At 40.3% G+C, this 60,948-nt stretch overlaps 2 protein-coding genes across 2 annotated transcripts; one reads left to right on the top strand and one right to left on the bottom strand.

Moving 5' to 3' along the window:
• The first annotated feature begins 11,093 nt into the window (after positions 1 to 11,093).
• On the top strand, positions 11,094 to 15,836 carry adoa (2-aminoethanethiol (cysteamine) dioxygenase a). Its single transcript, XM_073490088.1, has 2 exons — positions 11,094 to 11,625; positions 13,787 to 15,836. The coding sequence occupies exons 1-2, from the start codon at positions 11,290 to 11,292 to the stop codon at positions 14,243 to 14,245; spliced, it is 795 nt and encodes a 264-aa protein (XP_073346189.1). The 5' UTR covers positions 11,094 to 11,289; the 3' UTR covers positions 14,246 to 15,836.
• Positions 15,837 to 22,236: 6,400 nt separating this feature from the next.
• On the bottom strand, positions 22,237 to 24,771 carry egr2b (early growth response 2b). The gene is made up of 2 exons (XM_073489850.1): positions 24,414 to 24,771; positions 22,237 to 24,111 (listed from the first exon to the last, which is right to left on the bottom strand). Exons 1-2 carry the CDS (start codon positions 24,583 to 24,585, stop codon positions 22,943 to 22,945), a joined length of 1,341 nt encoding a protein of 446 aa, XP_073345951.1. The 5' UTR covers positions 24,586 to 24,771; the 3' UTR covers positions 22,237 to 22,942.
• Positions 24,772 to 60,948: the final 36,177 nt, after the last annotated feature.

Genomic DNA, 60,948 nt, shown 5'->3' with positions numbered 1-60,948 from the left:
GTGCGTGCGTGTGTGTGAGCGTGCAACTAATGATGAAAATAACTCATATAACTAAAATGAGAGCATGTAAACCAGACTCGTGAAGCGCTGGAAGTGTTACTGAAGTGTTGCTTCTCCCAGCCTGAACGGGCTCATTCAGACTTGAGGCTGCCGTGAAACTGTCAGAACATTTAAGGAGTGAAGGACGTGTCAGAAAACTATATCACCCCAAAGTGTTTTAAGATGTAGCAGTACAACACAAGACTGCTGGCAAACCCCATACATTACCCCGAGACACACTGTCAGACAGTTTACACAGAGGTAATAGTTTCTATCAAAGCAACAACAGCAGTGACAAATGGGCCGGTTCCGCCCCATTATTTTACACTTTACTCATGCTCCTCTGAGCCCTGATTGATAGAGATGCAGTTGATTTTATCATCAGCTTTGGATGTGAGGATGGTTTCTCACAAACCAGTGTTTCCCTCTAGAGTGTGTGTCAGAGGAGCCAATAGAAACGATTCAGAATCATTTTACAGGTCAGATAATAAACAACTGTTCATGATTCATTCACTTAAAGTTTGATATTTGTTGTACTTAGTATATTTTATTTGTAATTAAGTTGTAAAAAAGTACAATCTGGAGTTTATGTTGTGTATTTTTTATGTGCTGAGAGAAACAACTTCAAGTATACTTTGTACACTTTAAGTATATTGCTGTGTACTCATTCTAATATACACACTTGATTAGTTTATTTAAAGTCTACTTATTTGTGTTATAAGTACATTAAAAAATCATTGTGAGTCACTTCCAATTACACAAGTAAAATACCATTAATATATTCTTATTGTAGTAATGCACAGTTATACTTCTGAATTATTTCACTTACTATACTATACATACTTTGCATCTTATACACAACAATGTTGCAAATGTATGTATGTATACTTACATCTGAATTACTTATTGGACTATTTCCCTATTTCCGTTTGACTTCTTCATCAGAGGTCTCAGCAGCACTAAACCATGTGTTCCCCCCAGTGTCTTTATGAAGCTTCACTACCCAGCAGACAGGGTGAAGACACTGGCACTCAGTGGGAAACAGAGACTTGAATACGAAGGAGCTAAGATCTTCAGGAGCTTCAGCAGTGTGCAAGAAGCTGATTGTATAAAAAGATCCAGTTCAGGATGCAGTATGGAGCTGAGCCTCCCTGTCACTTACAGCTGACAGCAGCATGAATGCACATGTTGAAAAAGACAACACTGTATACAGGGCTTATTCTGCTGTCAAGTTCAGAGGCAGACTGGTCTTCCAACACCAATAACCCTGACAGGATCATACATGCAATAGATCGTCTACAGAGAGGAAAAGCTCCTGGACCAAATGGAAATGGTTGTAAAAATTATAACTGTAAAAATTAAAGCCAGGATTCATTTTATATTGTTCATTCTTACAAAAGACCAACCCCCTGACATATGTAGCTCCTACTGCCCCGTTAGCTTACTTACTCTCCAAACTATTAGAGACAGAGCTGCCTTCCACTTTTAATTAGGCCAGATCAGACAGCACAAAAAACCTTAATCAGTCACAAGGTCTTATGATCTTACTCGATGCTGAGAAAGTGGCCTTATTCATTTGCCACCATGGAAAGGTTATTCCTAGGGGAAGGTTTTTAAGGTGCTCTTATTGTTGCACTGGCCGTTGAGCCAGTGGTGGAGGTCACTTCAAGTGTATATACAGACATACAGTATTGATTGATTTGCTCTTCGTTTCAACTTCCCCTTGTGTTTTTGTTTATTTTCCTCAGTTAAGGCCAGCGATCTGTATTGAAATGATATATAAATTATTTTGAACCAAAATTATGATAATAAAAAATGTAAATACCTCATTAACTTCAATAACACCACAAGGTAGATGACACACACACACACACACACACACACACACACACATCTACTGTGTGTGACTGTAGCGTGATCAGAGTGGCTGAACATTTGGGTTGTTGACATGACATGTATTTTTCACTGTCACAGAAGAACTTTATTTAATTGAAGGACCCCATTCAAATCCCTGTTACTGAAGCCTCCTATGAAGCCAATGACATGAGTACATGGTAAGTTCTTGTCTCAGCATTATTCAAATATTTAACTTTTTCCGAACCACTATGAAAGTGTTCAGTTTTGTTGTCCTTTGGTGTGACGTCACTAAATTATATTTTTCAATTTAAAACTGTTGGTTAAACTACATAATTATGGAAAATTATACAAATGCTAACTGCTAACTGCTAAAGACAGGTTAGCTAGGAATAGCATGGTCATTAACTGACACAAAAGGCTGAAATGTCCTTTAGTGTGACAGAAATGTCCTTCGGTGTGACACCTTTAGCTGTCACACCGAAGGGCAAATATGTCACACCGGAGGACAAGGTCTCTTTAAGAAGCATTTTAAACAATTAAATAAGATTTTTTTAAAAACAATTTTTATTCCCTTGACCATTTTCAGTGTTTTTAAATGCAATAGCTACATTAATTAAAATATGTTCTGTTTTGTCCTTTAGTGTGACATAATGTCCTATGTTGTAACACACATAAAAGAACCAAAAATGTATTTGTATGTCAAAAAATATCTTAAAAAAAGGTTGAGTATTGCATTAGGGGATATATAATCATCATTCACCTTGAATTATTATAATTTTTTCAACAGTTTTGAAAGGTTGACATCAAAGTTTGACTCGCATTTATTGAAAACGTTCAACAAGTCATGGGGAAAAAATAGTGTTATTCATAATTTCTCATCAAATAAATAACACTATATGAAAATAAATGTCTCACAATTAAGATGAATCTGTCTCATGCTATTTGTGTAGTATTTAAGGTTTTTTCCCTATTTTTTTTTTACGTCACACCATAGGACATATTTATGGTGCAGGTCAGAGAAGATGTTCAAAAAACAGTGAAATAATTGAAAAAGTTAGTGATCACTTATATATTCTCAAATATCAGATTTCAAACTACATGAATATATATATATTTTCTTCAAAAAATGATTTTTTTGTCATTTTATTTGTCAACAACCCATTTACTGCTTGAGGAAAGAAAAGGTGTCAATCATGTTCATGTTTCAAACTGAACCTGCATGTTTATCAAGTCAGACTTTTCTAAAATTAGGCCTGACTAAAAAAAAAAAACCTGTCAAATTTTTTTATATTTGATCATTTATTGTATTATTCATCAGTTTATGATTCGCTTATACTTCACGATTTATTTACATGATTTCTTTTAGAACATTTGATGTCCATGTACACACTCAAAGTACTATTTAAATCAAAATGAAAAGACGAAATTAAATAAATGTTAAAAAGAAATGAAAAGAGAGAAAGAAATTAACTTATTAACCGAATTGATTAAATCAGTTAGAAGCAGAAACAGATAAGCGTTAATAACGTTAGCTACCGCTGGTGGCTGGCTACTGTCAAAAAAACAACCACAAGAATCCCAGCAGGATCTAGAAATGCTGACCTCGGTGCTGTGAAAAGGCGTAAGAGTATAATTAGTCAAAGCAAAAGAGTTTAGAGTATTTCCAGATGAATGAAAAATAAAAAATAAGGTAGAGACTTAAATCCAGGATAAGAAGTATTTAAAAAAGTCAAGACGATATTAAACCACAGATATAAGAGAGTTTTTCCCTCGTTAGTCTGCATGTTTTCTGCTAGTGTGTGTCTCTTTATGTGCTCGTGTGTGTTTGTGTGTAGCATTGTTTGTCATCATTCCTCATCCAGAGATCTAAGCTGGGTGGTCAGGGTCTGCAGCCCAACCATGAAAGACACAGGGCACACAGATGTGTGTGTGTGTGTGTGTGTGTGTGTGTGTGTGTGTGTGTGTGTGTGTGTGAGAGAGAGAGAGAGAGAGAGAGAGAGAGAGAGAGAGAGAGAGAGAGAGAGTGATAAATGAGATGGTAAAGTTGGTGCAGTTAAAGACACAGGCTGGCTGGATCAATTCATCTGGATGTGATGACACCAGTTCAAACAGCATCAGGTCCTAACAAAGCTACTCTCCTGCCTAAAGTCCATCACAGGACAAACATATTTTCCCTTGAGTTAAACAGTATATCATCATTCTGCATCGTGTTTAAGTTAAATCACATATATATTTAGTCACAGATAAATGACTTTAAATGCAGTGGAGAGAAACATACAGTATATTACACTGGTGGGAGAGCAGAAGCTTTTCCAAACTTATATACGTATATATCTAGCCTCCAACAGAATGAAATGGTACGTGACAGGCTGACACTGATACTGACATGGGAGTATACAGTTAATTACGTATTCCTGTGAACCCAAAATGCATGAGTACTGACACCTTTCTATCGAATGCACACTGAATAAACATTTTGGTTAATCCATCCCAACTCACACAGAATTCAGATCTTTTAATTCATGTCATGGATTTTCTAAAATACCATATAGAAACTTTTTTTCAACTCACGGGACCTTGTAAATCCTAAAGCTGTGCTCCATGTACTTCTTTAAAAAGAAGTTTTAGTTTAATTTCATCATCTAGTCAGTCTCTAAACCTCACAATTTGCTTATTTTTGATTGGAATGGGTTGAAATTTGACCTGAACATCATGTTGACTGTTTTAATTTCCCCCCTGAAGCTTTTTTGTGTTTCAACATGAGCTTTTTTTCAAGAAAATCCATGACATGAACTGGGAGACTCAAGATGAGTTGGTATGAAATGACCCATTTGCATTTTGCATCCCATGAATCTGATGAGTTTGGTTGTGTGGGCTCAAAGTCCATTGACGGACCTACCAGATCCCCAGAACCCCTCCGTCTGAAGAAAGCAGCTTTTTGACACAAAGAACAAACATTAGCATTGCATCGTCTCCGGCTGCTTCCACTCGAGTTATGCAGATATTTTTTTCCGGCAGGCTAATGAATTTTTCAACTTTGGCCCGCGTTGTTAGCGTTCTTTGACGGACAACAGAGTTGGCTTCATTCACAGTGATGGCCTGATTCAATGAGGCCACAGGGGGCAACAAATAAAAGACTCCTCATGTTCTCAACTGTGGAACACGTCGCTAAATAATGACAACTCTGATGACAGAGAACAGGCGGCGTATTGACTGAACACAAAGGACACGTTGACCGGTTGCACTAAATGATCCATAAGCAGCTGTTATCATTGTCTCATTGTCTCAATATGCTGATTCCAGAGACAGAGGAATGTGTGTGTGTGTGTGTGTGTGTGTGTGTGTATGTGTGTGAGTGTGAGTGTGTGTAACCCTTTTCTTCCTTCTTTGCATACTTGAGGAACCTGTATTTCCACCTGTGTGCATGTGTGTTTTTACATATAAACATTATATCTGTGTGCATGTGACTGTGTTTGTATATTGCTATGCAAATTGTGGACAGCCAGAGAATCACTTGCTCCATTCAGAGTTCCTTGGCTGCGGCTCTGAGGACGGCATGATGAAGCTTGCTTGACTTCTCTGCAATGTCAGTCATGCACATTTTAAACAGCCAGGGAATAATGTTCGCTTTATGTCCGAGAAGCAGCAGCAAATGCAAATAAGATCCCAGACAAACAGGGGTCTTTACAACGTTGTCCTCAGTGAACGCATAATTCAAACAATATTGTTTTATGCAACTTAAACTCAGGATGGTGAGATGCCCTTTCAGTAGAGCTCCAGCAAAGTTAGGACGAGGGCACAGCTCTGGAAACACGTGAGTTTAGTCGGACAAATATCACGTGCATGTTACCTATCAGTCAGCAGAAAAGGCAGCTAACAGGTTAGTCGTAGGGTTTATTAATAATGTCTTTGTCCATTGGCCTTATTCAGCAACACTGGGCTGGTGACCAGTGGGTCACTGATCTACTGACCCCAAGTCAATAGTGTTTTTTAAAGGTGAAGTATGGAAGAATTTTAGTGGAAAGAATCCGTATTTGAAGAAATACTAGTTTTGACATTATGACATCTATGTATTGTGTTGCAGAGATATCTAAGTTAGCATATATCCAGCTAGCCACGGCCTGTCCTGGTTTAAACAGTTTAAACACCAACGGTCCCTCTGTGCTCTGAGCTCCCGGTCCGAACTACTAGCTGAACTTATATCTGAGCTACTAGCTAACGGCAGCTACAGTTAGCAGCAGTGTTAGCAGTTACTCTGGTGATATGTTGCTCCCTATTTGTTCTGAGTATGAATTGGACATGTGGCCGATTCAAACATCTTTGAAACAGTTTTCTTTTTTTCAGTCTTTCATTCAGTTCTGATCAGTGTCTATCTGTTGACATGTTGCGTTGGTGTTTGTATGTCTGTAATGTTTTGTTATCAGTTGGTATTGCTAACGAGAGACAACATCCATTCTGTCAGTGTACAAACAATATTCCTCAATATTTATTGCAAATAGGCCTAAATACACGATACTATGTTAGTTGGGCTGTTCTTTAAACTGCATTTGAATTGTATTTGACAACAGAATCAAATGTTCTGTTGAATGTACTGAACCAATTTACAATCCAGGCAGACAAATGTATAATAGACCATATACACATACCTAACGTCCAGGCTATCAGTGCAAATTTAGTAGATGTCTTTTTGAAGATCTTGACTGAATACTCACATTTAGACCATATTTCATCATCCTGGGTTTCAAGTATGAAATTTGAAAAATCGTTGAACATCGTTGAGATTTAAAGGTGTTTTTATTGCGAAAGAAAATTTAAAAAATAACTGCCACAATAAATTTCAGGAACCACCAAACTTCTTGCATCAGCCATTTGCTCTACCAGTTACACCGCCACAACTTGATATACAATCTTTGTGTAAAGCATCATATTCATTTCTTCAGCTTGTGCATTTTGCTCCACAAGTCTTGGTTTTGGTGTTTGCACTTTACAGCAGTAAACTCAACGTCTGATTAACATGAATGTTTAAAACTGCTCCCATTACAATGTCCTGGAAGCTTCTTGATGGCAGCTCATGGTCCATATAGCTTCATATTAATGACATTTTATATGAAACATTAAATGCATTGAAATGACCAAATTTCACCTACCAGTGACTTTAGAGAAACACTTAAAACTAATCAATAACGTCTGTCTTTCAACTTACAACTGAACAAATTATAAAAATAATATCAAAAACGTGCTTTATAATGTTGATGTTGTAACCACATTTTAGCTGGTTGCTGCCAATCCAGATCGGGTTCTAGCCAAGACGTTGTAATTACGCTCATTATCTGCCTTGATTTCACCTTGTAATCACTGTTTCAACTTTTCTTTCATGATGAAATATCATACATCCTGCAAGCTGCAGTAGCAAAAACAAAATCTAAATAATTCCAACATCCTTTTGGCCAGAAGTGGGTTACCCATAGTCAACTTAATTGGGGCTTTATCTAGCCGGGACGTCCCAATGTCGTCTTTTGCTTGCTGGGGTACCTTTGTATGAAGCTGCATGGCTAAATGCTAACAGAAACACAGTAATCTAGCTTGTGAAGCTATTGCTAAATAACATGCAGGTTAACCGAAGCTATCATATACTAGTAAACTTTTAAAAATTGATGCATCAAAAATAAATCCATTAGTCCAAATACACTGGCAGTTCTCTGGAGTCTACCTTCACCACTGAGCTCATAGAACATGCACGGTGCTTTTGTAAGAATATCCATGAGCTTCCTTTTATTGTTGCTCCTTCAACATGCAGACTTGGTCTTTTCCACAACCACAACTTCATCGGTGAAAATATCCCGCCAGGCACTGGTTCTCCCCGGTTGCCCCAACCAGTGGGCCATGAAGGGCTAACACCACTTGACATAGAAATTGTTGTAAGTCCCTCAAATAGACGCTTGCATCACAACAAGGTCAGTAACACCTGTAATTTGTTTTCTGTGCTGAGTTAACCACTGACAGTCTCGGCTGATGTCGTTTGTTTTCTATCACGTAAACAGTCACATGATCAGGGTGCAACAAATCAGGGAGGGACATGTTAGCCCTTTTCTGTTTCTAATCATATGGGCGGGAGGAAGAATGAGTACAATTTTGTTAAGTGGTGTGGGGACAACCACCTGCAGCTGAACGTGGCGAAGACGAAAGAGATGGTGGTGGACTTCTGGAGGAATAAGCCCCCGCCCTCTCCAGTCTGCATTGGTGGGACAGATGTTGACATTGTGCAATCATACAAATACCTGGGTTTTGTGCTGGACAATAAACTGGAGTGGTCTACAAACACGGAGGCAGTCTACAAGAAGGGCCTGAGCCGGCTTTACTTCCTGAGGAGGCTCAAGTCCTTTAATGTCTGCAACCGGATGCTCCAGATGTTCTATCAGTCTGTTGTTGCGAGCACCATCTTCTTCGCTGTGGTGTCCTGGGGTGCGGGCATCAAAGCGAAGTACACCAACAGACTGAACAAACTCATCAAGAAGGCAGAGTCTGTTGTTGGCTCAGCTTGTCAACCTGGAGGAGGTGGTGAAGGACAGGGTGCTGGCAAAACTGCTGGCAATCATGGACAATGCCTCTCACCCCCTCCACAAAACTCTGGACAAGCTTAAGAGCAGCTTCAGCAACAGACTCATTCAACCCCACTGCCTAAATCAATCAATCAATCAGTCAATCAACCAATCTATCTATCTATCTATCTATCTATCTATCTATCTATCTATCTATCTATCTATCTATCTATCTATCTATCTATCTATCTATCAGTCATATGGATGCTGTTATAACGTGCTGTGATTGACATCCTTGACCCACCATGATCCCACCATAGCGGACCATGTCTGGCTTTCACTCCTGGAGAGGCATGCTGTTTTTCCAGGGGCAGCAGACTGTGGACTCGGCTGGGGTGATGTGTTTCTATATGAGTTGCTAAACACAGTAACTACAACAACACAACAGTGGAAGGAGACAAAGACATTGTGAGTTAAAGTTTTTTGCTTGAAATCACATCACATTATCACCCTATTATATTTAATATATATATATATATTATATCATCATTTCCCACAGTTTGTTGGCTTCCTTTGTAACTGTTACAGTTTTGGTGTAGGTGTGTTTCTGGTACCCAGATACAATGTTTTTGAGAAGGGAACGTATCAGTATTGATGAACCAAAATCTGCCTTAAACTTTAAGAACGTTTCTTTGGTTTAAACTCCATCAGATTGACAATTTGAGCAAATGGATTAGTTCATAAACTGTGTGTGTCCGACACTCTGGGATTTAAAATGAGTTTACCACATGTCTTATCTAACGAAGACAGGTCTCTAAGCAACACCGTGTCATCTTCTAAAGCAATGATGCTGGGCCTCTGTCAGCCACACATAGGTGTGTGTGTTGAGTGTGTGTGCGTGCGTGTGTGTGTGTGTGTGTGTTTGTGTGTGTGTGTGAACCCATAATGAACCTGGCCTCATTATTTCTCAAGAGGATATTGCTTGCTTTGTGTCTCCCTCCCTCCTCATGCAGAATGCATCATACATAATGCAACACGCACACAAATGCACTCAGTTACTCACACAAAGAATAAAAAATAGCCACATGTAAAGAGCTCCTCAAACCTGAACCCGCCCACAAATGTGCCGACTGTTACACTGAGCTGCATGTGAACACACAAACGCAGACACAAGCACACATGTGATCAGCGGTATAAGTATATTTCCTCAGAAAGTGTTAGTGATGCCGGTGACTCAGTCCTGTGTTTTAGTGTGTTTGTGATGCAGGTGACGCAGGTGACGCAGTCCTGTTCTGTTGTTGTTGGTTAACCATGTTCACTTCCTTCAGCTCCAGGTGGCAGTAAGAGGCAGAGAGCTCCACTATGATCTGATAGATCAACACCTCATGTTTGGTCTGAACCATTCAGAAACATTCAGATAATCATGTCCACATCGAACAAGAACCAGACTTTGTCCCAGACTTACTTTGACTCATGACTGTATCCATAAACGACAACTGGACTCTGTTATCAGAAGTGACCCTGTCTGTAATGACAGTTATGTAGGCGTACAACAACATGTTCTGGGTCCTAGCAATGCAAGTCAATTAACCATACTAGTTATAATACACTATGATCCTTGTAAAAATGAATGTCAGTGAGTCATTCTATGTCTGAACATTTCATACAGTCTGCTGCTCTTACAAACTCTTCCTCCATATGTTGACTCCAAGGTGTTGAGTATAATAATAGCAGCTAAGTCCTGATGAAGAACAAGTGGTGGAAACATGTTGGCTTTAACTGCCCTGTAAAGATTTAGTCACTATAATAAAGGCTTTTAAACATTTCCTTCCTTGTTTGAAACATATTCTTGTACTTGTGCCTGGATCGCCTCTGGTTTCCTCTTTTTCTCTTGATGCAGTGTTCATCTACACTGTACAAACCAGTCATGTTCTCACACTGTTAGCAATAAAACACACATTGTAACAATGTGACAGCCCTTTGTTAAGCAGAGGATTTACTGTTCGATGACAACTCTCACTAACAGATCCATATATTTGCATTCTGTCACTGCCATGGTTCTAAAAATGATTATTATAGAGCACATATTTCAAACAGCTACCTTTATTTCTTTAATGTCATTTTACAGTTTTATTTATTTAATGAAATGATTCAGATATATTGTGCAGGGTGTGTGGACGCCTCTACAGGTGCATTGATCTGTTAGCACTCAAAGCCAAAAATGAATGACAAAGACACAAAAATGCTGGCTGTGCTGAAAAATCGCTGGTTATAATGAGAAAATGAGAATAATGAAGAGGACAGGAGGAAAAGGCAGCGGTGGAGGATGTGATGTTGGACGGGGTGGACTGCGGAGAGTTCAATGGCCTGTCTGGCCTTCCCCTCTTCAACCCCAGGCCATCCCCAGGACCCCTGGGAAATGTAGTCTTCTGGAAATGCAGGCTATCTTATTATATACTGTTAGTTTGTTTGTATATTCCCCAATCTTACAAAATGACGCGCATCATTTCTGTTAAAAACAATCGGATTGTGTAGCTCTTCACTGCTCATGTCACCGTGAATAAGAGTACTTTTATATTTTCTGATAAAACTCCATTTCCCAGCGTGCTTTTCGTCTGCTGCGCAGGCTCAGTGAGCGGAGACGAGGAGGCGAGTTGGTGGAAAATGAGTGGAGGGAGGCTGAAAAGACGAGTTCCCACCATGAAGTGCGTTTTCTTTGTATTAAAGTCGCTTTTTTGTGTTTTTTGATCGAGGAGCAGCTCCGGGGAGAAACTGGAGGATTTACAAAGCGTTTTAAAACTGTTGTATTTTTGTCGGAGCGGAGCCAGAGACACACCGACAACCGTTAGCCAGAATGCCGCGGGACAACAAAACTCCTCTCATCCAGAAGATCGCAAAACAAGCCCACATCACCTTTAAAGGCTTCAAGTCTTCTGCCAACGGGGACAATAACCTCGTCGCCGACAAACACAATGAACTCATCTCCTTAGTGACTGCGGCCAGAGCTGCCGACCTGAAGATTTCTCCCCGGAAAACCAAACCGAGCTCCGCCGCCGCGGGGCTCCAGAACCCCCCGGTCGCCTACATGCACATCTGCGAGACGGAGGTGTTCAGCATGGGGGTGTTCCTGCTGAGGGCCGGCGCCTCCATACCGCTGCACGACCACCCGGGCATGAACGGGATGCTGAAGGTCCTAACCCCCTAACCCTACCCCTCCTGTCTTTGATAATCAGCCTGGTGTTGGCTCACTGTGAGCCTCTGTCTGTATTATGATGTTACTTTGTTCAAGCTAGGAGAGTTTATAAAGCCTGAAGTCACAATTTAATGAATTATATAAAATGTGTCGTTGTTATAATTCACACAATGATATCATGTAATACTCTGATAGCATGTAATACTCATCAATGTAGTTCTCATCACTCACCAACACATTACAGACATGTTTATATGTATTGTTTGCACAACAAGTAAATGATAACCATGGAGGTCAGGTGTGATCAGGTGATTTGATTCATTTAAAGCCGACTTGATTTAAAAAGTTGTGATATGATGCCATATTTTATCATTTAGTGCGTCTAACATTCATCATTTATCATTCACAACACATGTCATTTATCAATGAAGGAGGGTGACCTCAAGGCTGAAAGCAACAACAATAGGCTGATGAATTAATAATGAAAGGGATCAAATGTATGTGAATGGAGAAATAGAGAGCACAGTTAACATTCATCGTTCACATCACCCAACTGACATTTATCTTTCACAGCAAGCATGTTTTGTTACTTGTGGTTGAAAAAGAAAGATCCCGTCCTCTTAGTGAACGGCTCTACACTCATTGGATCCCACTGCTTTTCTCACAAGACCTGTATCTGACAGTACATCCAGCACATTTTTTCGACAGGAAAGGGGAAGAATTTGGGCATAAGCAGTTTATTCCTACGAAAAAAAGCTGCCATATTTCCGTGGCCCTGGTAGCCCGCTTGATAAGAAGGAGGGAGGGAGATCGGCGTGGCCCAGTCCATTCTCATCCCTAAACTTTACCAGCAAAGGCAACCACTCAGAGGCAGAGTCCGCTGGGTCTTGCAAGAAATGCAGTGTGAGCCGATACAACGAACAGATTGCTGAGCGGGCCTGATCTTTTTTTCTTTTATTTTTCAACTGCATGTAACAGAAGTTGCTTGCTGTAAACGATAAATGTCAGTTGGGTGTTGTTAGTGATGAATGGTCGCCAAGTTGATTATCAGAGAAATACTGTCTGGAATAAAATGTCAGTCAGGTTTATCACATCACATGACAGTGTAACACTCACATACATTCACATACATTTTATCACTTTCATTATTAATTCTTAAGTGTTTTAAGTTATTTTTTGTTACTTTCAGCCTTGAGGACACCCTACAGATATGATAAATGGCATGCTTTGTGTTGTGAATGATACTAGATGAATGTAAGATGCAGTAAATGATAAAATATGACTCTTTTTTCATCATATCACGACTTTCTAAATTTAAATGAATCAAATCACTTGATAATTTATCAATCCATTTTTCATTTCACATGCATTTTCATCACCTCCATGTTTATCATTTGATTGTTGTCACTTGGGCTTGTTGTGTGTGCACACTGACGACACCATGAACAGAGACTGTTGATGCACCGACATCAGGGCTGAATTATCACCTGGGTATAGCAGACAACTGTCCTGGGGCCCCAGATAGCCCTCAATAGCCACAGCTTTACTGCACCCATTAATTCAAATTTGTTTGGGATCTGCATTATCAACTAAACTGGGTCCGGCATCATTAGCTAATTCTGTTGCCTCTCTTGTAAGCACTGGGACCCCCACAGACTAATAAAACAAGTCTTATTCTATTTTAGGAACACATGTTGCACCAGGCTTGAAGGGAACCTGGTTGACAGCATCCATTACAACAGGTGTCAGTAGGGACCAACATTACAATTGTGGCCTCTGGGCCCCCTCAAAGCTTAAAGGAACAGTTCACCAAGTAATGAAAATTCAGTGATTATATCTACTCACCACCATGCTGATGGAAAGTTGGGTGAAGTTTTTATTCGTCCACAAAACATCTGGAGCTTCACAGCAAAATAGTGTTGCAGCATTCTCCTTTCTCCTCACTCCTGTTATACATACTCAAGACATCTACTGTCCTCAACAGGAGATGGATGTATAGTCATAGGAGCAGATTTTTTTTCTGATTGAGACTGCAAGTCCTTACTTTACATAACGACCACACATACAAGTCAGTGGCTTCTGAGTCAGGTCCATGGTCACCTGTGTGTTAGTGTTAGCAGCAGGATTTTCCTCTAACTGTCGTCTTTCTCTTGTTCAGGTTCTCTACGGGAAGGTGAACGTCCGCTGTTTTGACAAGCTGGAGGATAACCTGACTGTCAGCACTGTCCCGTCTCGTTTTGAGCCTCCATTGGCTCCATTCCAGATGGCCTCCCTGCGGCGCGCCGTGCTCCGATCAGTCATTGAGTATTCAGAGACCAGCGGGCCGTGCCTCCTCACTCCTGTACAGGATAACCTCCACCAGATCGATGCAGTGGAGGGACCGGCTGCATTCCTGGATATCCTGGCACCTCCGTACAATCCAGATGACGAGCGGGACTGTCACTATTACAAAGTCCTGCAAACTGTTGCAGAGGGAGAAACCGATGGAAAGAGCAATGAGGAGCAGAAAGGAGAGGAGACGGATAAAGAAAAGGAGGCATGGCTGCTAGAAGTTCCTCAGCCAGAGGACTTCTGGTGTGGTGGGGAGCCCTACCCAGGCCCGACAGTCTCAGTCTGAATGAACCCTCGCCCTAACTACACTGCATCATGTGACAATGATTATATAGAGATATCCATCCATCCACAAGGGGAAGCTTTGTTTTTCCCCATTCCATAGGGGGGTCTATCATGAGGTCAAAGGGGACTGAGTGCCTTGCTCAAGGATGCTAAAGCAGGGCCGAAGCTTGTTGAAAGAGGAGCTTGAACTCAGACACTCTACACAGAATCAGGACCACTGAACTGCCTTCCAAAAACAGTCAACAACCTCGTCAGTACTGAGGAACGAGTGAACCCAAGGAATTCACATTCCTAATATGGTATTTTTCTGTGATGATTAATATGCCTTGTACACAAATGAATGTTGTCAGCCAAATGTTGTGTGAATGCCGGGGTGTCATTAGGGTCTGTGATGTGTGGTCTCTGAGAAGCCTTCCACACAGAGGACTGCACATCGTTACATGTCTTAATGCCGAAGCCTGTAACTCCAGTCGTACCTGCCTTATTTGTGAATATTGAATGTATACTTATTAAGAGTGCCATTTCTATTGTACACACTCCTTTCCTCTTCCAAAGTGCACACACTATATTATATGTACTTTATTTTATTTTGATGTTGTTTCCAGGTCTGGTCAGTTTAGGGGACAAAGCTGATGTTCAGCTGTTTCTACATATTCTGTGATGTCTCACTCCACAGTGATGTGGTGATTATCAGACTCACTCCACAGTGATGTGGTGATTATCAGACTCACTCCACAGTGATGTGGTGATTATCAGACTCACTCCACAGTGATGTGGTGATTATCAGGGATACTGAACTTGGTTTGCTCTGGGGCCACTTTTGCAAAATGACTGAAGGCCAGCAAATAAATAAACAATAATATTATTCAGATAACATGAATTAAAATTAACAGGCCAATAACTCATATTAGTTTAGAATTCTTTAGGGCTGCACCTAAATTTATATTCACTGTCAATGAATTGATTGATGATTAGTTGATTAGTTGTTTGGGCTATAAAATGTCAGTAAATGGTGAAAAATGTTCATCCGTGTTTCCCAAAGTCCAAGATGACGTCCTCAGATCTCGTTATTTGTCTTAGTTTACTGACATAGAGACTTTTGACCTTATTAACTTTATTTACTATTTGCTAATTGGCTGCTAATTTACTTATTGGTATATACAAACAAAAAAATCCCAGTGTGAAGCAGTTTATCGCCTGTGTGAATTAGAAAATGCTGGGCATGCCACTTGGCTTCCATAAGTATCCCTGGTGTATATGATGCATTATATTGAAGGCTGAACAAAGTCTTCTAACCCGGTCCAGAAAGTATCGTCTATAAAAAGTATTGTATTTTAAAATGTGTTAGAGAACTTAAATATTTTTGTGGTATGAAACCAACACACTTACACTTTCTTCACTACTTCTTACATGTAGCTTGATAAACACTATATCATTCCAACCTGTATGTTACATTACTTTACCTTATATCTTTATCCTCCTTTGGCTCAAATTAGACTTCACACAGGTCTATGTGCCAGTTTGACAATGACTCTGTTACTGTGATGTTGAATGTATGTGGAACAATAAAAAAGATGGGAGTAATCATGAAACATGTCATTTGTATTCTGTCTCATACTGTGATTCCTGGAGGGATCTTGATTTCTTTGAATTTGGTCAGTATAACAATATCTCAGACACCACCGCTGGTGCACACTTTGGTTAATAATTCACCATTTCATATATCAACAAAGTTTCCCATACAAACCACCACTCAAAGTCACACGTTTTGAATGAAGTTTATCCTTTCCTTATGAAGTTAAGTATGGTGGAGACGTCAATAGAGAGTAGGGTCTTTTTTCTTGGCTTTATCAGAATACACAATATATATCTCAATCTTTTGAAATCTCCTCAAAAGCTTTTCATAAATGTTAGGAAAAGTTGACATCAAATATCAGGATAATTTCTTTACCAAATACCTCAATGTCAATATTGCAACAGTATTTTCGGGTCCATCAGTAATGTGTATATAATGACTCAGTGTGTAAAGACCAGTTCTAGAACAAGTACTGCTGTACTTGTTCTAATAACAAGTATAACAAGTACTCCAGTACTCCAGTACTTGTTCTAATAACAAGTACTGCTGTACTTGTTCTAACATGGTTGGAGGCTAACAGTGTTGTAACTTCTGTCTAAAAAATGAACCATAACTGAAGGTGAGTCTCACCTGCAAGAAATATACAGACAGTGTAAACAGAACTTCAACGTTTTAACATTAGCCACTGGTGGAAACATTAGTCAGATAATATTCAAGATTTAAGATGAATTGAATTGTCATTTTACAACGAAAGATTATATAATGAAAATCCAGATGTAGTTCCCTATGCTACACACATACACACACACAAAAACTACTCAAATTGATAACAAAATAATCAAGTCACAGATATTAACTTCTCCTGGTCGCATGTTGAGGATGAGTTCAGGAGTCTCACAGCCTCAGGAGTGAAGCTGCTCCGTAGTCTGGTGGTACAGCAGCAGATACTTCTGTATCTGTTGTCAGATGGCAGCAGATACTTCTGTATCAAAGATGTCTGTTAGTAACTTTGGGCTCTGTGCAGACATCTCACCTCACTGATATCAGATGGGCACCAATGATATACTGGGAGCTTTCAAACACTCGCTGTAAAACCTTCCTGTCCTGTGCTGAGTTTTCTCCAGAAATAAGAGAAAAAAGAGTGAAAAAGAGTTTAAAAAATGGAGAATAAGATTTAAAGATATGAGTTTTTGGGCTCAAACAAAGTAAATTCACTAAAATCAAACCCTGACACTGACGGTGTGTTGTATTCTGTGAAACATGTCTGTATAGTCCTGGATGAACAATAATGGTCACTTGTCAACAGGCTAACATGAGTTACAACTAACCCAACATGAGTGAGTGGGTGTTAATAATGTGTAGAATTGTTCCCCCTCTATGTTTTTTTCTTTTACACCAAACACTATAATAAACACTATTTTGCTTTAGTTTTAGGGATCAGCCCTTTTCTGTTACCTAACGCCATTAACATTTTTAAAACTTAAAGTCCTGAGCAGACAAACACCATACATGAAATGCTTGGGACTCCACTAGTCAACAGACCTGAGATCTGTAGTTGGACTTTCTCATGTTACAAATGTTACACTGGAGTTTAATGTTAAACAGATAGAAGCTTGATAGATGCTTGAGAGAAAGTAAAATGAGTGCAAAAAAGGAGAGGCAAATCCTTAAAACTGTGCAAGAAAACAGAGTGAGAGAGGATTCACATCCCAGCAGGACAATGACCCTCAGACAGAGTCAATCCAGACAGATTCGACCAAAGAAGAGGAGAAAGGTCAGTCACTGTCCGGGCGCCAAGTCTTCTCCCACACTTCAACACAATAAAGGATTTGTGGTACGACTTGAACATTATTGTTCATTTGTGGTCCTCACTTAATCTTAAAAAAAGAAATCTGTATAAACTTGAACACTTAGAAAATATTTATATGTGCTGGAGCTGAATTTGAAATCACTTTCTTTATACATGTGTAGAAAACCAACCTGCAGCCCAGAAGAGCAGGTTTCATCCCAGCTAGAGTGTGTCCATCAGCTCAGCTTGTGTCCATAAGTAAAACTTTTTTTATTGGTTAAGATTGAAGTTTTATTTCATGTACATGATCTTTCACTACAGTGCTAAAGCTCATGCTTTAGAGGCTGACGTTGACTGTCACTTGGCTTCACTAAGGCTCTGCAGACACAGTGACCCTGTCAGTCGGGTCAGGGGCTGTGGCTGATATTAAAAGCAATTATCCTCAATTTCCAGTGTAAAGTGTATCAGGCCAGTATATCAGTATGGGTAGTACATGTGGTGCAGCTTGAACAAGAAAAGCCGTTTGTTGGCAACTGCCAGTAGAGACGTCAGATATGTGTGTCTTTGTATCCTTACTGTCTGAATGTAACAGTCACTAACAGCTGGTTATATTATGAGGAAATGTTCCCTCGTGTCGTGAGTCAGGTACAACATCAAAATGAACATTCCTCCAGATAATTAGACAAGTGCAGGTGCAGCAGTGCACATGGACCATCACGAAAATAAAGAATGAACTATGAACAACTTTAGCCTATAGACTTGACGTGAATCAGTCTATGAATGGTTTATAACAGACTATCATATAGTTGTTGGGGTTGGAGGGTAGGTTTAAGTGGAGTGTTACCAGACCGACAGTGAGGAGAGGACATGAAGAACCGGCTGAAGAACAGTGACCTTCTTTGTCCAGCTCACGATGAACGTCTACAGTGTAGCTCATTTGTTCTTGTGGTCAAGTTGGCGTCAGAAGAATAGAGATGTTGCAGATTACTGCAGGCTCTACCGAGCTTCTTAAAAGCAGAAGTCTGACACTTATTTGCCTGATGTGCTTGTTTGCCGTCCTTGCCAGAATCAAATGTCCCTGTTTCTGTGTATGTGCAAGGACAGGTCATTATTAGCTTCTAACTAAATAGAATATAGAATAGATAGAATAGAATAGATATACTTTATTGATCCCAAGCTGGGAAATTAAGGTGTAGCAGCAGCATTACACACAGAGACGAATGACAACACAGTGAAATAAAGAGAATATCCTAGACATATTAACATATTAACATAGCAGTATAAAAAATGTAAAATAAAAAGAACAACCTAGACATATTAACATAACAATATAAAATGTAATATAAAAATGTATATATACAGAAAATATGTATAAAAATGTATAAATGAGCAGTGTTGGTGTATACACAAGCAGTATTAATGGTAGTGCAACATAAAGTATAAGGTGCCGTGAACAGATGAGGTGCAGAACAGTGTAAAAAAAAACATATAAAGTGCGTGGAGACTGTATGTTATGACCAGAGTTTCAGCTGTTATTATACAGTGTGATGGCATGTGGCAGGAAGGATTTCCTGTATCTGTCAGCTACTTTATTAACACTTGTGTTAAAGTGTTTTGAAATTTGAAATTTGAAAGGAACTACCAAAGATAGTAATGAGTTCCCAAGAAATATATATGCTATTCTATGTTTATCAAAATGCTCCATTTTGGTCATAGACCTTCAGCGGGCCTCAAACAGAACCGTTCTACTGTAGCCTCACATTGTGACAACCAATCCAGAGGAGCTAATCACAAACAGCAACACAGTTGAACCACAGGTAACAGATAAACATCAAGCATAACATTTAACAAACAATATGTCTGAAACAGAGCTGCCAAAGTGGGCCCCGCAGGCCAAACTGGGCCTGGCATAAGGTTCAGTTTGGCCCACCAGATGTTTCTAGCAGAAATAAAAGAGATTATGATAAGTGTAAAAGTAAACATAATCTTTATCTGTGTAGGATTCCTAATTATTGCGCAGGAGGTAAGCAACCCAGCTGCCGGAATAAATGTTTGGCTCATCAGAACATGGATGTTAAAACTTTACATTTCTACATTTCTTTTGGTTGGAAACAGTTTGGGTACCACTGATCTTAAAAATCAATTAAATACAATGGAAACATGACAAAACAAAAAATCAAGACAGGCAATGAATTAGAGGGATTTTATCAGTCTGCCATCAGTACTGGAAATGTTCCCCATTTGTCTATTGTATGCTTTGGAACATCCATCATATCATTGATGATGTTCATATGGTTTTATGGACTTGTTGTTGCTTCATGTTGTGAGTTTAATGCCTGACAGTGGTCTTATAATAAACTGAGTGCTGAACGTGAGCAGCATTTATTCTCTGTTTTATTACTGTATTTCTTTTCTACACATCTGTGTGTATTAGATAACTCTCACTTTACAGAAATAGACACAGATAAATCAACACCTGAATAAATCTATACAAAGATAAAATGTAGCTGTTCTGATTCAGATAACTGTGTTGATACAGTAAATGTCCTTTTTGCAATTTGCCAACATTCACAGAACCATAAAATAGTTCAGACAGGCCGTCTTCTTCTTGTTTCTTCTGAAGTGTTAAAGGACTAAAGACTCACTGAATGACCCAATACGGTCACATATCTCAGTCACAACAGCCCTGTAATGTGACAGAGACCTGGTGTTAACCGGTCTCACCACAGTGTAGCTTCTTTGACCGACTGCAGATAGTTAGAGACATTAAACACCTGATATTGTTCAGAGCAGAAAGGACCTTCACTGGCTTAAAAATGCAGTTAAACCTGTAGGACAGTTCTGTACCGGCAGGGAACTGGGTCTTCTGTACATGGTAATATTATTTATCCATACTAAACCTTAACATGATTTTTTCATCTGTTTCACTGTCATTATAAATCTATAATTTAATCTATTTGTTAGATGTCATCACAATATAACATATATGTAAATACTTTGTGAGATGTGTCAGAACAGAATCAGATTATAAATCAGATCAGAGGTTTCTCTCTCTGTCCTCTGTGACGCTGTCAGTGGCCCATTTGATAAAGAAGCTTTTCTTATTTGTTCACATTGAAAGAATTTAATTCTTACATTTGTAAAAATCTCTTTAACTCACATCTCTAGTGTATAATGAAGCCTTTATAGGTAAAACACCATGAATGACTGCTACACCACATCCTGCTGTTTATTAACATACAGACATCTAGTAAATGGAACGGAACCAGGTCACCACAGCTGCCTACTGCTCAGGGGTTCAGGTGTGAGTCACAACACATGACACAGATAGAGGCAGCATCAAAACATACAGTAGACACACGAGATACAGTGGAAAATGTTCGGATGGTAAAAGTGCAGAAGTATGAACACTGAACACATGTCCTCATGTCCCTACGTCCTCACGTCCTCATGTCGACCTGAGAGGGATTAAAAACGTACACATAACGGCTCTTTTATCGTGTGATTCCAGTATATTATACTTTTAGGTCAACAAATAACTGGATGCTTAATTTAAATAAAAGTATCTGATAAATAAATGAATATATAAGGACCCAGTATTTCTCCACCTAAACTGTATTAGTTGCAGGCAGTGTCGGGACGGCTGTGAAAAGAATGTACCTTCATAGTAGGAAATACACTGTAAAGAAAATATAATTCAACTATTCACTAAATAAGTAAAATATGAAAACGAAAAAAAATAAGTGTGCTGCTTAAACTGGACTCATGGTCTCAGTATTTATATATCCTTGCAATGGCCCTGGCAGTCTGCTGTGGGCTCTCTGCTGTGGACCTGTCTGCTGTGGACCTGTCTGCTGTGGACTCTCTGCTGTGGACTCTCTGCTGTGGACCTGTCTGCTGTGGACCTGTCTTCTGTGGACCTGTCTGCTGTGGACCTGTCTGCTGTGGACCTGTCTGCTGTGGACTCTCTGCTGTGGACTCTCTGCTGTGGACCTCTCTGCTGTGGACCTGTCTTCTGTGGACCTGTCTGCTGTGGACTCTCTGCTGTGGACCTGTCTTCTGTGGACCTGTCTGCTGTGGACTCTCTGCTGTGGACCTGTCTCTGTAACCCTCTCTCACAGAGTAAATCTCTACATTTAAATGTTCTACACTTTCTATTTGTTCATATGATTTTCTGCCTTTTCTCTAAACCTTGAGTTTGAGGTTCACAAACGGACGACCTGAACGCATCTGATCTGGTTGGAGATGGACACTCGATCATTTTGACTCTTTCAGCTGAAATATAAATTTGGTTCCTGTCGCTGACTTTTGGTCAAAGAACAGTTTGACAGCCCATAAAAACAATGTGTTAACATTTACAGAGAAAAACCAGATCACGTCTGTTTATAACTTGATGTGATAACTAAATAAAAAGTGAGTGGGTGTAAACTGAGTCAGAGATGCCACGGGTGACTCAAGGTGGGATTTACCCAATTGACTTTCCAACACAAGGCTTTTCTTATAACACACTGGTAATAATTGTATCCGCCACTTTCAAACAAGCGACGTTCGGGGTGCCATGAACGCATCTCGGTTGACACGCTGCCCCGCGCTGTTGTTTCAGTTATGAGTAATAAACCAAACTGTGTTTATCATCCGCAGACATTTAATAAGTCTCAAAACACACATCACAACAAAAATGTCAAGTCGGTATGAGTTCAACATATTTATACTTCAACATTATTTTACACGTGAACCACAGCTGCTGGACACTTGAAGTTACACGACACGAAATGTGTACAAAAATATAATGTTTTCAACTTTACATATTAAAGGACAAATATACATTGTATTAGAAGCGTCCTTGAATCAGTCAGTGTACAAAAGGACACACAGCAAGGCACTAAAGGGGAAATAACATCCTCAACAAACATGTTAGAATCAACACATTGTCAATTTAATAACTTAAAACAGATTCCTTTCAAAAAACATTATTGCAGTTATTTCACATTTAAACGCACAGCCTGTTGCGCGCGCAACATATATTGGCGACATTTAAAAAACAATCCCCTTTATATTACAACCGCCCATGTATATTCTTATGAATTAATGGCTATATTTACTTTTATGTTCAGTAGACTGTGCAGGCAAAGTGCATTCGTGTCAGTCTCTCTGTCAGTTCTGGAGCAGGAATGGGTGGATGTGCGTAATTGCGCACAGGAGTTCTGATCCATTCCCACCCCGGTGTTTATGCTAGTTCACAACAATTTCACAATCATTGTTTAAGAGTTCTTTTTATAAGGGGTTAGTGTGCGTCACGCTGCCATGGTGACAATAAAGTTTTTCTGGGAAAACTACGAACAGATCCCGGTGCCTGCGCTGATGCCGCCTGACGGCCGCTCCACCCCGGAGCTGCTGGACGAAGAGGAGGACGTAGAGGAGACCGTAGAGGACTTCCTCTCCTTCTGCCGCAGATGGATTTTAGTGTGTCTCTTCCTCTCGTCGCTTCGGGCGAACTTGCGGCCGCAGTAGTCGCAAGCGAACGGCTTCTCTCCTGTGTGCGTGCGAATGTGCGTAGTGAGGTGGTCGCTGCGGCTGAAGTTGCGCATACAGATCCGGCACTGGAACGGCTTGTGTCCAGTGTGGATCCGGATGTGTCTCGTCAGTTCGTCGGAGCGGGAGAACCGCCGGTCACAGCCCTCTGCCGGACAGGGGTACGGCCGCTCGTGGATGGGAGTCTTGCTGGGTCTGTTCGGGTACTTTCTGGGCCGCAGGATTGGCCTCAGGGGCAGGTTCTGTGGGCTGTAGGCAGAGGGGATCCTCGGCGGCCCTCCCTCGGAGCCACCTCCACCCGGACCCCCCAACGTAAAGTTCCTGATAGTGTTCAGGGGGGTCAGGGGTGGAGGGACACGGAATGAATCGAGCGGACATGGACCGAATGGTTTCCGATCTTGGATACCTGCCGTGTGCATGTCCCGCTGGCAAGCCGGCTGGAAGAAGCCCGAGTAGTCGGGGATGATCGGGAAGAGCCCCGGCGCGTCTGAGCTGCCAGGCTGCTTGGGTGAAGAGTAAGAGGGGGGCGGGTAGGAGGCGATGGGGCAGGCAGAGGTGGACAAAAACGCCGAGGGGTCCTGGTACATTTCCCCGCAGCCAGAGGAGGAGTATGGAGGCGGTGGGGAGTACAGGTGGTGGTGGTGGTCCATCTCTGCCTGGTTCTGAGCCGCCATGGTGCAACTCAAATTTCCGCTGGAGAAGTGATTGGGAGATCCTGAGGAAACTGGGGAGGAGGATGCTGAGGAGGAGGGAGGAGGAGGAGGCGGCGGCTGGGCCACGTTGAAGATGCCCGAGACGATGTTGATCACTCCCTCGGGGTTCCAGTTACCTGGATACTGGGAGTCGATGGAGAACTTTCCCATGTAGGTGAAGGTCTGGTTGCGGTGGGATGCGGGCTGAGAGAAGCCGCTGGAGTAGGAGGAGAGGTCCAGAGAGCGCTTCTCTACACTCATGTCGCCCATCAAGCCATCTGCAGACCAAAACAAAACAGGTCATTAGTGAGGCAACAGAACGACATTAATTAAGCTGTTCACAGCACACAGGGAAGTGGGTTTAAGTGAGGGAAAGCTGCGTCTCTGCTCCATTACGCACAGACTCTGGTCTGTTGATGTACGAAAGATTTTAATTAACTTTTTTTTAACTACGAAAGTCTAAAGCAAACAGATGGATCTTCTGTATTCGAGGTCTGCAGTTGTAATCAGGACACAGAAACATTCAGGATACAACTTTTTATAGATGAATGAGCCATTTCTAATCTTAGTGTCATCTTACCTGCTCCCACATTAATCTGGTCGTAATGCGCTCCCAGCTCGGTGTTGGGGAAGATCGCCACTGAGGTCGGCAAGCTGGTGGCGATGTCATCCACGGAGTACACACTCTCCGCACCGGGATGCATGAACCCCCCGAGATTCACCGGCACTTTATCCAAAGTTTTAGCCGTCATCGTGGACGGATCGCTCGCTCTCTCCTTCTTGTCTTTCTTTTCTTTTCCTCAAAGCTTTTTTACCAACAACAGTGTAGAACCGGGCCGGCCGTGGGTCACCACTGCATGTCCCTGTCTGTCAGCGGCTGTGAGAGGATGGGCTCCGTGTGTCTGGCGCGGTTCATGCGCTCTGCTGTCAAAGTTAACACCGTGTAAAGTAACTGTTATTGGGAACGGGGGCCCGGACACCAGTATGTATATATGGGGAACCTTTTGAATACGGCCGCTACGTCATTACCCAAATATGGAGTGGGAGGGGTGATGAGCGCTAGAGCGGAGAGGCGCTGCCGCTTCTGATTGGCTGGGAGGCTCCGTGACGATTACAAAGGGAATCACTTGTGAATGGAGAACCCGCCGCTCCCGGAGAGATAAACACACTTTTTCCACTCAGTGCCACACACACATACACTGACACAGAGCAACACAGCAGCACACAGAGACACACAGAGCTTTAATATCTCCACGTTTCATTTAAATGCTGTTTATTCTCTGTATGTTTTCTCTGTTTGTTCCGTCTGATCGCACCCTGATGTGAAAAGAGGAATTCCGGTTGTGCTTCTTAACCCATAAAAGGGTGAATCCGGTAATTGGGGCCACCCCCCATTCTCCATATTTGGTTTTTATTCCGGAATTATGATAATCGGAAAGTGACGAGTTTTGCCGAGCTGAGTGAGAGAGAGAGAGAAAGTCGCTCTGCCATAACCACAAACAAATGAAACGGACAGAGGAGCGGAATTTACTCCTTTGGGTGCGATAGGCTTCACGGGCTCGGAAACTTGTGTCAGTGCGATTTGACTATGCCCTAGGAAAGAACAGATTCACTGAGCAGTTAAATATAGTCATCTGCAGATATTTAAAGCCAGCTGAAGGAAACCAACAGACTATTTATAGAGGCAGTGGTGGTGGGCCATGACAAATAAACAAATAATTATAAAAATACATTTATGATGCATCAGTATAGTAATGTTTGATATTCATAGTATGTGTTTTATCACATACTGCTGATGCTCACATGACATTATTTTTATTTATTCTTTTGTTTTTTATTTTCCTCGAAAATATTCTAATACTACAGAATCTGTTAGGGTCTGTTCATTAGTCCACAGAGAGTTGTGTGCCCTCCTGTGGCCTTCTGAGGAATTGTTACTCGCACGCACACACACACAGAGAGAGAGAGAGAGAGAGAGAGAGAGAGAGAGAGAGAGAGAGAGAGAGAGAGAGAGAGAGAGAGAGAGAGAAAGAGAGAGAAAGATACTCCTGCCCTGTTTTTATCTTGTAAAGTCCCTTCGTGGGTGGAGAAAGTTCACAGACAGAAAACAAAAAATATCGGGCACCTTGGGTGGAATATAGTTTCCATTCTGTGTGTTTGTGTGTGTTGCACAGCAGCATCACACATAGCCACTGTCATGCTGTGATCTAAATATAAGCTGACTACTGATGATGGGCTGTCCATCCTTTGAAAAGTCAAATGTTCATTGATGATGTCAGAGGAACCTGTTACCGGCCCTGCTGCTGCTGACACTGTGTGTACTGCAAACTCTTTTTCACTACATAACAATTTAGCAGATTATTACACAATTGTCCTTTTGGCATCAGAAGGTGGATGGCAAAAATCTACCTCGCTGGTTGACAAACACTAAATTAACCAAATATTAGGAAACCAGAGGATTGAGCAGAGTGGACCGACTCTGAGATAAAATCCTGCCCAGCATTTATCTTTCTCACATGTGACTACAGCAGCCAGGTGACACAACAGTGCACTCAACAAAAAGAAATAAAAGCAGACAAGGTAAAGAAAATACAAATAAAATGTAAAAAATCAATTGAATAGAAATTAAAGCAATATAAACTTGCAGAGCGCATTCCCCCGCCAAGGCCCAACAGTTAACTTTTGTACTCACTCATAGATACCAGCCACCTAAATACGCCACATTATTTTCATCAACATCCATTAATTATTCCCTGAGAAATTAATGAAAATGTTGAAAAAGGTTCAATCTCACAATGTTTAAGAAGATGAGAAAAAGTTATTTGATCCGTCCCTTTAATCAGATCCACATCTAAAGTCAATGAGGTCCATTCAAGACCCATCCTCCATCCAATCTGTGTGGAAATCTGTTCTGTAGTTTTTGTGTAACCTTGCTGACAAACCAACCGACCAACAAACAGTCACAAGGACACGGCTGAACACATTTGGCAGTGTTAACACAAACGTATCTATGTCATACAACATATTTGCTTCTTTATGTCATGATCTCACCATCTGTCTGGGCAAATGATGATATATTGTAACGTGTACGTTAGAGTGGCACTCTAAAGGTAGACACACTATTGGTCATGTAAAATGTCCTTAATCAAATGGAGATCTAATTAAACAGTTTGGACTGAAAAATAAAAAGAGATTTCTGGAGGTATTTAGAAATAACAAAGTGTATAATATCTATGTTCATGTGATAAAGTTTAATTGTACACCATCTGTATCCAAACAGTATTTCAAAGTGTAAAGTTAATCTGTGGTTACCTCCATAACACAACTCAAAACTAAACACCATATGTGTGCAGTCACAGCCGGGCCTTTGACAGTCCAGAAAAACTTTCTGTACTGGCCGTGGTGATGGGGTTAGGGTTAGAGACCAAAGATACTAACAGACAACACCCACCCAGCCACAGTCTGTTCACTCTGCTGCCATCTGACAACAGATACAGAATCTTATTCTCCATTTTTTAAACTCCTTTTCACTCCTTTTTCTCTTATTTCTGGAGAAAATCTGACAACAGATACAGAAGTATCTGCCGCCATCTGACAACAGATACAACCAGACTAGAATATTATAGTCTGTTTTATCACATGAAAACATGCCTGTTTTTATTGTGTCAAAAGATTGAGTTATTCCCTGAGTGACGGCTCTTATGTATTCAGATGTTTTTGATTTTTAGTAAAAACTACAATTTCACTTCTGTAACCTGAATTATTGTTTACTTCTATTCTTTCACTTCTCTTATTTTTGCTTTTAGACTTTTTCACTCTGTGATTTACTCTGCACGCTTTCTGTTAAAGACTTCAGTTTTCTGTTTAAGACTTACTACACTTACTAATTTATACTCCCCTCCACTATCAGTGCTACCTCTGCTTGTGTGTCATACTTGTCTACTGCTACTGCTACAAATAATGATAGAAATGATGAAAGTGAAAGAAGGGCACTGATATGTCATCAATTCTACTTTTAAAGCCGGTGGTTACGTGTCTTTACATCTCACATAAGGTGTGACTAATGAGACAGCTGTTTGAATAGCTTCAGAGTCACATTCACACACACATCTTTCACATTCATCAACGCAGCGGTCAATAAACCTTGTCAATGACTGCTCTATTCATCTAACTCCTGCCTGGATGTGTGTGTGTGTGTGTGTGTGTGTGTGTGTGTGTGAGTGCGTGCGTGCGTGCGTGCGTGCGTGCGTGCGTGCGTGCATGCGTGCATGCGTGTTTCCGTTCTGTTATCAGGAGGTATGAAATGGCAAAGAAAAAAACACAGACAGAGAAACTCACCATCTTAACATGTTCATCATGGTTCATGGCAGCTGTGTGAAATACTTGGCATCATAGTTGAGCCTGTTCAGAAGGATAGGGTTAGGATAGGGTTAGGGTAGGGTTAGGATAGGGTTAGGGTAGGGTTAGGGTTATGTGGAGCAGGTGTCACACATGATTGTCCCTAACGTTTAAACAAATGAACTAACATCTGGTGTCTGCTGTACATTAAATTGAAATTGTGGGAGACAACATTTACCAGATATTTCAAATGAACTCCGAAATTCAGTTTTGTGTCAGTTTTAGAAGCTACAAAGATCGTTGGTCAACCCCCTCCAGTTCCACTGTCGGACAGTCGGGGTGAGGAGGTTTTTAAAATGCCATTCGGCTGTAAAGCACCTAAATCACTTGGCTGTTGATAATGAAAGATCAAATATGAAGTGAGTATTAACTCTCTGATTCTAACTGGATATGAACTGAGTCTCCTTCATCTCTCGTTCACCCCAGAAATGAAAATTCTGCCATTACCGACCTATTTTTCCAGGAGAGACTGTATTATGATATGTGCTGTTATCCCCTTATTAAACATTTATCACTGCATCCCTCTCAGTCAAAATAAGCTTCCAGTGCAGCTTTCTGGAACAAGTATAAAAACTTTAGCTTTCTCAAGTGGTTGGATAAGAAGTCGTATAAACTAGTTCATTTGTAGCACAACCAGTTCTTACTGTCTCCTTCTCTATATAAAAGAGCAACTGCTTTAAATGTTAAAAGAAAAACGTCTCCCCAGAATAACTCTGTACGCTGCAGCATTAAAGGTGAAATTTGTAGAAAATGGTCAGAATTTGAAGGTAGCTCAAAAATTAAAGTGAGCATTGAACCCGCTTCCTGCTGCTCACTAGACTGGACTTTTTTTTTGCTATAGCTGTAGCGACTACCTGCTGTGAGCAAGTAGCTCAGGTGGTTGTGGAGCTAAGTGGCCCTGTGAGCTGACAGAGTCTGCTCGGACAACAACCTCAGATGACGGGGGAGTCACTGCGGGCAACAGGACTCAGTCAAGAGAGAGTCGGGAAGCAGCAGCAGACAGAAAGGCATGCAGAGCTGGAGTATTCACATCTTGCTCATTGAATTGAGAATTTATTTGGACCAAAGCAGAGCTGATTGTGAAAAGACAAACCCAGACTATTCTGGTGAGTTTAGTTTAGTTGAGTTTGAATTAAGCATATTTTATAATAAGTTAATGAGGCAGTTAAGCCCGTTTTAGTTTGGTAAAAGAGAAAACCTTCTATTTAGACATTTTGTGAGATTATTGTGACGAACTTGCTGCTTTTAAATCTCCCAGCTGAAACTACGGAGACTATCAGACCATCACCTCCTGAGGCACAAAGTGGTGTTAGGAGACAGGATGGGCCAGGGCTAGCAGGTTAGCATGCTAACTTCAGCATGCATCTCTGCAACACGGTTGTGTTTCACTGCATTGATAATGTTAGTTCATTTTTTTTTGGAATGTTTTGTACTAGAATTCATATATCTTATCTTTCAAATAACAGTTTCCTTCAGCTTACGACCACAATTATACAAAGAGATGTAGCCACATGTTGGCCACGTAGTTGGAAATTATTTAATGATCTTTGAATACCATAAGTATTGGAGCATCACCAAAATCATTAAGATTTACCCTCTGGGTGTCATGAATGTCTGTACAAAAGGTCATGGCTAGCATTGTTAGAAATAACTATTATGGATCTCAACATGAGATTCATATTCTTATGAATGATTTCATTCATGAATTCTTCATAAAACCCACGAGAGCGTGATGTGATAATAATCTATAATGAGCTGACAGTTATGTCATCGTGTACATTTGACATCAACAAACAGTTATTGTAAGCTGCTGTGGCAGTGAGCAGGGAAAATCCCTGTACTGTCCCTAAAATGTACCTACTGCACTGTGACTGGTAGTGTGCCTGTGGGTGTCAGTGGCTGATCATCATAGACAGAAGACATGTAAACTTGTATAATATAACCATGATATCACTATATAGATTAATGGTGTTGCTGCGTCAGTATCTTTTTACAAAGATACAGTAAAATGTTTTACATCCTTCTGATGTTAAATCACATCTCTTCCATTTTGTGTCTGGTCATGTTCAACAGTTTGGGTCATGTTCAAGTCACACAAATCAGTAAAACAAAGCCTTTATTGACACACCAGCATGATTATTTCATAATCAGGACCTAACATTAGATTATAGGACACCTGGTCTTCAGTCTTGACAGTGATTTCTGCTATTTGGTCTTAATTCTTTAAGGTTCTGACCCAGTGAAGATGTACCTCTCTGATAAATAGAGCATCATTGTTATCTTCCTCAAAATACAAGCTAGTTCACTTTCAAGCATTCCCACTCAGTGCCACGAGTTTAATATGAGAGAATACACAGTTATTTCCTTGTCTGTTTAATTGTCACAGACATCAAGAAAAAACCCACACTGGATACAGTTTGCTTTTGTAGCCCACTGACTTTCTCTGTGTGGGAGTACAGCAACTAGGGTGTGTGCATGCAAATGTGTGTGTGTTTATGTGTGTGAGTGGGGTGGAGAGAGACGATGAGTGTGCAACTGTCAAAGTGAGAAAGCTAATTTGGTTTAAATATAAATCTGACCCATCTTCAACTGACAGATCAACAAACACCAGTGGCTGCCCCCACACAGACACTTTCATGGCCCATATATGGAGCACTGAAAGGCTGATTAAGGACTCTCAGTGCCCCACATATGAAGTCCTTTTAAATATCAGACATCAGCCAGTCAGTGTGACAGAGGTTCCTCCAAAACCACAGCTGCACCAAACAGCCCGGACACCTGACATTTGATCTGAGGTGTTCAGTCAGCACTTTGGTAAATATAATTCTTCATAAACATAACACATCACTGCCTTTAAATAAATTTATTTGTTTAACACAGACATCTGTTCACATTCATGACTTGATAGGTTTGAGTCAGCCAGCCTGAAACATCAAGAACCTGAGTGGCTGCTCACGGCCCAGAAGCCACCAGGGGCCCTTTGAATAAACCTACACTGACCTTTTCAACCATGTTTATTTGATAGAATAATATATAATAATATATTATAAGCAGAGTCTATTATACTAATAGACTCTGGTGATATGCTGCCCTCTATTTGTTTAAATTCCACAATGGCCAATTCTTACATGTTGCGCCTCAAACACATCAAACAAAATAAGAAACACGTGAAATATGCACAAAACAAAAACTGTGTCAGAAACAACCAGCAACAATAAGTTAGCACCATGTCAATCATCAGCTGGCAGCTTTGGGTATAGGAGTGTCATGGCTGTGTCCCTGTGTTTCCCCTCCCCTGTGTTGGTGTTTGTGTGATCTGTCAGGGTGAGGCCTACAAGTTCCTGCTCCTGCCTCCAATCGACTAATCAAGACCCTCCAGCTTTACTCTACAATCCTGTCCAGACTGGTCTGTCATCAGTGCTGTAACTGCTCTCCTGTGCCTCAGGTTCATCAGCTCCAGGATCTCTAGTCTGTCTGCCTCACCCTGTTCTGGATTACTCCACTTAGCTTACTGCTTCAGTGCCATCATCTTCCAGCAGCCTCAGCTCTGCCGGCCCTGCTCCACCACCAGCCTTCAAACAGACTGCCAGGAAACAACAGACTCTTTCAAACCTGCCATCCCTGGTTTAAGTGTAACTGTTAGCCTAACAAAGAGATCTCCATTATCTGTGGAGCATCTGTCACCATCACTCCTCACTCGTTTTAGACTGCACCAAAAACACACAGGAGGTGGCATCAAACTTGACTGAACTCTAAAACCTATCAGTGAATTTAGGAGTCGAACCATAATAGAAGCCGCCTTTTTGATAAACTTGTTAATCCTGTCTCTAACATTGGTAGTAGCGCTTGAATCCAAACATACAGAGGCCACAGAGACAGTGTCCCAGCAAAACTTAATGGTGTATTTAAAAAATCACATTAACGTTAACTGGCCGTTTCAGTTTCATATCATGATAGACCCCCAGATGTTTGTAAGAGGCAACGACTTCAACCCAAAGATTGGTGATGCTGCCTCTTTCCTTTTTCAGAGGATAAAAGCTCCTCGCAGCGAACGCTGACAGAAAAGATCTTAACTTACAGGAAATTTAAATTGTTTTCAGCCAAAATGGGAATCATGAATAAAAGCTGAGAAGGAAAACATGACTAATGAAAGGAAATTTTTTTGATAAAAATTCTGTTACTGATTTAACACCACACTGAAAACTTTACAGATTACTGTCATTGTGGAAACCTCAAGTCTAACACCCTGTCAGACAGAGTACGTGACAAAAGCAGCCGTCATTAGAGAAGCTGCAGCAGCTTCAGTCCTTCGTCAGTGTCGATGCATTCAGCCACAGCACTGCTGTATGGTCACCTAACGCCTCAATACACAACCCTGTGCATTAAACAGAAGGAGGAACGAAAACAGACTTTAGTGGAGGCTTCAGGTCACAGTCATTCAGATGAAGCCTGTGATTAGACAGCTGTACTGTTTGATAGTAATCTGCTTCATCAGATACATGTAAGACGGACGGCTGAGAGTTACTTCAGAGTAACTCTGCCAATCCTGCACAGTGTTGACAGGTCCTGTGGAGTACAACTGCATATGTGAAAGAAGTAGTCCAGTATAAAGTGTTCAGGCTCCAGAGGAAGCTGCATGTAATCTGATAAACTGCCTCCAGTCATGTCACTCAGTGGCTAAGTTGCACTGTGGGTAATGTAGGCACCAGGTGTTGAAAAGCAGTCCACCGTTCTAACATTACACTCCTCTAACACTGTTGGACTCATTTCAGACAGTTTACAAACAAATGATGGACATCGATACAGCAGAACCAGAGATATCACCTCTATTATTTCAGGTGCCTATATTACCCACAATGCAACTTAGCCACTGAGTGACATCACTAAAGGGTAAGGGGTTAGATTAAATGCAGCTTCCTCTGGAGCCACAAAAGGCTTCATGCTACTTTTATCATATACAGTCGTACTCCCCAACACCAGTAAACACACTTCAGTGTGTGATTGGTGGAGTTTCCTAAACCTGCAGATGGTAAATCACATTCTGGATTCAGATCATGTTCTGTTCATGTTCACAGTTGATAGCATGCACCACTGTGTGGACCGCTGCCTCCAGTACCAAGTTTTGTCTTTATTTACTGGGATAATACCTCACCCACATCACTCCTACCCAGCGTCACGTCTTCCTGTTGTGTCAGTACACACCGTTCAGAGGAGCAACAATAGAAAAACAATCCTTAACCACCAAATAAATCCCCCAAACGAGCCATCATCCACCAATAGACAATATTAATACCAACTGAAGGTGCAAATATTCTCTTGACATAGATTTACAACAGCACATTCATCCTTTCAGAGGATATTATTAGATTAGAGATGTTTTGTCAGGGATGTCATTGATTTTGATTTTAAAATTTCTATGACCTTACAACTTTCGGCTCTCATAGGACAAATGTATGTGATGTGTTTGTGTTTCACATTTATTTTTTAATGTAAAATGAGCTAAAATGACATTAATCACCTCTGTTAAGAGTTAATTAGGTTAATGTAGCAACAACAGGAATGTTTACAGCCCACAAGAGAAGTGACGTGTTAGAAAGGCAGAACTTTGGTACAAAAGTTAAGACAACTGCTCCACAATTTTGGAATATTCTCATTCACTTTCTGTCTGGAAGTCAGCTGAAAATATATTGACATTTATCGCTTGTATGTTAAACACAGAGTTGCAGTCAGGACATGGTTAGCCTAGCTTAGCATAAAGACTGGAATCAGGAGGAAACAGTTAGCCTGGATTCATCCGCAGTTACACCTATCAACACCCTTCAAGCTCGCTAATTAACGTGTTGTATGTTTTTTTAATTCTTACACATGCAGAAATATTAAAACCACGCTTTGGTGCTTCACATGCTGAGACTGTTTCTTGATGAATCACAGCTGGATGCCGTGTGCAGCCTCTTGTTGGCAGGTTGGGTCCATTGTGAGGAACAAAACGAAAACCTGTGACTTCATCCGTATCTGGCAACCATTGTTATATCTGGCAATGCTGCACTGTTGTTGTTGTTGTTGTTTTAAATAACACCACACATTGTCATTTTTCAATGTTTTTAACGAACAGTTGTGTCGTGTCGGTAGAAGTGACTTTAAACTTCAGAGAGAGTCGGTTACTTCTAGTGTTGATCTAAGATAGACTAACCACATCCTGCCTCCAGCTGTGTGCTGAACACACACACGACATCGATATCATCTTCTCATCTCACTCATAGAAAAAAGAAAATCACCCAATTTCCGGAAATTGGAACTATTCCATGAACTATTCCACAATACTGTATGAAAATATACCAATGTTTGGAAATACAGGCGATATCTTTGTATTCTTTATGTATCTTTTGTGTCTCTTGATGCCCCTCAAAGTAGTCCAGACAGACCTGTGGCAACCAATTCAAAGCCACACTGAACTTGAAGCATGAAGCTGACACTTTGATCCAGAGCTGCTTTTACAGTGAGCAGCAGGTCCCTTAGTGTCATGCTCAAAGACACTTCAATAGGACAGTCTTTCTCACCATCACACCACGGCCCACCGGAACAAGCACCCTTGCCATTTTTCTTGAGGTGGAAGATCATTCCCCCTGATTCTGAAAGTCGCTGCTCTATATCCATAATTCTTTCTTTAAAGCTGCCGTCCTGCCACCATGACTGTCAGCTTTGTTGCGTCGCAGACTGACAGCTTTCATCGCTCACTGTGTGAAACATAAAAGCAAGTGGAAACGCTCTGATATCGGTCCAAGATAGAGGAGAAGAAAAGAAAGGGAGAAACCAGAGAGATGGATAAAAGACGAGCTGCAGAGTAGGACACAGCTGTTATACAGAGATATGCCTTGTTTCAGAACTGGACCGCAGCTTTGTGGGGGGTAAAACTGTCATGATTTCATACGGTCATCACTGCCATCATGTTAGTCAAGAGATTTAACATGTAGCAAGACATTCTGTAACAACATTTAGTCTTTTAACTCTATTTTAAAGGAATGCGTCAACATTTAGCTGGTGTCTCGTTCTGACTGTGTGGTCAGACAGCATGCAAAGCTACACAACTAGAGGTTCACCACAAGAACACATGTTCACACACAGACACACAAGCCATTACACAAACTCTGTGTCTTTGTTTCTGTGTCTTCCTCCTACAAGTCGCATTTATTTACATTTGTGCAGCCAAAATGAGTGCTATGAATCGAAACCTGAAGTATATCTGCTATAATAATAATGTTTGTTATATATTGTAATGTAATGTCTGTCATGTAAATGGTGTCAGTATACAGGCTATATGTGTCTCTGCCTCCCACCCTGCTCAAACAAACATGAAGCCGCCCCTGTAAAGTTCCAGAGTAAAGTGTCATAGCTGTAAGTGTACAGTCATCGTCCCCATCACCATCCACCTCTGCTACACGCTACACTGCGGCGCTGCCAAGTGCTGCTGTGGTCTGACTGATTTGATATCACACTGCACACCACTGTTCCACTGTGGAAACATGCTGTCTCTGCTCACTTCACTTTTAGTTTTGTCTTGTCCTCACTCTGTCTGTGTTGTCCGGTCGGCCGGTCGGTGCACATGTTAGTTCACTGTGGTGGCGATCATGAGCTGATGACACTGTTTTCTGTTTCCTCAGCTAAACACTTGGCCCCGATCATCACACGCATATACATATTGAATCTATACAGTTAGAAAATAACATAAAAAGAATATTTATGAAGCAAATAAGCATAAGAGCCATAGTCAGCAAATAATATGTGATGTTGGTATTATATTATATATATTACATATATATTATATTATTATTATAACTTTGTGGTGTTGACTATTTGTCCACTTGGTTTCTTCCTCTGTCTCTCTCCTTCTTTGTGCCATCAACCAGAAGTCAAACTTAACTATTAACTTCTTAAGTATTTGTACCTGAACCTGGCTGATATGCTGAGAAAAAAATATTTCATATCCATCTATGAAAAAAGTGACATTTCTTAAATATGAAATGGAAATGGTGTTTTAGCAAAGCAACGTCTTTACTGCCTCCAAACTCATCCTGCATGTTAAAACACAGTCGAGACTCACATGGAGCTGAGATTAAATAAGTTAGATAAATAACATAAATATAATATTTAGTTCCATGTTGGGGACCAACTGTCTAAACACCTGCAGTTGTAAATTCAGACCTTCTGTCCACGGCTCAACTGATGTGTCGAGTTACCACATGTTGTTTTCAGCTGAAACTTTATCCTCAGTGCTGAGGAAGTTACTCATTACCAATGATTCAGTGGCACTCCTCCGTCCTGTGCTTAGTGAAAGTAGCCAGAACAAAATGTATGTTGTAAAATATGTCCACATGTGTATGTGTCATATGTAAAATACTGACGTTTCTACAATAGGTGTCATATCACATTCACATTACACGTACTGTAATTGAGCTGACTATCATATCAGGATAAGGGGGGCATGGTGGTGGAGTTAAGTTAACTGCTAAGCCAGAGACCACTGGTCCAGACTCCATGAAGTGTGAAACCACTGGATGTCTTTAAGGAGAACTCAGGACAATGTCCAGCCATGTTTCTGGCCACAAAAAAATGATATTTTTGATGAGATGACGGGACATCTACAGCCTTGTTTCTGGTGACAAAACCAGGTATTTGGGGGCCAAACATGACTCCTTCTCCAAACACTAACCAAGTGGTGTTTGTGCCTTGACCTAACTGGACCATAAGCACAGCCTGCTTTGGGGAAAGCCCTTCGTTTTAGGTCAGGTAAAGATTCAATGTAATAAAGTAAACATGCATGTCTTTTTAAAACCAAATACAAGCCGCTAAATCATGAAAAGGCCTGTAATTAAAGGATAATAAAGGCGTTTTGATAGTTCCTTCCTGTTTATAGATTTTCTTACATTGGTTTTTGAAGTACTCGTTCCTGTTTTCTCAGAGCACCCAGCACAGTGTTTCTCTATGTTGTATTACAGAGCAGTCATATCCTGTTCTGATGTTGTGACTTGTGCTTAATGTCACTTTTCTCATATTAAACCAAGGCGGCCATCTTCTCCTAGCCTTAACCGAGTGCCTAAACATATCCATACAAACATTAATGATGCTTTGGTGGATTATGTTGGAAAACAAATGAAATACATGAGTATATTATGCAACTTGACAGATGCATTAATTAATTCATTCACATTTTCCTATTATGCTGCTTTAAAAAAAAAGAAAATCATAATCTGGGTGGCTTCACCTTTCTGTTAGAATATATTTACTGTGTTAATATAATTCTGGGAAACATAGTTGAACTACCAGTTATAAAGTTGACCGGACCAGTGGTCTGTTGTAGCTGCTTAGTGCGAACATACATGTGTACAAGTGTGTCCAGTCAGTTCGGGTTAGAGCCTCAGCAGCAGGCCCACAAGTAACTGACTGGCATTAACCCTGAATTAAAATGCTAACTATAAAAGAGATCCTGCAAGTAGTGAGGCCTTGTCAGCATGTCACACACACACACACACACACACACACATACATGCACATGCACATGCACATGCACATGCACACACACACACACACACACAGTCAGAGTGGACTCGTTCCTCTCTGCTAATGTATAATCACTGGGTGAATAAATGGCAGGGGTGTTTGACAGAGACATTAAACACACACACGCACACACACACACACACACACACACACACACACACAGTAATGTGACAGATTCACGTGTAGACCCCCCCCCCCCCCCCCCCCCCCCCCCCCCCCCCACACACACACACACACACACACACACTTTGAATATACATGTACATACATACATAGAGCATGAGGAGCGATCAAAGACGGGCACATTAGCACATTGACACACACACATGCTGTCACGCCATAATGAAAGCTGTGACTAATGAGGCCATCCCCCATTTTACAGGCCATATTTATTGTGTCCCTTGTCACTAGCCGTAGATCTTCTGCTGCCTCTGCCAGTTCCTGGAAATGAGCGCTGACAGGGAATTAACTCTGTGTTGTCACGTTAATCCACACACACTTTAAGGTTTATCACAGATGCAGAGGTTTACCAGAGCTACCTGACCTGATATCATGACGTGTGTGTGTGAGAGTGTGAGTATGATGCTGGATTACAAACCGGGGTAACAACTCCACAACTCAAGGATCCATTTTCACATCATTATTAATTATAACTTATATAAACAATCTTACTGCTGCTTCCTGCAGATCACACAAACCTTTTTGTTTTAAAGGGCAACTGTGTAGTTTTAAGGAAGAAATTCAAACTCAGGATTTTAATATTTACAATATTAATGAGGTAATAATACAAATGATAATGTCCTTTAAAGTAAAAAAATTTGATTGGATTAAGATCTTTTTTTCTGATTAAAATTTCTTCCCCCAAACTACAAAGGAGACCTTTAAATACAGATTGAACAGGTCTGAACAGAGAAATAACTCATAATTGTCTCAATGACTCAATCTGGTTTCAAACCGATGAGCGTGATGTGAAAAAAGTCTTAAGGTCACATTGAGACTGCAGTCTTGTACGGGCACGTTAGATTAGCAAACATTTCCAAAGTTGTTGTGTTGCTGCGCACCTCTCTTTTTAAATTGCAATATTCTTCAAGTGACATTTAAGAATACAGATTATGTGTCTTATAGTTTAAGATTTTATTTTGTTTATTCTAATTCTAATTACACAACTAGACAGAGTCTTCATCTTTCTATCAAATATCGTGAAGCTTTCTTATGAAATGAAAATGTTCATTTACTGGATGCGTCTGAGTCATTGTCTCAGATAAAAATTCAAAGACACGTAGAAATGCTCGTATTTAAAATGTATCGATGATCTTGAATGTTTCTGTATAAGCCAGTACAGATCTGTACCTCACCCTCACCTGGTGCTTTTTATATTCCCTCATGTGTTTAGTATGTGAAACAAAAGCACAAAACTAAATCTACAGTCAGGACTATTGTTGAAGAGCTAAATTCCTATCCCAAGATAAGACCGTATTTTTCCAAAGATGCAATTAGAAAACATGTTTCTATAATACCAAAAATCCTAAATGTCATCCTCGACCAAGATCAGACAGATTCAGACTGAAGACGTTCCTGTAATGAGGCCTCTGGTGTCTGACTTCCCATCAGGCCCCTCAATCATCACCAGTAATCTGTAACAATGCAGTATGACACGGTGATCCTTCAACAATGCACATCACATGATGACCCTTGTATACAGTAGGTCATTGACAGCAGTGTGCTTAGACCACAGTGAGGCTGCTCAGTCTGAAAACAGAAGATGCTGATTGTGTGAGCGGTCCATTGACAATAGCTGAGCCGCCACAAAAGCTTCTAAGTTTCTGCAGAACACTGAAAGCATTTGAAAAGCCCCGGCGTTAATAAGCCTCATCTGAATGTTTCACATTTTCAGGAATGTTTCTCGTCCGCCTCCACAAACTCAGATGAGGAAACAGTTTGGCTGCGGGGACGTCCTCAGATAATGTGGCCTGTTTTTCTCTTGTCTCGCCCACGAACGCAAAAATGTTTGCACACTGTGGCAGAGAAGCGAGAGAGGAGTGAAAGCCCTGCCAGATAAGAGAGGAGGAGAGGGGAAGGAGAGTGATGGGGTGTAGGGAGGGTGGAGGAGAAGGATGGAAACAAGGACAGGAGTGACGCAAAGAAAAAAGGGAAGGAGTTAGTGAATGAGGGAGAGGAAGAAGAGACTGGAAACAGTAGACAAAGGCAGCAGAGAAAGGAGAGAATGGAAGGAGAAAAGGACGCAAAGACTGTGAAAGGAGAGAAGGAAGAGAGAAGGAAGTTGGATGAAGAACAGAAGAATAGAGGAAGAGCAGAGGAGAGAAGAGAAAGACAGAAATATGAAGTAGTAGTAGTAGTAGTAGTAGTAGTAGTAGAGAAGAGTAGAGTAGATCAAAAATGAAAGAAAGAAAGCAGGGATCAGACAGGAGAGGGAGGAAGGAGGAGAAGACCAAGGAAAGGAGTGAAGCAAATGAGAGGAAGTGAAGGGAGGAGATACAGGAAGGAATAAAGATTTGAGGTAAGGAGATGAAGAACAAGACTTGAAACCTAATATATGGCAGGAGCATGTACAGTATGGAGGAATGATGATTGTTTGACTTGAACGAGACCTTGTCAGTTAGCGTTAGTCTGCAGTCTTCAGAGAGCAGCAGTGTGCAGTACAGCTGGAACGAGGCTATGATGGATGTCAGTGTGCAGAAACACTGTAAAAGTCCCCAGGACATAAATGAAGCATCCACACCTATTCATTTTAAAAGAAAAACGGCCAATGAGGAAACTCCACCACTGGATCGACCAATGGGACAGACCTTTGGGTTTATAGGGTGGGCCCTGCTTTGATGCGGTCCAGCCAGAAAGAGAAGAAGGATACAAGAAGGCATAGCAATGAAGAGAAGGAGAGGAATGAAGACGTAAGGTGGATGAAAGAAAATAATTTAAGAAGGTGAAAACAAGAGAGGAAAAATGAACAAGAATGGACCGGGGAGGAACAGAAATAAAGGACAGGAAGGAAGAAATTAAGTTCAGGCCAGAGAAGAGGTAAAGGAAGTAGGAAAGGAAAAGACGGCGCAAAGAAGGGAATGGGAGAAGACGAGAAAACGAGAGAATTAAAGGGAGGACAAGAATGGAAAGAAATGTGGGGACTAGGAGGAAGAGAGGGAGATGAGAAGAAAGAGGACAGGGCAGAGACGAGGAGGTAGCAAAAGGAAAGAAAGGAAGGATGGAACGAGAGGAGTATGTACAGAAAAACAAAGAGAGAAGAAAGAAACAATGAAGAGAAGGATGGACTGAAAGAAGAGAGAAGGGGGAGGGAGAGAGAAAGAGAAGAAGGTTCGCTGACGAGGCCTTTGGGGTTTGATGGCCGAACGCTTGGTGCGCCCACGCCTCGCCGGCCGCTCCATTACCAGTCTTTTATTTCAGCATTGGTTCCAGAGGCAGCGGGGGCCCGGTCCCCTCCAGCTCCCTCATCACCAGATCAATCAACATCTATCTGCTGCTGCTGCCATCACAGGCTCACTTACATAATCCCTTTGTGTTTCTGCTCAACACAAAATACACTTCCAAGCCCCATTTGGAGATTTAGCCCCAAATCTGCGTGAAATTTCAAGATTTGATTTTATTTATACTGTTGCAGTTTCATCTTTCTCCTTTGTGCCTCTACGGGTGATAAAGTTACAGGACTGAGGAAAACTCAAATTAATTTCACTTTTTGTTTAATGGGGAACTCAGGGACATACAGTCAACTGAAAACTGAAGTCAGTCCAACCTCTAATGAATTTATTGTCTGTAAGAAATAAAAAGCAGTTCATATTTGCACCTACATGAATGAAGTGGTTTTATTTTTCAAATGCAGTTATTTTCTTCATCATTCCTACAAAAGAGACTTTGTACAGCTACATAGTTTTTTCAGCCTATAATGACATCATGTTCCTGATGTTGACACTTAAAAATCAATTAGCAAAATAAATATTGTACATTAGTGACCAGAAGTTGTCCAACAAATATGAAAGAATGGATGGTTGAACATCTGCACTGAGGACAACAGAGCAGGTCCATGTGAGGACAGCTGTGTGATAGGACTGCTCTGGAACAGCAGGATGGATGTTGTGGTTTAAAGTCAAGTCAGTTTTATTCATGCAGCCCAAAATCACAATCACATTGTCTCAGTGGGCGTTACAATCTGTACAGTGTACGACATCCTCTGGCCTCTGACCTGTGATTCAAGTCAAGAACCCCCTAAAAAAAAAAAAAAATCTTTTTGGAGGGAAAAATGTTTGAAACCTCAGAGAGAGCCAAAGAGGAGGGAACAGAGGACGAGCAACAGATGTCGAGTAGACAGATTACAATCACTAAATATCTGACACGAGTAGATTATAAAATATTCACCATAATGTCAAATTAAACTCCATAAGAATTTTTACATTTTGATGGAGTTAAAAAATACCACAGTTGTGTGATAATATATATATATATATTTGTTTTGGTTTTTACATTTATGATTTTATACTGTTTCAATCTTTCATCAAATAAAACATATCGAACATTTGTTGGAGAAAAGATTTGCTAACATTTCTTCATTTCATATCTTAACTTTAAAAACTTATTTCATACTGTGAACAGAATCTTTTGGGAGTTCAACCAAAATGAATATGCTCATGTAATGTTTTGTTGGATTATTAGTTTAGACATGTGAGAGCTTACAGGACTATTTGACCAATCAGAACTGTGTATTAATATGTATTCATTGATTACACCCCCTGAATAATTTTCCTACTTAAAGTTTCAACTGAATACTGCTGATTTTTAAAAAAAAATCTACAATCAGAACTATTTCAATCATCCATCCAGCAAATTTCTGAAGAATTTAACATTTCAGTTCTTTCCTTGGAAATAATTCAGAAAGCATTACCAGAATAAATCATCACACACATCGGTGGCTGGTTGGCAGCAGTAATAGTAATAGTAATAGTTCAGTGTGTCATGTAAATGAAGCAGACATGTTTAAACTCTGCTCTGCTCTCTCTCCCCTTCTCATTCACTCTCATTGTCTCTCTACCTTCATCAGCTCAGAGCCTTTCACTGTCCACCCACATCCTCAGATTCCCCTTGTCACCCCGCACTGCCAGGACACCCCCGACACACACACACACACACACACACAGCGGTGAGGCTGACCATGTGGGAGATGACTGCCTGTTTGGCCGGCAGATTGTCTTTCTTCTCTCCGGCCGTGGGAGGTTTCTGTTTTTCTTGGTAATTTGGTGTAGGTGGCTCTTTCCTCTATTGAGGCTGACCATCAAAGGAATGTAAGAAAGAGGGCACTGAAATAACACATGACGTGGAGAAGAGAATTAACATAATCTGATAGTTGCTATTTTAGAATATTGCTTCACTGGAATGATTCTGCTGCTTGAATTAAAAGTGTGATTATAAGATTATTTTGGGGGAAGATGATGGATGGGAAGCTTTGTGTCTGATGTTTTTTACTGGTCTTCTCAGTTTAACAACAACAAATTGTTCTCCTCATCTCCTGGTTATCTTTCATTGTTAAATTGTGAATATAACGTAGAACAAAAAATCCAAAAAGACAACTGCAGATTTGTGACAGGTGTAGATGAATTACAATGGGATTAGTGCTTTTACAGTTTGTTTATGTTGTTAAATTGTATTAATCTGATTACACTGACTCTGAAAAATGTTCCCTAAAATAAAACATCCAAATGCAGCAAAACTCGAAACCCACACACAGAAATACGTGTGAATATTATTTAGAAAAGAGAAAAAATTCCCATTTTTGCTCCCTCTACGTTCCACTCCATGAAATGAGCCACTCACTGTTTCGAAGGAGAGCTTCTCTATCTGCTCTGAAACCTGCTCACAGACAACGGACAGTATGTTAATACCAAATACCAGCCTGGAAACTGCGGCAGGAGGAAGTTCTGGTGTAAAATGAGCAAAAAGGCAAAAAGAAAAAACACGAGTTGGTCCATCTTTCAAATTAATGCTGAAATGTGCACATTAATTAAGAACTGTTTTTGTGATTCAGATCACAGGAGTGAGCGGAGAAGTGTCTGCTGCGCTGCTGTGGATACTCACTGTCTGACGCTGGACGGCTGCTGGAGGCATCTACCTCCCTGCTTCTTCACTGCTGATGGACAGTACCTGGCACAACACAGTCATTCACCTTGATGCCCGCTTACTACCTTTGTCTGGGCTGCACTTCCTGCCTCATTCCACTGCAACAGCCACTTCTAAGCTTGTTTTGTCCCCAGGAACACCTCACTGTGTCCCGGAATGGGTCAGTTCAGCTCTGAGCTGAAGCTAATCCTCATCTAAACCTGTGATTTTACATGTAGAAGATGATTGTCTGTGCTTTGTTTCCTAAAGAGAGCAGGAATCTGTCACATGAGAACACAGTATGTGTGTGTGGGATGCAGCAGTGTGTGTGTTAGTGCGGGCATGTGTGTGTTTTTCTTCCAGGGGAGAGATAGGAGCTGCAATAAATACTGGCAAAGTAGATGTGAAACAAAGACGATATGAAGTTTCAATGATTCCTTCTTAGTAACACGTGTCTGTGTGTGTCTGCACATGGTGTGTGTGGGTGGATGACATGCTGTGCATCATGACAGGAAGGCAGAGAACAGATCCATTGTGTTGTGTTTTCTTTATTATTGCTATCAACAGAGTGCAGATTTTCAAATGTATCCTATATATATATACATATACATATATATGTATATATATATATATATATATATATATATATATATATATATATATATATATATATATATATATATATATATATATATATATGAATATGAATATGAATATGAATAATTACACATGATGACTGTATTTTAATACCAGCCAGGTATATTAACCATCTTTCTAATGACTGTATCAATTCATGTAAATGTTTCATTCAGGTTCATGTCTAAAAGTAGTTCAGTAATAATACACTTTGTCCCCATCACAGTTTGGAGACGCAACATCCGTCTCCAGCAGACTAATTAACAAAGCCACGATGTGGGACAGATACATTTAAATCCTCATCCACACTCATCTCCACTACTTTGGTTTATGGTTGTATATGTTCCCTCAAGTTCATATGAATGCATTTTTCCCTTTTATCTGTTTTTAGATATATATTTTAATACATTAATGGGTCTTTCAGCCGAGCAGTTCAGAGTGATGTTGCATCAGGTATTGTGTGTGTATGAAACACATGATTTAACCACAGCTGTTACCTAATATTAAAAACAAATGGCCAATAATAAGGTGCTTTGTTCTTTCTGTTGTGGTCGAATGTTAGTACGACCCAGTCTGTGAGGTATGGCTGTTTAAATGGAAAACAAACTGTACAGAAACAGAGAAAGAGCTTCTTACCAACCAACGGTCAACTGTTGTTTAAATTATGGGCCGTCATCCCAAATCACATGTGACTATATAAATGAACTTTATCATCCGAAGTTGAAGATGAGCAATCAAAAAATACACTGTCAATAATGTTGAGCTGTTTCAATGTGAGTTAATGCAGTCCTAAAGCACGAGTGTGTGAGATCTGGTTGCAGATTAGAACCAACTGAATACCCCTCGTCCGCCATGGTGGGCCTTCTCTAGAGTCAGTGTTTGATTGATCTGTTCTGGGCTGCTGTACCGTGGAAGAGCACACACTTCCTGGCTCATTTTATGGTCATTAAAATGCAGTTCTTGGTTTAAACTATTGAAAACATAATTATTAATATCATATTCAATTTCTGTTAATAATTCTCCATAAATCCACCTAAATTCTACACAGGACCTGTATATATGTGAGATAGCTTCGGTTGAATAATAACTTCAAAGTCCTTCATAGGAAAGAGAGGGATGTTGATACAAAAATACTCAAAAATGATAATGTATTTAGTATGCAGCAAGAGATAAATGACAACAACATTAGAATTTAGAAAAGGTATGAGTCTGATGGAGACAGAGACCATACGACAAGAACAGACTGGATGTGACCTGATCTCCATGCTGCCCACATGATATTCATATAAAACAAAAGTAGTGAAACTGATGTATTTAATTAGTCATTTCAGGATGCCAGTCATTTGAAGTAATCCCTCCTCTAAACCCCGGGGCAGCCATCAGTTTTCAGGGTTCAAAATCTCATTTTTTAAGTGATGGCTTTATCATTTAGGAATGAATCTCGTAGCTCTCATTTATCATCTGCAGCCGATCTGGAGGATCACATGGGAGCAGCCAAAGATCAGCAGGTCACAGATAATTGGTTTCCACTCATTAAAGTGATCCCCAGCCTCAGTCATTAGACTGAGGCGGGCTCCACTATTGACATTTGACTTTTGTACTATCATCAGAAAACATTAATGCTAATGTCCTGTAACAGCAATAAACACTCCTTAATATCAGCATAATTACAGAATGATGGAGAAAGAGCGTATACCTGTCTGTTGTAGGTAAATGTATTACCATATTTCATGTGTGTGTGTGTGTTTGTGTGTGATGAAGATGATGACTCTGACAGTCCCATCAATACCCATCCTCAGTGAGTTTAGGAGTGAAGGCTGTGGCTGAAATAATGTTGCTGCTGCGAACTAATGGATGCCTCCAGCTGCAGAGAAGCAGAGTCTCACAGGTCAAAGAGTTCAGCAGCATCTCACAGTTGTGTTATGTGTCATCTTCACTTCACTCCATGTTCAGCAGAACGAGGGAGGGAAAGAGATGAGCACACAGACACGTGTTACACCTTCTCTGCTAACTTTACACAATGGCGGCTGTTTGAATTTGGAAAATAACAGAAATCTATTGATATAAAACAGATTCATGTTCTGCTGTTTGATGTTTTTCATGATTTAAAGATTCAATTCCACTGATTGACAGAATTTCACTTATTGAAGGTTCAAATGAATAAATCTGCCAGTAGAATATAATAAAGTGACATTTTCATGAGGAGATTTTTAATTATTGACTTACTGATTTGATGATGTTGAATGAAACTACATTCATTTTGAGCTACTAAGATATCTCCCAGCTACCCACGAACCAACGGTCAAGTGCTGTTTTGCACACTGCATTTGTTTTTTTCCCAGTAGTATGTAACAGTAGGCAGTTTCTAAAACAGCCATACTCACATTTTAAGAAATAAAATGAAAATATGCAACATTCAATAGATATTTCTTAATGAAACTGAAGTTTAAAATGCACCTTTGTGTAGCGGTGTGATTGTGGTGTAAATGAATTCATATATTTAAGTGTGCACTGAAACAGGCAGCTCTCACAGTGTTTGTGCGTCTCTTCACAGTTTACTTTGTTTCTAAAGAAAAGGCAGAAGACAGATAGAAAGAAAATAGCAAAGACATTAAGCAAATTGCATCATTAAAGCCAGTTAATCTTCACCTGTTGACTTCGTACTTGTGGAGCGCTCCATTCATCTTCCAGCACCTCCCAGGAGCTGGACCGGTGTCAGACAGGCTAACAAATGACCTCAACTAATCGCTATTTAATTTACTACCAGTAGTCACATTGAGACATGAGGGCTAGGTAGAGTCCAACTAACCTTCTCCTGTGTGTATATGTGTGTGTGTGTGTGTGTGTGTGTGTGTGTGTGTGTGTGTGTGTGTGTGTGTGTGTGTGTTGTGCTGTACAAACATGGTGGAAGTTGAGCCATTAGTCAATGAGTGCATTACATGCTGCTTCTCTCAGCAATAAGCTGCTGTCCATCACAATAATTAACCACTATAGAAGCAGTAATTAATGTCTCACATCAGCCTTTTGTCTTCACTTGTCATCTGTGTATTTGTTGTTGCTGCTGTTGTTTTTTTGTTTTTTTGCCTCTATTAATGACCCCCAACAACACAAGGGCTCAATCAAAAGTAGTTTCCAAAGTCTAGCTCACATCCGATGGTTAATTTGATCACATTTTATGTTAAAAAAAATAAAATATATGTGCTGTTTCTATTAGAAATCAAATGTGGTCCCTGTCGGATAATAAAGAAGTTCCTGTGAGATTATTTTCTTCCTGTATGCCACTGCATTAATGTTGAAAATGACATCATCATGCTGAGTTATTTCAAAATGTTTGGATGTCATTTGTATAAGATGCATGTTTGATGCTTTCATTAATAGCAACATCTTCATTAATGTTTGGTTGGAGATCTAATTTACCTGTTAAACAAAATGACAGCTTGTGTTTAGCCTCAGTTAGCATAAGTCCGAGACGTCAACGGTGATAGCAAAGCAAAACAAAACATAAAGTAAGCACAGTTGACACATCAGGTAGTTCAGAGCATCTTGTTTTACTATATATCTTTAAATGTTAAAGTTACAGCTGAGAATGAGTCTGCTGATTACACATCAGTTACCAGTTGTCTACCTGGAAGTAACTGTTGTTGTCACCACAACATTGCATTGATTCGGTCCATAACACCCCAGAAACAAAATGGCTCCTTAGAGCTTGCTAAAGTGATTTGATGAAAAGATGTTATTTCCGCCCTTTTTTTTTTATACCAGATCAGATCGGATGGAGGCTGCTCATGGCATGATGGGAAAAGACCAATTATTTACTGACTTCTTAAATCAGCAGGATTACAACTTCAGAAATATAATTTCTGTGGACAGAAATGGCTGACACTGCTTCTGGTTCCTCGTGGTCCTGCCTCTTTTTTAAAGTATTGCATCATAACTGGGGATGTTTGTGTGAGTGTAAAAAGACAATAATGGTTATGTTGCCTAGGCAACAGGCAAATATGAATTCCAGGAAAAATATTATGATTACCTTTAGATTGCAGTTACATTCAGTACTGAGATACTACTGTAAAGGAAATTGTTTCTCTTCTTTGAGACTTTGGTTTGAGAATTGTTTGCTCAGATCTGATCAGAGCTGCAATACCAACTGTGACCACTGCGCCAAAATCCCCTCACAGTCCATCTTCGTTCCTGGAGGATTTTATAAGTAACCAGTGAAACTAAAGTAAACTCCAGAAAAATTCACTTATCACAAGACCCCATTTTAGATGGATAGCTTTACAGAAGACATAGTAATGTTTACAGTAAGGCCAAACCTCTGGGAGCAGGCAGCTGTAATGATGATGCATTAAGGTGACTGATTTTGCAGTACACTATTTGTTTTTGAGGAACGTCCTGATTAATTCACGCCGGGAAGCTGCCCAGTACAACCACATTCTGATCTGTTGGCCAATGAGCAGCTCTAGCAGAGCAGTTGGGGATAAAGGCCTTGCTCAAGGGCACCTCAGCAGTGGTAATGATGGTGAAGCAAGTGCTGCCTTTCACTTTCCTTGCCCAGATTTTTCCTGCCAGTCCGGGGATTTGACCCTCCAGTCACAAGCTGAACATTACACAGTGATCATCAATGGATGGGTCGCCATTTATGAGTTCACAAGATACCTTTAGATGTAAAGGCCAGTACTTTTTAAAGCAAAATAAAGACCAGTGGCACTGTTGAGTCACTGGGCCTGATGATGTGTAATTAATAAAACTATACAGTTCAACTATTGGGGAGATATACAATAACAGTATGCAGTGTTGGGAGTGTTCAATTTAAACTACATTCATCAGCAGGTTGGGAAACAAGTGACTGTATGAAGAAAATAGTCAACCCATACAGACTGCATTGCTGTGCCTACAGTTAGAAAACAGTACCATGGAAGTCTATCAGTGTTTGTCTGAAACTGCCCTGAAGGGACGAACATGTCTTACTGCTGCCACTGTTCTGACTGAGGTGTTCAGAAACACAATGCAATGTCTTGAAGATTTGTATAGTTTAATCATTTTAAAGAAAATTGTAATAATGAAGATGATAATAATAAATTACATTTAATAGATCATAGATCATTATTTTATGTTGTTGTGACATCTGACGTCACAGAAGTGTTTTATGTAACAAGGCTTCATATACAATATTATTTAATATTTAAGATTACGATTACTTCTTAATGTTTGTTCCATTTACAGCAAATGTTGTAGTTGCTATCACTGCATTGTTATGTCTTATTCAGACAGTTCATCAGAGATAATAGTTTGAACCGCACCAGTCGATCAGAACCAGTCAATCAGAACCATAAAATCTACGCAGACAGATTATTACACCGCTGGAACCCTATGAGGCTTGGCCCTTCTCTAATAGCCTGGGTGATTAGGATCCTGGCCAGTCAAGTGACCTATATAAACATTAACTCACACACACACACACACACACACACACACACACACACACACACACTTACTGTATATGTACGTTCTTATCCATTGAACTAGAGTCATAAAGGTTTAAAGGGCGGTAAATGGGAGACTGGCATTCAGGCATTATTAAACATGTGTATCTCTCCCATTACTATCTGATCATCCCCATTGACTTTAACTTTCATAATTTCATGCTTTATTTAAATGTGTGATCAATGGTGCTCTTTTATTTGAAATACAACATTCTTTGTGTGTGTGTGTGTGTGTGTGTGTGTGTGTGTGTGTGTGTGTGCGTGTGTGTGTGTGTGTGTGTGTGGGAGGGTGTCAGGAAGATGAATGACCTCAGTGTTATCCAGGCAGTCAGGAAGAGTCATCCAGGCATGACATGTATTCCTTCAACTCCACACATTCAGCACAGAGCGAGAAATTAAAGATGGAGGATGAGATCTGAAATACAGGTCTGAAAAACAACGGTGTTGCTTCGGGGGAATAAATACTGGCACATGCACTGAAACTATGCAGTGTGACAGTGCATCTTCAGAGATGGGGCGTTTTGAAAATTGCCTAAAAATTTACAAATAAAAGAAAATCTTCAATAAAACAGAAATGTAAGATTTAAAGGAGTATTAAGGCTGAATGTATTTTTTTGTGTGGGTGCAGAATCAGTGTTGTCTTCATATATTTAGAAGTGAATTTCAGTGAATTTCCAGACAAGCTCCAATGTAGACTGGTTGGTCCTAAAACAGATGCATGTGAAGAAATGAAAGGTGGCATGTTTGTCTACCTCACCCAGGCTAATACCAAACTGCACCTGTCACTGGTACCCTCCAACCGTCATAAATGTCATTTAGGGAGAGATTGGCAGGTGACTAATTGTGTTGTTCAGGTATGAAGACATGTTGAACAGACTGCAGCGGTGACGAACTCTCTTCTCTAAATTCAGCCTAATGGCTTCATATCGTCATATAGAAGCTGGATGACACTAATTCAACCACAACCCATATCTAATAAAAACAGTCTCTATTCACATATTGGCTACTGATATAATTACACCCATACAGACGAACACACACACACACACACACACACACACACACACACACACACACACACACACAAACAAACACTTAACAGATTATTAGCATCATCACTCTCCTCAATTTGGTCCACACATTCATCCACATCCAGCCTCCCCCACTTCTTGTCTTCCTGATATTGAGAGTAATCCTATCACCATGTTATTGCTTTGACTCTCAACAAGTCCATTAAGACAGCTAGGTGAGCTAATGAGTGGACTTAATTGGTTAATTGGCCTGTTTGGTTTGGGACCTGGTGGATCATGTTTTGTTTTAATTCAGGCTGAGGTTACCTATGATCACATGTCTCTACATCTATCTAACACTGATGGCATTATAGAAAAGATGCAGCTCACTTACAGTGTGTGCTATGACCCAGTACAAGCACATGTAAGAATACATGTAGATCGGTAAGAAGGGGATCACAAATGCATACAAATAAATTTGTATTTGTCTCTTATATTCACGATGATCTGTGAATATTAAGTGACAGAATAACATAGTTTTGGAAGGTTACATGCATGTTGCCTCTTTCATTCACCTTGAACAGGTAAAGGAGTTCCTTTGATGAGCCGCCTTGAGAAGTCTCCAGGGGCTTAAATCGCACACACATTGATATTATTGTATAAAGCAATAATTCAAGCACACTCAGTTGGTCATTTGTAAGGGAGAAAGGGTTTTTAAGAAGAAGTCTTATAACATGATCGGACTCATGATGGACAGTTAAAGGTGCCATTTTTAATGTATGGCCAGAATTTAAGTTTTAAACATCCAAAGAATGAACTGACATTATCAACAGAATGTGAAGAAACAACAGTGTTGACGTTATGTCAAAGACGTCTATATACTATTTTATGTCTATTGAAGTTAGCATGCTAACTAGCTGCCCCAGCCCACCCTGTCTCCTAACACCACTTTGTACCTCAAGAGGAGATAGTCTGATTCCCGATAAAGACAAACCCTAGACCTGCAGCAGAGATGAAGACCGGGCGACAGAAGTCTGGTAAGCTCACTTCTTTCAAACTGTCTTCTGGACCATTTGTTCCGATTGTATCACCCAGTTTATACACATCTACAGCTTCTTCTGGATCAAACAGCCCAAACATGCGAATACACATAACTTCATGTCTGCATTTATGTCTTTGTGAAATTTTGGCCTATGTGTGCAGTATATATATATTTTTTATATATTGTATATTTGTTTCATCGGCTGGTAGCTCCTCTAAATTGTGCTACATTTGAGTTTTCTGACCATCATTTGTCAGCTTTGTTTGTGACACATGTATTGCTCAGGCAGAAATACTATCATCATCATCGATGGACAAAAAAATGGGTGTTTTAGGTTAAGAGCAGCAGGGGACCGTGTTCTGAGCTGACAGAACGCAGGACTACAGTTGGACGAGGAGAGGTGGACTCTGTGTTTATAACATCGATGCTTGGTGCTTACGCACAGTCAAGGTTGATGGACAGAGATTCCCAGATGTTGAACTTTTGATATGAAGATGACGACCACATTATCATAACCATCTTGTTGTTGCTGTTTACATGAAGGCCAACTCTGTGTTGTATAATGACCAATAAATTACCTTGTAAAGTGGAAATGTGGAAATTAGACTTCCAGTGGAGTGTGTTTTTGGACGGGTTATATATAAAAAAGGGTTAAATATCTTGTCTTCCTCAGTTGGTGGAAGTAAATGAAGACTTTTGCATTGGTTCCTGCAGCCAGCAACAAAGAAATGGGTGGCTTTGCTCACTCCTTCCACATCTTTGCACAACAATGGCAGACAGCAGGCACCTAGCTGGAGGTAGTGCTGTGTTACATAGTGACATAAATAAGTAACGGAACAAAAGGCTGGACTACTGATCAGGCACCTCAGGCTGTTCAAGAGCACTTTTTGACGTGGACTTTGGGCTTTGTAACTTTGCCGACATTTTACCTGCACCAAAAAAGTAAACACACCGGCAAAGGGAGACACCCAAACAGCTTAATACGGCCTCTTAAACTTGGTGCCATATTTCTGAACTTCACAAGACATATTTTTCTTTAGAGCAGCAATAAAAACAACTTACGCTGTTTTACTGTGAATGCAGTCCATATGGCAGCCTGTGAGTCTCTGCTTCAGAGAAAAGACACACTATTGTGTCTTCACGTTATTTGATGTGTTTGAATCTGTGGACAAGCAGAGGACAGTTACTAATGATTGGCTGAACTTGGAGGTCAGAGGTGAACAAACTTAACTCTGACCTTTTTCACCCCAGGAACCAAATCCCTGACCCTTGTTTGTCAAAACTGGCTTGAATCCCATCCAAACCCTGTGGTAAAGTTCACAAGAGCTTCAGTGGATTCACACTGTCAGACCCACAAATGGACCATCCATCAGCATCACAACATGGCTGCTTCTGCTTCCACTTTCTTCTTTGTGGAAGCCGGATGGTTCAACATAAATCGATTAGTCCTAGTTGATAAAATGACAAATCAAATTCAGAGTTCATTGTGCAGTTAAATGATATGAATGAAGAAAATAAAAATAATGTTATGAAGGCTGATTGTATGCTAATTGTAGGTATGAATCATATTTGTGTAAGAGGTGAAAAGACAGACGGAGACAGCCTGAGACAGTGAAGTGTGGAGGGGGCTTGTTGCTCTGCCAGAGAAAATATTGAATCCATATCTCCAAATTCTCTTGCTCGACTCGATGAGGATGAATGTGTAGAAATATTAATGCAAAGATATTATTCAACCAAAACGTGAATATTAAGACATCTGTCATTAAAACAGATGGTGGAGGGTTATGTAGTGTGTAAATATATCTTAATATTCAGTGTCATCACACACAATCTGCAGTATAGAAGTCCACATGACACTGTTATAGTATAGAGATCACTGGATACATTCATTAGGATTCATTAAGAATTATCTAATGCATGAAATCACACAGAAACACTACAAAAAAATCAAGCTTATTGTTGAGATGTAAATACTGTTTAAAATATTTTGTGAATTTAAGAATTATTAGACAAAACGTTTTTAATTAAATCACACCATTTACTGTCAAAGGAGAAACTGTGTGGCAGTAGTGTCAAGAGATGTGGTCGTTACTTCTGTCAGATAACAACATTGTACATCAGACATAAGATGACCCTCATGTACTGGGAGTTAACCTTTCTGTGATTTTATCCCTGTGGCCAACTGCGGTACTGCAACCTAAAATCTTCTGTCTTCCTTATGCACCAGCACTGTAACAGAGATATCTGTTAACTACGAGATAAGTGTTGACTGAACACCTCATACTGCCAATGGAATACATTTGTATTCTTTGTATGATAGATTTTTTAATCATTGAGGTTTGTAAAACATTTATATATAAAACAACTCCACTCAAAAAGAACTGACCAGGTAGAAATATAAAGATTTTAAAATGTCTAAATGATAAATAATGAAGTATGTAATTTATTAATTTTATTTCCTATTATCAAAGTCTAAAGGCTGCTTTAAAGTCTTCTCCACGTTGTCGGGAATAAAACTCTGATGGAAATAAAAAGATATATGTACCAAAGGAAACAGCTTCACATTGTCTCACCGGTGAAAAAGACTCAGCAGCGACTGGTTGGATGATGATTTACTTGGCTGGTCGGCCCGACGATCAGAGAATCAGGATGTAGTGAGGGACTACTTGTGTCTAAACTAATGTTTAAGTAACTAGCAAATAACAGGTTGTGTTTTGTGAGTTAATCAAAAGACAACATCCCTGCCAGCCTGGACCCTCACCAGTATGCTTTCAGAACCAACAGATCCACAGAGGATGCCATATCTACTGCCCTTGACTCACTCTTCACGCCTGGAGAATAAGAACAGCTACATCAGAATGCTGTTTGTTGACTTCAGCTCAGCATTCAACAGCATCTCACCATGAAGGACAACTGAACACTCTGCATCTGGATATTGGACTTCCTCACAAGCAGACCCCAGAGTTCGGATTGGTAGCCACACCTCCTCTAAGTTAGTGCACAACACCGGAAGCCCCCAGGTCTGTGTGCCCAAAGTATACTAAAAGACAACAGCCACCCAACCACAGTCTGTTCACCCTGCTGCCAACAGATACAGAAGTATCTGCTGCCATCTGACAACAGATACAGAAGTATTTGCTGCTGTACCACCAGACTACAGAGCAGCTCCTCAATTCATCCTCCCACACTCCATTTTATTAAATTGACAGTGTTTTTCTATGCATGTAGCACAAAGGAATCAAACCTTGCTTTGTTTTTGAAACCCTAGTGTTGTTAAAAAATGACTAATAAATGTACCTTGTACCTTGTTACTCTGGTGATATGCTGCCACATATTTGTTTTGAGTATGAGTTCAACAGGTGGCCAATTCTTACATATTCCACCTTTGAAGTAAAGACCAGAAGATCCAATTAACGATAATAGTTTTAAATTCAAATGCTGTGTAGAAAGAGTGATAGTTTTTAGGAGGAAACATAACTGAGACACAAATTCCTGAAAAAGTAGTCACCAGTTTTTAGTTTGTTTGGCTGAAGTACCAGCCAAAGATGATTACAATGTCACTGGTGAATGTCATTTATAAAAACTGTTGCATGTGCTGCAGATATACAGGAAGTCTACATCAGTCTTGTGTTAACAAACACAAAGTTAGCTTGTAAGCTAAGTATAGATTTGAAAAAATGCATATTTATTCTCCAACCACAGTTTGCATTTAATTCACTCTACGTACACCTACACCAACCTGAATGTCACACAGATATGCGTGGATGCTTACAGTGCACCTCTGCAACCACACAAACAACCGTATGCACGCGCACAAACACACACACACGCACACACATGCACACACACACACACACACACACACTGGTGGGTGGGAAAGGAAATCCCCTCCATGTGCACTTTCACTCCAGTTATGAGTGTGCGTCTGACATTCAGCTAACCCGTCTCGGCCGACCTCGGGATTTTCCTCTCTCCTCATCAACATTACCGGACTTACCTTTAAGTGAAGCACAGTTTGCTGAAATGAGCGTTCTTGAAAATACATTCAATTCCGACAACTGAGGTGAAATTCCCAAATTAAGACAGCAGTTATTTTATTTTTCCTAAATGTAACAATTAGCATACCGGTTCATTGGACACACATCGTCCAGTCTGTGCTATGAGAAGAATATTACATATTTTTAAATCTACAGTATATTTAAATACGATAAATAGAAGTATGAATAACAAACATGAGCTAAAAGAAATTAAAGCAGAAGATAAAATAAAGCTTCATTTAAAGGCTGGTTTAAATCCCTCTGTATGTCAAACGCCAGATAAGCCACGTTAGGAAGAACAGATCTGATCCACTGCATTGATCCTCCATCACTAAAGCCATTACACATGGGCAATATTTAAGGCAACTGTTGTTCGTTGAAGCCATTATTTTACCCATATTGATTCTGTCTTGACATTAAAGTGCTTCCCCTTCCTTCACTCTCTGTCTCTGCTCACACTGGACGAAGGAGACGTGACCTTTGTCGAGCCACAGACTTTATTTTAGGCTTTTTAAATCCAATTTATATTTTTATATTGCCTCATGTTTCTTTTATAGCTTTCATATCTCGTCTTAATGTCTTATGTACAGTATTGAAAGGATTAAAAAACAGTTGTCTGCTCTTGTAGAGGCATTGTGAAAACTACCACAATAACTGAACCTAATGTTTTGATGAGTTATTATCAGTAACTTAATGTTCTTTTAATTATGTTACTTATCGATTCATCTGACGATTTTCACGATTAATCGATTTATCGTTTAAATCATCTGTAAAATGTCAAGAAACTGGGCTCTGTGAAAATGTCAAATGAATTATTTTATTATTATTATCATTTTTATTTTTATATGTTTGTTGTTTTAAAGCTTGAGTGTGTAAGTTATTTTAGGCGTCCTTTGGTCAAAAATCAATAATAACCTTTCAGCATATTGTAATTCATAGTGTTATGACAGAACACTGGACTTCTTTGTCTCCTCTTGGCTCTGTATTCAGGCTTTAAAAAATCAGTGCCGTGACGGCAGTGTTCAGCCAATCACAGTTCATTTTACAGAGCAAGCTGTTTTGGGCGTTCCAATTGGTTGCTCAACCAAAGTCGATGCGTGTTCACTTTCCATCGGTGGTGAAGGTGCAACGGCGGACGTCCTGGCAGGAAAAGCCGCTATCCCGGCATTACCAACAAAAGTGTACACGGCTAAGCAAGCCAAAAAAAGGAAGACCGATGTAGAGAAACGAGAGTCTAAGAGGGAGAGTGACAATAGACGGAATAAATCGCATGTAAACATTGGCATATCCGAGGTGGAGAGAGCTTCGCGATAGCATCGGGCTGAAGTTGGATTCTGAGCTTGCTGTTCTTCTCCTGGACAGGTGAGCCTCCAATGCAAGTTTTACGTAGCTGATAATCTAAATGTGTGGTAGTAATTGGCTGTGTAGTTGAAATGACTGTGAATCTAATAAAGCAGGCGGTTTGTGGTCACAATTGACAAGTAATGTTGTGAGTTGATTAGCTTTATGCTAACCGTAGCCAAAGGCTCACGACAGCTACAAGCAAGTCAGAGCCAAAGTCAACGTCAAATTAATTGTTAATACCGTTATATATACACGACATACAGAGGACGTGTGCCGTGTAAATATGGATGTGACAGTTATTATTTATTTTCAGGTTACGGTGAAAAGAAAGAAGTGTCTGAATAAAGTTGCTGTCTCCGATAGTCCGTGCATGTGGGGGTAATTGTTTACTCTAGCGTTATATGTTGTTTTATTATTCTTAGCATTCACACCTCTTTCCCGTGATATATAAGTGTTGCTGTTGTCATTAGGTTATGCTGTATAAGTATCACGTCAGTATGACAAATATCGTAGCGTTATTAGTGCCAGACTATGTCATGCTGAGACGTTAGCAAGAAATAATTGTTGTCGGTCTCTATCGCTCTTCTAAACAATGCAAAAGTAATGTTTGTCCATACGTTCATGAGAGAAAGGTAAAGTACTTTCTTACCTGTAATTCGGCCATGGCTAGTGTATGACAGAAAAGTTCCGACGTGAATATTTCAAGCGCCACAGTCGCGCGCGTCCACGAGAATTCAGGGAAAAAGACGGGGGTGGAGCTACGGAGTCGAAACAGGGAGGGATGGGGGGAGCGCAGTTGTTTCCATCCCAGTCTCATGCGTTTTTCACATATTCTACAAACTCCAGCTTTAATATGGTGGCAATATATTAACAATAATTATACTGTTGGTATTGTTGTTATTATCATTTTATCATCATTCTAGTTTTTTTTCTCTTGTCCTTCTTTATTTTGTTTTCCTCGTTGTGCTGTGACGTTGGATCAGCTGTGTTGTGTGTATAGTGCCATGAAACTAATCTGAGTTGAGTTCTTTTGTCCAACCAACAACCCAACAACCCAAAGACTCATAAATCATAAGTCATCATAAATCACAAACAAGCAGATCCTCACATTTCAGAAGATGGAACCAGCAAACGCTTGACATTTAAAAAAATAAAACGATTAATTCATTATCAACATATTTAATACAAATTTTCTTTCAACTAACTAATCATTGTAGCTCCACTTTAATAGATGATTTATAAACAGTGTATAACATGTCTGATACATGAAAAAACATGTAGACTACTTATACATATTTATATATTACCACTATTGTCAAAAGCATAGAGATATTTGGAAGTGGTAACGTGTACCTTTCAAAATAAAAGTATTTTCTAAATCCACATAGAATTGAACGGGAACTTATTCAGCCCTGTTCATAAGGTAGAGTGTGTCCAACAGGTCCTCAAAAACCAGCTTGTCACGTTAGGCAGCTTGGTCAGTGGCTTCAAGCCTCAAACTATCACGCTTTACGGTTTGGTTCAGTACCAAAACAACTTGCTTAGGTTGAGGAAAAGATTATACTTGTGTTTAAAATAACTACAGTCTCATAACTTAAAGTAAGTGATTAAGTACATCAATCATGAAAAGTAATGACGTCATTATGTATGTAACAGTAAATCACTCTTGACTCTCGGTCACAAAGGGGACAAGAACCTCAGTCTCCAGAACTGGGACGTCTCTCGCTCTCGCTCTGTATACCACTGCACCAAAGTGACACCAGAGGGGCAACAACTGCATCAAACACTGGCCGTGTTCAAAACAGCCTAATGTACTATTCATAGTAGTTTGACATCAAGCTGAGAATGTTTCAACTGCATAGTATGCAGATTCTGTGTACACGAGAAATACCCAGATGTATGTGGCCAGAGCTTACTGCACACATTCAATTGTCCCAGAATGCATTGCGCCTATTCAGACTGTGTGATGGCAGATTACAGTTCAGGCACCACCAGCTTCATTTACAATTTTCATATTTATTTTATCACTAACTTCACTTCTGAGAATGTTTTACTTGAGAAATCGTCTGTGTGGATTTTTAATATGGGCAGTTTTACAAAAAGTGATGGTGAATTGAAAATATGCTCCAACGTTGTTGGAGCTGAGTAGCTTCATAAGTATCTACAGGGGGCTCATTGCCTCGCTGGTCAGCTAACAGACCCTCACTCACCTCACACAGACCACTGTAGCCAACACAGTGGACAGAGGCAGTAAGTCAGCATGTGATGTTGAACACAGACTTTGAAGAGTAGTGCCACTGACCAGGCCGCTGTATTTGACATGTCTGGAGTGAGATGTTAATGTACCCAAGTGAAATGATTGTACCAACATTGTACCAATTGTACCAAATGCCTGAACAAAACACTGCCCTCCACATGGAGGGCAGTGTTTTGTTCCAGCATTTGGGGTTTGACTGAGTACAGTGCATGAGGGAGTGTGAGTAAATTTGTGCAATAAACCAACAATGTGAATGTTGTATGGGTTAACAACTCAACCCACACATGTAAGTTTGCTTCATGTTGACCTACAAGCAGAGCAAACCTGACTTGATGTCCTGTTTAATGCAAATACAAACAGTGATGAGTGAAGAGGTTATCGGTGACGCACAATCACAGGGACAAAAAAGCCAAAGTACAAAATTGCTGCAGGACCATGTGAACTGCAAACAGCCCTCTTCAGCACACACACACACACACACACACACACACAGTGTGGAGTATTGAGGAGTATAATGGTGCATTGGAAAGGTTTGATGTATTATGACCTAATGCGTCACACATGAAGAGGCTCTCCACTTCTCGTCCTGCTTCCCCTCTCTGTTCCTTCCCTCTCCACCCCTCGTTTTCTCCTCTCCTGTGTCATCATTTCTCCTCCTCTTCTCTCTCCTGCATTTCCACCTCTCCTCTACACTCTTCCATTTCTCGTCACTTTTCTGCCTTTTCCTATTTTCCTCTTCCCTTTCTTTCTCTCCTCTTTTTTTCCATGTTCCTGTTGTTCTTCTCCTTTCTCCATCTCTTCCCTTCTCCTCTTCATCATTCCTCTCCTACATTTTACATTTGCTCCTCTGGTCCTCCTTTTCTCCCCCCTCTTCTTTTTCTCCCCTATCTCTCCTCAACTTTCTTGCTCTTTCACTTTACCTCATATCACTGCTCATCTCCTTTTCATATCTCCTCTTTCCTACTCTTTCTTTTATCAGCTTTCCTCTCTCTGCCTCTCTTCTCCTCTCTCCCCCTCTGCAGCCCTGCTCTCTCTCTCTCGCTCTTTATGCCTTTCTTTACTGTTTTAATGCTCTTTGCTCTTTTTTCTATTCCTTCATCTCTCCTTTTCTGTCCTGCTCTTCCTCTCCTTAACCCATATTTTTCCCTTCTTTGCATTTGCTCCTCTTTTTTTTATCTTTTTCTTCTTCTTCTTTACACCTTTTCTTTTTCCTCCCCGTCTTTCTTTTCTCCTTTAAAT

This window comes from Pagrus major, chromosome 20 (genome assembly GCF_040436345.1).
Source record: "Pagrus major chromosome 20, Pma_NU_1.0".
NCBI lineage: Eukaryota > Metazoa > Chordata > Actinopteri > Spariformes > Sparidae > Pagrus > Pagrus major.
The sequence above is the reverse complement of the archived record's forward strand: the minus strand, read 5'-3'. Positions and strand labels throughout refer to the sequence as shown.

Coding starts and splice junctions, on each gene's coding strand:
- adoa (XM_073490088.1), top strand. CDS start 11,290: ATGCCGCGGGACAACAAAACTCCTCTCATCCAGAAGATCGCAAAACAA. Junction 11,626..13,786: donor GCATGAACGGGATGCTGAAG/GTCCTAACCCCC, acceptor TCTCTTGTTCAG/GTTCTCTACGGGAAGGTGAA.
- egr2b (XM_073489850.1), bottom strand. CDS start 24,585: ATGACGGCTAAAACTTTGGATAAAGTGCCGGTGAATCTCGGGGGGTTC. Junction 24,112..24,413: donor CCAGATTAATGTGGGAGCAG/GTAAGATGACAC, acceptor TTTGGTCTGCAG/ATGGCTTGATGGGCGACATG.